Source organism: Gossypium hirsutum, chromosome A06 (assembly GCF_007990345.1).
Source record: "Gossypium hirsutum isolate 1008001.06 chromosome A06, Gossypium_hirsutum_v2.1, whole genome shotgun sequence".
Taxonomy (NCBI): Eukaryota; Viridiplantae; Streptophyta; class Magnoliopsida; order Malvales; family Malvaceae; genus Gossypium; species Gossypium hirsutum.
This window is the reverse complement of record NC_053429.1, coordinates 38,845,378-38,917,466: the sequence shown is the minus strand read 5'-3', so window position 1 is coordinate 38,917,466 and position 72,089 is coordinate 38,845,378. Positions and strand designations below refer to the sequence as shown.

At 33.7% G+C, this 72,089-nt stretch overlaps 3 protein-coding genes and 1 non-coding gene across 8 annotated transcripts; 1 reads left to right on the top strand and 3 right to left on the bottom strand.

Annotated features, from left to right (window-relative positions):
• The first annotated feature begins 21,576 nt into the window (after nucleotides 1–21,576).
• LOC121203518 (protein MEMO1) lies at nucleotides 21,577–25,091 on the top strand. The gene is made up of 8 exons (XM_041115675.1): nucleotides 21,577–21,961; nucleotides 22,600–22,684; nucleotides 22,810–22,878; nucleotides 23,128–23,240; nucleotides 23,561–23,672; nucleotides 23,758–23,901; nucleotides 24,563–24,737; nucleotides 24,890–25,091. The coding sequence occupies exons 1-8, from the start codon at nucleotides 21,910–21,912 to the stop codon at nucleotides 25,013–25,015; spliced, it is 876 nt and encodes a 291-aa protein (XP_040971609.1). The 5' UTR covers nucleotides 21,577–21,909; the 3' UTR covers nucleotides 25,016–25,091.
• A 503-nt stretch (nucleotides 25,092–25,594) lies between these two features.
• LOC121203058 (topless-related protein 1) lies at nucleotides 25,595–34,961 on the bottom strand. 5 transcript variants are annotated; one of them, XM_041115671.1, is made up of 27 exons: nucleotides 34,814–34,961; nucleotides 33,911–34,020; nucleotides 33,645–33,824; nucleotides 33,428–33,541; nucleotides 33,180–33,338; nucleotides 32,859–32,985; nucleotides 32,641–32,749; nucleotides 32,452–32,525; nucleotides 32,162–32,375; nucleotides 31,942–32,051; nucleotides 31,779–31,848; nucleotides 31,601–31,674; nucleotides 31,409–31,504; nucleotides 31,212–31,307; nucleotides 30,992–31,119; nucleotides 30,657–30,888; nucleotides 30,328–30,492; nucleotides 30,192–30,254; nucleotides 29,913–29,969; nucleotides 29,277–29,423; nucleotides 28,958–29,068; nucleotides 28,674–28,856; nucleotides 28,403–28,531; nucleotides 28,208–28,303; nucleotides 27,664–27,852; nucleotides 26,580–26,743; nucleotides 25,595–25,929 (listed from the first exon to the last, which is right to left on the bottom strand). In XM_041115671.1, exons 2-27 carry the CDS (start codon nucleotides 34,003–34,005, stop codon nucleotides 25,755–25,757), a joined length of 3,357 nt encoding a protein of 1,118 aa, XP_040971605.1. In that variant the 5' UTR covers nucleotides 34,006–34,020; nucleotides 34,814–34,961; the 3' UTR covers nucleotides 25,595–25,754. The 5 variants fall into 5 exon arrangements, with proteins under 5 accessions (XP_040971605.1, XP_040971604.1, XP_040971606.1 ...); XM_041115670.1 differs by having other exon boundaries at nucleotides 33,911–34,014; nucleotides 34,814–34,950; XM_041115672.1 differs by lacking the exon at nucleotides 34,814–34,961 and adding an exon at nucleotides 34,466–34,713 and having other exon boundaries at nucleotides 33,911–34,014.
• A 4,393-nt stretch (nucleotides 34,962–39,354) lies between these two features.
• LOC121230630 (hydroxyproline O-galactosyltransferase HPGT3) lies at nucleotides 39,355–44,834 on the bottom strand. The gene is made up of 12 exons (XM_041115669.1): nucleotides 44,322–44,834; nucleotides 43,055–43,118; nucleotides 42,835–42,884; nucleotides 42,537–42,727; nucleotides 42,379–42,439; nucleotides 42,167–42,239; nucleotides 41,812–41,935; nucleotides 41,601–41,688; nucleotides 41,099–41,149; nucleotides 40,862–40,933; nucleotides 40,547–40,659; nucleotides 39,355–39,748 (listed from the first exon to the last, which is right to left on the bottom strand). The coding sequence occupies exons 1-12, from the start codon at nucleotides 44,444–44,446 to the stop codon at nucleotides 39,726–39,728; spliced, it is 1,035 nt and encodes a 344-aa protein (XP_040971603.1). The 5' UTR covers nucleotides 44,447–44,834; the 3' UTR covers nucleotides 39,355–39,725.
• A 7,235-nt stretch (nucleotides 44,835–52,069) lies between these two features.
• LOC121231555 (small nucleolar RNA R71) lies at nucleotides 52,070–52,176 on the bottom strand. The gene has a single exon (XR_005929613.1). It is a non-coding gene; the product is annotated as a small nucleolar RNA R71 (small nucleolar RNA).
• Between the last annotated feature and the right edge of the window lie 19,913 nt (nucleotides 52,177–72,089).

Sequence of the window (72,089 nt, the reverse complement as noted above, 5' to 3'; positions counted from 1 at the left end):
ATTTCACACCATAATTATTTTTGTACAATTTTTGGTGATTTTCCAAAGTTAGAACAGGAGATCCCGAAATCAATCCAGCCCTGTTTCAGTAAAATTCAGATATCTCCAAAAATACAACTCTTTTGCTTATTCTATTTATTTCATATGAAAATAGACACATTCAGCTTCAATTTCATATATTATTCAGCTTCCCATTCATTTTCCACCATTTATGGTGATTTTTCAAAGTTACCCATCTGCTGTTGTTCAACACAGTTTATAACTAAATCGTTCCTTTTTTCGTTTTTAATATTTTCTCCCATCTCATACATGGATCGATTTAGTATCCAACTCAATATTTGCCCCATAAAAATTTCCACCATATGGAAATATTCACCTTCCACACTTTTTCGTTGAGCACTCGGAATGTTAACCGTTATTGGTGGATCTCGCACTTAGCACCACCACTTAATCGGGGAATCAGCACTTAGCAACCCCTTGGGGGAATCAGCACATAGCAACCCCCTTTTTATTTCAGAGATACGGTGGATATCGCACTTAGCACCACCAATGAACTGGGGAATCAGCACTTAGCAACCCCTCGGGGAATCAGCACATAGCAACCCCCTTTCACATTTCAAAGATACGGTGGATATCGCACATAGCACCACCAATGAATCGGGGAATCAGCACACAGCAACCCCTTTATGTACAACATACTTCGGCTTATTCCGAGTGTTCAACCCATAAATCATATATTGCAACCCTTTACCACCTTTCCCGATTTAACAACATTTTTAGGATATGGCCAAACATTTATTTTAATTCCAAATAAATCTCAACATATATCAATTAATGTCAAAATAATACATCAAGTCACGTGTTTACTTACCTCGGTGCAAAATATCGTAATATTGCACTTCACTCCACTATCTTTTCTTTTCCTCGTTTGAGATAATCTTCACGTCTTTCTTGATTATGAGCTTGAGAAAGCAAAGAAACCTTAGCTATGGCTTCCTTCCAATTTCGGCAGCAACTAATGAGGAAGATGATGATTTTTGTCATCTTTTTCCCATTTTATTTTTTTTATTACCAAATGACTAATATGCCCTCACTTAAAAAAAATCTATTTCTCTCATTTCTTATGTCTATTTTTGTCCATCAACTAACTAATGGTCTAATTACCACATAAAGACCTCCAATTTAAAATTTCATATCAATTAGATACTTCTACATATAGAACTCAACTTTTGCACTATTTACAATTTAGTCCTTTTGACTAAATTGAGTGCCCAAACGTCGAAATTTTCGAACGAAATTTTTACGAAAATTTTCCGTGAAATTGTAGACCATAAAAATATAATAATAACCATATTTTCCCTCGTCGAATTTGTGGTCCCGAAACCACTATTCCGACTAGGCCCAAAATCGGGCTGTTACAACTCTCCCCCCTTAAGGATTTTCGTCCCCGAAAATCTTACCGGAAAAGAGATTTGGGTACTGTTTCCTCATAATTTCCTCCGGTTCCCACGTAGCTTCCTCCATCCCATGTTTTTGCCACAATACTTTTACTAAGGATACACTTTTATTCCTTAACTGCTTGACTTCCCGAGCCAAAATCTTTATTGGTTCTTCCTCATAAGTCATATCTGGTCTGACCTCAATCTCTGTAGGGGAAACTATATGTGAAGGATCCGAACGGTAACGTCGCAACATCGACACATGAAACACATTATGTATCTTTTCCAACTCCGGTGGTAAAGCTAACCGATATGCTACAGGGCCAACTCTCTCGGTAACTTCATATGGTCCAATAAATCGTGGACTTAGTTTGCCTTTACGACCAAATCTCAGAATCTTCTTCCATGGAGACACCTTCAAGAACACCTTATCACCTACTTGAAACTCAATTTCTTTTCTCTTTAAATCCGCATACGACTTTTGCCGATCTGAGGCAGCCTTTAAACAGTCACGAATTATTTTCACCTTTTCTTCAGTTTCTTTCACCAAGTCGACTCCATGAATCCGGTTCTCACCGAGCTCAGTCCAATATAAAGGAGTTCTACACTTACGCCCATATAATGCTTCATACGGTGCCATTCGTATACTTGACTGATAGCTATTGTTATAAGCAAATTCAACCAATGGTAGATATTTCTCCCAACTGCCTTTCAATTCTAAAATACAACACCGGAGCATATCTTCAAGAATTTGAATCACTCTTTCCGATTGCCCGTCAGTTTGCGGATGAAACGCAGTACTGAAATTCAATTTTGTACCCAAGGCTTCCTGCAACTTTATCCAAAACCTCGAAGTAAATCTCGGATCTCTATCCGATATAATAGATTTAGGCACCCCATGTAATCTCACTATTTCAGCAACATATAATTCTGCCAACCTGTCAAGTGAGTAATCAATGCGTATCGGAATAAAATGAGCCGACTTTGTCAATCTATCAACAATTACCCAAATAGCATCTTTCTTCTTTGGAGTTAAAGGCAATCCTGTCACAAAATCCATCGTAATACTATCCCACTTCCACTCTGGAATCGTTATCGGTTGAAGTAAACCCGATGGTACTTGATGCTCAGCCTTCACTTGTTGACAGATTAAACACTTTGATACAAATTCCGAGATATCCTTTTTCATGCCTGGCCACCAATACAACTTCTTCAAATCATTATACATTTTCACACTACCCGGATGAACTGACAAGTCACCACTATGTGCCTCACATAAAATGGTCTGAATTAACTCATCATTTCTTGGTACACATACTCTATCCCGGAACATCAAGCAATCATCTGAACCAATTTGAAAATCTGAGTCAACACCTGCTTCACACTGAGCTCTCTTGGCTTGCAATTTACTGTCATTCTTTTGAGATTCCCGAATTTGCTGAAGAAATAATGGTCTAGCTCTCAATTCAACCAACATTGAGCCATCATCAGATAAAGTTAACATCGTACCCATAGCTCTCAAAGCAAATAAAGATTTTCTGCTCAAGGCATCAGCAACCACATTAGCTTTCCCGGGGTGATAATCAATCACTAGCTCATAGTCTTTGATTAGCTCGAGCCATCTTCGTTGCCGCAAATTCAAATCTTTTTGGCTCATCAAATACTTCAAACTCTTATGATCAGTGAAGATTCGGCACTTTTCACCATACAAATAATGACGCCAAATTTTTAAAGCAAAAACAATGGCAGCCAATTCTAAATCATGCGTCGGATAATTCTTCTCATGCGGTTTCAATTGTCTCGAAGCATAAGCTATTACTTTGCCCTCTTGCATTAACACACACCCAAGACCATTCAACGATGCATCACTGTAAATTACAAACTCCTTCCCGGACTCAGGTTGCACCAACACTGGCGCCTCAGTCAATAATGCCTTCAACTTTTCAAAACTCTGTTGACATTTATTGGTCCATTCAAACTTGACATTCTTCTGCAGTAACTTAGTCATAGGAGAAGCAATCATCGAAAATCCCTTGACAAAGCGTCTGTAATACCCAGCTAAGCCCAGAAAGCTTCTAACTTCTGTCACATTCTTTGGTGGCTCCCAATCAACAATTGCTGAAATTTTGCTTGGATCAACCCGAATACCTTCACTTGAAACTATATGTCCCAAGAATCCAACCTCACGAAGCCAAAACTCACTTTTGCTGAATTTAGCATACAATTTCTTTTCTCTCAGAATCTGCAACACAGTTCTTAAATGTTCTGCATGCTCAGATTCATCCTGAGAATAGATTAAAATATCATCTATGAACACCACCACGAACTTATCCAAGTACGGCCGAAAAATTCGGTTCATCAAGTCCATAAAAATAGCTGGAGCATTTGTTAACCCAAAAGGCATTACCAGAAATTCATAGTGTCCATACCTTGTTCTAAAGGCGGTTTTCGGCACATCAGACTCTTTAACTCTTAACTGATAGTAACCAGACCTCAAATCAATCTTAGAAAACACTGTTGCCCCTTTTAATTGATCAAATAAATCATCAATTCTCGGCAAAGGATACTTGTTCTTTATAGTCACCTTGTTGAGCTGACGATAGTCAATACAAAGTCTCATAGAGCCGTCCTTTTTTTTCACAAATAACACAGGAGCACCCCAAGGAGAAAAAATCGGTCTCACAAATCCTTTATCTGTCAACTCTTGTAACTGAGCTTTTAATTCCTTCAACTCAGTCGGAGCCATTCGATACGGTGCAATAGAAATCGGTGCAGTACCAGGTAACAGATCAATAGAAAACTCAACTTCTCTAATCGGAGGTAACCCAGGCAATTCCTCTGGAAATACATCTGGAAATTCACAAACTACCGGCACTGATTCAAGCTTTGACTCAGTAATATCCGTGTTCAGCACATAAGCAAGATAAACTTCACATCCCTTTCTCAAGTATTTCTGAGCAGACATGTGCGAAATCACCATAGGCAACTTATTCGGCTCCTTTGTTTCAACCCGGAGAATTTCACCGTTTTCACAATTTAATTCAAGAATTTTCTGTCTACAATTTACCTTGGCATCATGCAATATCAACCAATCCATCCCCAAAATAACATCAAACTCATCAAATGGTAACAACATCAAATTAGCCGGGAAACAGTGACCTTGAATCATCAGGGGACAATTCTTGCAAACCTTATCGACTAAGACATATTTGCCTAAAGGATTTGATACTTTAACTACAAATTCAGTGTTTTCAACAGGCAATTTCTTACTAGACACCAAATTCATGCATATATATGAATGAGTAGAGCCGGGATCAATCAAAGCAATAACATCAATATCATGAAGAGAAAATGTACCAGTAATCACATCGGGAGATGAGGCATCCTCTCGAGCGCGTATAGCATAAGTCCTGGCAGGCGCTCTAGTTTCTGATCCTCCAGCTGCATCTTTTATCACACTCTTACCACTGGCTTTGCTTCCCACATTTCTCGGTGGTCTGCCTCTACTGACAACATCACCCGATCCAGCTCTTTGTAATCTTTCTTCTTCTATTCTCTCAGGGCAGTCTTTTACATAATGCTCTTGGGAACCACACCTGAAACAAGCTCGTTTAAATCCCCAACACTCACCAGTATGTCGCCTGCCACACTGTTGACATTCAGGTCTGGTGTTTCCTACATTACCCACACTTGCCACTGAGGTAGCTCGAGTTGTAGTTCCGGAATATGACCTCCCTCGGTCTCTGCGTGAATACCCAACTGAACCTGTTGGTCGTGGATCCATCCCTTTAAACTTCTTAGGGTGAGATTGAAATGTTCTGCCCATTGACCTCTTCCTTACATCTCGAGCTTCCATCTCTGCCCTTCTCTTTTCTCTACTCAGCTCTTCAGCTTTGCAAGCACGATCAACTAATACCACAAATTCTTTTAACTCTAAAATTCCAACATGTAATCTGATGTCTTCATTTAGCCCCTCTTCAAATCTTTTACACATAATAGCCTCCGTAGGCACACATTCCTGGGCATATTTACTAAGCCGGACAAACTCCCGTTCATATTTCTGCTACTGACATTCGGCCCTGTTTCAATCCGAGAAACTCTTTGCGCTTCTGATCAATAAACCGTTGGCTTACATATTTCTTTCTGAATTCTTCCTGAAAGAAGTCCCAAGTAACTCTTTCTTTTGGAACCACCGTTATTAATGTTTTCCACCAACGGTATGCCGAATCCTTCAATAAAGACACAGCACATTTCAAACATTCCTCAGGAGTACAAGATAATTCATCAAATACCTGGATAGTATTTTCAAGCCAAAACTCGGCTTTTTCCGGATCATCATCAACATTGGCCCTGAAATCTTCAGCCCCATGCTTTCGAATTCTATCAACGGGTGGTTTACTTGATCTCACCAATTCAGCACTTCGTGGAGCTACGGGGACCGGCGGAGGAATAGGAGGGGGTGGAGGAGGTGGAACATTCGGATTTACACGGACATATTCTGTATACCAATCACTCATCATTCGGAGGAAGGCTTCTCGAGCCTCATCCTGTCCATGTGTCTCATGTCTACTCTCTTCATGCGCGGTCCCTTGTGCGGGAACCGGCGTGTTACTTTCAACATCATCTGCCATACTTCGATTAGGATCCATTTACTATATAAAACAAAATTTTAAATTGTCAGAAATCATCACACTATCACAATATATTGATGGCATGTATAGACTGACTTTCACACATATTTTATTGGTCCGAGAACCGACTAAACCGTAGCTCTGATACCACTAAAATGTAACACCCCTTACTCGTATTCCGGCTCGAAACAGAGTATGAGGTATTACTAAGTTTTTTAAAAAAAATTCGACAGCATTTCTGCTTAATTTTGCTTAAACCTCCTGCAAATTTAAGTCACAATCCAATATATATATATCAACCAAACTCATTTATAATAATACTCACAATTTAACTATTAATGAACACCACATTTTAAATCAAACCATAACATATATTTACATGATGATTCCATATTTCATAGGTCGTCTATACATGCCATAATTTTCCGGAACGATAGTAGCAAAATACCCCAAGTGTGAAGGATAGTGTGGATGATTGTCTGACTTCGTTCCAAATTTCCGAGTTGTCGGAAGTCACTATAATCAAGGGAAAAATAAAATCGAGTAAGCATATAGCTTAGTAAGTAAACACATGATAAATAAGTAATTACTCACATAACTACACCAAAATATAAACTTATTCATGAATAACTTCATTGTTTAGGCAATTTCCAGCAAACTGTTTTTCTGCGTCATAGTCGCTAATTTATTTTTATCCGGAGCTACAGGGCTCCAAATTGAGTTTCGTAAATTTTCCCTGAAACTAGACTCATATACCATTTCACCATAAAAATTTCAGAATTTTTTTACCCAGCCAATTAGTACAGTTTATTCATTAAAACTTCCCCTGTTTCACTGCCCAACGGTTCTGACCCTTCCTCAAAAAAATTCACTTAACTCTCTGTACAAAATTTTAAAAATGGTTTTGCTTGTTTCTATTAAAAATAGAGTCAATAAGGAATCCAGGAATATAAATTTCACACCATAATTATTTTTGTACAATTTTTGGTGATTTTCCAAAGTTAGAACAGGAGATCCCGAAATCAATCCAGCCCTGTTTCAGTAAAATTCAGATATCTCCAAAAATACAACTCTTTTGCTTATTCTATTTATTTCATATGAAAATAGACACATTCAGCTTCAATTTCATATATTATTCAGCTTCCCATTCATTTTCCACCATTTATGGTGATTTTTCAAAGTTACCCATCTGCTGTTGTTCAACACAGTTTATAACTAAATCGTTCCTTTTTTCGTTTTTAATATTTTCTCCCATCTCATACATGGATCGATTTAGTATCCAACTCAATATTTGCCCCATAAAAATTTCCACCATATGGAAATATTCACCTTCCACACTTTTTCGTTGAGCACTCGGAATGTTAACCGTTATTGGTGGATCTCGCACTTAGCACCACCACTTAATCGGGGAATCAGCACTTAGCAACCCCTTGGGGGAATCAGCACATAGCAACCCCCTTTTTATTTCAGAGATACGGTGGATATCGCACTTAGCACCACCAATGAACTGGGGAATCAGCACTTAGCAACCCCTCGGGGGAATCAGCACATAGCAACCCCCTTTCACATTTCAAAGATACGGTGGATATCGCACATAGCACCACCAATGAATCGGGGAATCAGCACACAGCAACCCCTTTATGTACAACATACTTCGGCTTATTCCGAGTGTTCAACCCATAAATCATATATTGCAACCCTTTACCACCTTTCCCGATTTAACAACATTTTTAGGATATGGCCAAACATTTATTTTAATTCCAAATAAATCTCAACATATATCAATTAATGTCAAAATAATACATCAAGTCACGTGTTTACTTACCTCGGTGCAAAATATCGTAATATTGCACTTCACTCCACTATCTTTTCTTTTCCTCGTTTGAGATAATCTTCACGTCTTTCTTGATTATGAGCTTGAGAAAGCAAAGAAACCTTAGCTATGGCTTCCTTCCAATTTCGGCAGCAACTAATGAGGAAGATGATGATTTTTGTCATCTTTTTCCCATTTTATTTTTTTATTACCAAATAACTAATATGCCCCCACTTAAAAAAAATCGATTTCTCTCATTTCTTATGTCTATTTTTGTCCATCAACTAACTAATGGTCTAATTACCACATAAAGACCTCCAATTTAAAATTTCATATCAATTAGATACTTCTACATATAGAACTCAACTTTTGCACTATTTACAATTTAGTCCTTTTGACTAAATTGAGTGCCCAAACGTCGAAATTTTCGAACGAAATTTTTACGAAAATTTTCCGTGAAATTGTAGACCATAAAAATATAATAATAACCATATTTTCCCTCGTCGGATTTGTGGTCCCGAAACCACTATTCCGACTAGGCCCAAAATCGGGCTGTTACATCAAACATAGATGTCACTGTCCCAGACAGGATCTTACACAAAATCAGATACGATGCCAATGTCCCAGACATGGTCTTACACGCAAAACAGAAGTCGATGCCAACGTCATAGACGTGGTCTTACATGCAGAACAGATATCGGAAATCCTATGTCATAACATATGTATCCTAACTATTCTTAAAGTTCGTACGGGGCTTTTCAGATGTCAAAACTTTGTCGATACTTTCTCGGATAGAATATATTTAGCTCGGACATTCATTCATCACAATTCAATATCAAATGAATAATAATAATTCAATTTAAACAAGCTTATTTGTATATCGACTTACCTCATAGGGATTAGAATATATGGAATCAGTTACTCTATGACTTTCGACTTTCCCCGATCTAACTCCGTTTTCTTTAATTATTGATCTCTATAAATTTAAATTCAACTTATTCAATCATAAATTCGTTCAAAACAAGGTACATATTTAAAGCAATTTGCAAACTAGCCCTCACATTTTCACATTTTGACACTTTAGTCTCTAAATTACAAAATCACAAAATACACATAATTTGCATATACTTATGCTTGGCCGAATATTCATAGCTCTTATTCAAGTCCACACATTTCATTTATTTCACATTTTAGTCCCTCAATTTACAAATTTCACAATTTAGCCCATTTTACTCAAAATCATCAAAAATTCAAAGACAAAACTTATAAACCCAACATCAAACTTTCATATTTCATCAATTAACAACATAAAGTTCATGAATTCATCAATGGAATATTTCAAAATCATCATCAAAATCAGAAATTAAGGCATGGGCTTGTTAGTATACGAAGCAATATTACAAAAACGTAGAAATTATCAAAAACCGAACAAAATTCATACCTTAATCAAGGAATTCAATGGTCGAACCCTAGGAAGCTTTTTCTCTCTTATTTTCTTTATATTTTTGTCAAGATGAACATGAAATGGCCAAAATTTATGTTTTATTTACTTAATATTAACTTAATTAAACAAATTCAATTTTTGCCCTTAATAAAATAGTAATAAAAACTTATAATGGTTGTCCATAAAAGTCCATTAACCATGTTAATGGTCCAATTGCAACATAAGGACCTTCCAATTATAAATACATTTCAAATAAGCACTTTTGACAAATAGCAGGAAACTTTTACGTTTTACGTGATTAGGTCATTTTTCAAAAATTAAGCACATAAACATTCAAATTTCCATACGAGACTTTCATACATGCTCATTCACATATCATAAACATTAAAAATAATATTTAAATATTTTTCTAAAGCGGATGTGTGGTCCCGAAACCACTGTTCCGACTAGGGTCTAAACCAGACTATTACAATTCTCCCCCGTTTTAGGGATTTTCGTCCCCGAAAATCTTACCGTTGAACAGATTCAGATATTGCTGTCTTATAGCATCTTCAGGCTCCCACGTGGCCTCTTCAATACCGTGTCGATGCCACATCACTTTTACTAACGAAATTTTCTTATTTTGCAGCTCTTTAACCTCTCGAGCTAAGATACGGATCGGCTTTTCTTCGTAAGTCATATCAGACTGAATTTCAATCTCAGATGGAGGAATCACATGCGAAGGATCGGATCTGTATCGTCAAAGCATCAATACATGAAACACATCATGAATCTTTTTTAATTCTGGTGGCAACAACAATCTATATGCTACTGGCCCAATACGCTCGGTAATCTCATACGACCCAATGAACCTCGGACTCAATTTGCCTTTTCTATCGAACCAAAGTACTTTCTTCCACGAAGATACTTTCAAAAACACTTTGCTGCCAATTTCAAACCCAATGTCTTTTCTTTTCAAATCCGCATAAGATTTCTAACGATTGGAAGTTGTTTTCAGACTATATCGGATCACTTTCACTTCTGTTCAGTTTCTTTTATCAAATCAACCCTGTGAATCTTATTTTCGTTGAGCTCTGTCCAATACAAAGGTGTACGACATTTACGACCATATAAAGCTTCGTACGGTGCCATTTTAATGCTCGATTGAAAACTATTATTATAAGCGAATTCAATCAAGGAAAAATACTGTTCCCACATACCTTCAAACTCAAGAATGCAACATCTCAACATATCCTCGAGTATCTGAATAATCCGCTCGGATTGACCATCTGTTTCCGGGTGAAAAGTAGTACTGAAGTGCAATTTAGTACCCAGAGCATCTTGTAATTTCTTCCAGTATCGTGATGTGAATCTTGAATCTCTGTCTGACACTATAGACAATAGCACACCATGCAATCTCACGATATCAGAAATGTACAAGTCAGCTAATTTATCAAGCGCGTAATCAGATCGAATCGGAATAAAATGAGCTGATTTCGTCAATCGATCAACTAAAACCCAGATAGCATCTTTCTTTCTCGGAGACAAGGGTAAACCCAAAACAAAATCCATTGTCACTCAATCCCATTCCCACTCTGGAACCATAATCGGTTGTAAAAAACCAGATAGCATCTGATGTTCAGCTTTAACTTGTTGGCAGATCAAACATTTCGAAACAAAGTAAGAAATATCTCTTTTCATTCCGGACCACCAGTAATACTATTTTAGATCATTATACATTTTTGTACTACCCGGATGAACAAATAACCGACTGTTATGACTTCACTCAAAATCATCTGAATTAACTCTGGATTTCTCAGGACACAAATTCTATCTCGAAATCCCAAACAATCATCTTTATCAACTCTGAATTATGAATCAGACTCTACATCACACTGAGCTCGTTTAGCTAAAATTTCATCATCAATCTTCTGAGCTTCGATAATCTACTGTAAAAACAAAGGTCTCGCTTTTAACTCCGCTAAAACTGATCCATCATCGGACAGAACTAAATGAGCATTCATCACACACAGAGCAAATAATGATTTCTGACTTAAAACATCTGCAACAACATTTGTCTTACCCAAATGATAATCAATCACAAGTTCGTAGTCTTTAAGCAGTTCTAACCATCTTCTCTGTGTCATCAGATATTTCAAACTCTTATGATCAGAATATAGATGACATTTCTCACTGAACAGGTAGTGACACCAAATATTTAGAGCAAACACAATCGCAGCTAACTTAAAATCGTGTGTCAGATAGTTCTTTTCATGTGGCTTCAATTGTCTCGAAGCATAAGCAATGACTTTACCTTCTTGCATCAAAACTCATCTTAGACCAATCAACGAAGCATCACTGTAGATAAAAAATCCTTTACCAGATTCGGGTTGTACCAATATCGGAGCTTTAGTCAACAAAGTTTTCAACTAATCAAAGCTGTTCTAACACTCTTCAGACCATTCAAACTTCACATCTTTCTGAAGTAGCTTCGTTAACGGAGTTGCAATTATAGAAAAGCCTTTTACGAAGCTTCTATAATAACCGGCAAGTCCCAAAAAATTACATACTTCAGAGACATTCTGTAACACCTAACATCCGTGCCCCACGTAGGGTTATAATATGAGGTATTACCTAACTTAAACTTATGCATATAGACATTTTCATAACACCAAAACATGGTCAAATTAAAAATTTTTCAATTTTATTTATAAACTCCTTAATAAGAGCCTACTAAGCCCTAAATATCCATTGGAACCCATTCGGAAACAGTCCGAGTCCTTTAAACAACTCTGAAAATAACTTTTAACACAGGGGCACGCATCCGTGTAGGAGGGGCAACACGCCCGTGTGACATTTCAACATAGTCATGCTATTGGCCCGTGTGGCTCACACGGCCTAAGCAATACAGGGACACGCCTGTGTCCTGAACCTGTGTGAAATTAATTCTAAATGCACACCTACAGGGGTTTTTACATGGCCTGAAACACGCCCGTGTCTTTCACACGGCCATGACACGCCCGTGTCTTTCTCACGGCCATGACACGCCCGTGTCCTAGCCAATGTGCAAAAACTTGGACATTCTATTTCTGACGTCAGTAATCCTTAAGGGTCACACGGCCAAGGCACATGTCCATGTACTAGGCCGTGCCCTTCACACGGCTGAGACACACAGCTGTGTCTTTGCCCGTGTGTTTACTACCATGCATACTGACTTACAATTCTTACGTGCACGGGACACACGTCCATATCACACGCCTATGTGGTGAACTGTGTGTCACACACGGCCTAGATATATGCCCGTGTGCCTACCCGTATGGATAAAATAAAGCTATTTACCAAGCCTTTTTTGTCACCCTTACTTATGTAACCTGCACAAAAATCATTCTATACTAACATAAGAGCACATCACATAGCCAAAATAACCACAATAGACAACATTTCATTTATGCAATTTACTCATCCATGAAAATATCATATTCTATTTATAAATCAAAATGAGTATTGACCATCATCCATGGTCTTATACAAAATGATTATCATATTCACCATATGAGCCAACACATTATGGCTAACTAACAAAACACTAAACAAAGACTCGAGTCCCTATACATGCCAGAAAACAAAACAATGAAACTAGCCATACCAAGGTCTTGAGTGATAGTGTGATTGAAGCTTTTGATGTCACTGGATCCTCAATGCTAGCTTGGCGGCACTACAAGGAAAAAAAAGAAAGGAGGGTAAGCGTGGGAGCTTAGTAAGTACATATATACAAATAAAGTGTAATTATAAGAAAATCATATTCATCCAACAGTAGCTTGTCATGCTTAAAAGATATAAATCACTTAACGTTTCTATCTTACTCTTCTTTCCATTCATGTATACTTAATATACCTAGTTCTCTACTCAGGTCCTAACCATGAGTTCGGTATACATACCTCATCAAAGTATTTACCAACTAAATCTTTGGGTTACCCGTTGAACTCTCGAAATACATATGGATACGCAAGGAATTTGCGTCTAAATGCCATATAAGAAATCAGGGCTACCTCGTACTATGAAACGCTCACATTTGAGCTACTCGCGGGACTTTTTATCAAGTCAGGACCCGAACCCCATAGCTATCATGTAACGTATGCCCATTGAGCAACTCACGGGTCTGTACACAAAGTCAGTACCCGAACCCACGTTACCTATAGCATTTATCTCATGAACTGAGACTCAACTCATGAGTTCAGACCACATAATTTTCATAACATGTCCCTTTGTATCCTATGTTATATCTTAGGTTCAACGGGGCTTCATATCTAATCGAATAGCATCGCATTTGCTCACATTGTAATTTACTCGCATAACATGTCATTTAAACATTCATGATAACAATTAAAATTTAGATATATAACAACAATAAGCTAATTACACATGTATATTATTAAAATATACCAAATTAAGCTTCAATAACACATTATTTACATATGTACTTACCTCGATACAAAATGATGAAGACGAGCTTAATCCTCAAAAACTTTATTCTTACCTCGATCAAGACCCAAATCACATTTCTCTTGATCTAAATTAATAAAATTCATTTATTTCATCAGCATATCAATTTAGACGTCCGAAATTTCATTTTGCCCCTAGACTTTCACAAAATGACCATTTTACCCCTATTCTCAAAAATCAATTTTTATCAAATTTCTTCATATTATAAGCCTAGTTGATTACTTTTTATACTATAAGCAATCTAAAATTTCCATTATTTCTCACATTTATCAACAAATTTCCAACTTATGCAAAATAGTACCTACTAGCGTTTTCATGAAAAATCTCTTCATAAAAGTTGTTTATTACACATGTAATACTCATATTCTTCCATAAATTTTCAGAAAACTACACATATGCTTTCATGGAAAAACCCAAATCTCTCAACCATTTTGCAAAATAATCCCTTTCTTAGAAAGCTTATGTTACAAGGAGTCCAAAAATACAAAAATCATCAAGAATAACCTTATAAATGACTTACTTGTAAGAGATGTTAATGGCTGATATTTTGAGCTCTCAAAACCCCCCCTTTTGAAGATGAAAATTGGTTGAAGAAGAAGAAATAAAAAGATGAAGCCTTTTTTGTTTTATTTTATTTAAAACTAGTCAAAATTGGTGACCAAAACACCACCTAATTTTGACTTTCCCATCAATTTGTCCCCCCTATGGCCGACCACCCTATTCTCTAACGGTCTGATTGCTCTTTAAGGCCCCTAATTTAGGTTCTTTAGCTAATTGACACTCTTATCTAACAAAATAAGACTTTTGCATTTTATGCGATTTAGTCCTTTTTCACAATTAGGCAAGCAATCGCTAAAATTAATTCACCAAAATTTTCATGTACTTATCTAATCATGCTACAATACATAAAATGATATTTAAAATAATTTTCTCAACCTCGGTTTAGTGGTTCTGAAATCACTATTCTGACTAGCCTCAAAATTGGGCTGTTACACATTCCTCGGATGCTTTCAATCCAGAATAGCCGAAATCTTGCTCGGATCAACTCAAATACTATATGCTAATACAATATGACCTAGAAAACCAACTTCTCGGAACCAGAATTCACATTTACTGAATTTCACATATAACTGTTTATCTCGCAAAATCTGTAGCACTAATCTCAGATGCTCGGCATGTTCGGATTCATCACGTGAATAAATCAATATGTCATCAATGAATACGACAACAAATCGATCTAAATACGGTCTGAAAATTCTATTCATCAAATCCATAAAGATAGCAGATGCATTAGTCAATCCGAAAGGCATAACTAAGAATTCATAGTGGCCGTACCTCGTTCTGAAAGCAGTTTTCGGAATGTCTGGGTCTTTTACTCGTAACTGATAATAGCCCGATCTCAAATCTATTTTCGAAAACACAGCAGCTCCTTTTAACTGATCAAACAAATCATCAATACGGGGCAGAGGATAAAATAGTCTCGAATTTTGCACACTTTCTTGCTCAACAGATTCAGCGCAATCATGGATAAAATGGTCTAACGATCTACATCTAAAACAAGCTCGATCATACAGTCTACAACTACCGGGATGTCTTTTACCACAATGCTTGCACTCAGGGCGATCAAATTTAGCATTTTCGACACTGGTAACAGATGTCGCTGGAGCTTTGAAGTTCGATTATGATCTAGCATGATCTCTATTCAAATGCCCCACATTAGCCTTTGAACGGCTATTATCATCTCTAAACTTCTTTGATGTAGACTGAAATGACTTGCCCGATGATCTCTTTCGTACTTCTCTACCTTCAGAATCAGCTTTTCTTTTCTCTTTCCCGAGATTTTCAACTTTACATGCTCGTTCAATAAGCACAACGAATTCTTTGATTTCAAGAATCCCAAGTAGCAAATGGATATCCTCGTTCAAACCATCTTCAAATCTTTTGCACATTATTGCCTCAGAAGATACACATTCACGAGCATATTGACTCAGCTTTACAAATTTCGGGTCGTATTCCGTGACGAACATACGGCCTTGTTTAAGTTCGATAAACTCTTTACGTTTTTTATCGATAAATGTCTGACTAATGTATTTCTTTTGAAATTCAGGTTGAAAGCAGTCCTAGGTGACTCATTCACTCGGAACTACCGATATCAAAGTTTTTCACCAATGGTAAGCTGTATTTCTTATCGTGTTCTCTAACCAGAACTCAATTTTTTCAGCATCATCTTTCGTTGTAGCTCGGAACTCTTCAGCCCCATACTTTCTAATCTTATCTATCGGAGGCTTACATATCTGAATCGGGTTCACTGATGGCATAACAGGAGCTTGTGGAAAATTAACCGGAAGTGGAGGTTGTTGTACATCCGAATTGGTTCTAATACATTGGGTGAACCAATCATTCATCATTGATAGAAGGCTTGTCTAGCCTCACCATCACGGCTACTCATAGTCGGTCTAGAATCGGATGGCGCTGTCCCTTGCGCGGGAGCAGGCGCGTTGCTTTCGACATCGTCCACTACGGCTCTATCGAGATCTATTTTCTATATAAAAGCACATTTCAATGTCAGGATTCATCACACTATCGCAGTTCATAAATATGGCATGTATAGCTAGACTCATATACGCTATGGTAGTCCTAGAATCGACTAAACCATAACTCTAATACCAATAAAAAGTAACACCCTAACCTATAACCGTCGCCAGAATAGATTAAAAGGCATTATCGGACTTATAATAACATTCAGAATAATCACTATCAAATAATCATATCATTACAATAAACGTCATTTATTCACATTCAATAAGAACTTAAATCGAGCATACAAAGTTTAACTCATGCATTCGGGACCAATCTAATAACATATAAAAGTTTCAGAAACTTAAAAAATTTTCAACGTTTAAAAGGTCACACGCCCGTGTGTCTAAGTCGTGGCAAAATAGGGCATACATACTGACTTATCCACACGGCTACAAGACACGCTCGTGTTCCAGGCCATGTGAAAATTAATGAGGCTACTGATTTGGCCACACGGCCGACTACATGCTCGTGTGCCAACCCGTGACTCACACACAACCAGTAGACACGCCCGTGTGTCTAGGCCATGTCAAAACTGGAGGATATACTGACTTTAATTCGTAGGGTACCCGAGAGGACACACGGCCGTGTAACATGATCGTGTGTCACACACGGCTGAGACACATGCCCGTGTCTCTGCCCGTGTGGACAAAAATAGGCCATTTGAATAGCCAATTTGCCACCCCAATTTGGGTCAGCCTACAAGCACCAAACCAAGCATATATGCACAACCATTTCAGCCAATATCTATACCAAATCATACATAATTCATGCAATAACATTACCAATTATTTCAAATCTCAATTCATCAATCAATTCGTACCAAAACTTAAACTAAAATCATACCTAAACATATGATCAATACATTATTCAATCAAATGCTCAAAACTTACCAAAACTTCTCAACATTGACCATTTCTTTTGGCCAACCAAAACATATCACAATTTCACATTAACATCACATATCATATACCATTATCAAACTATAATTCAAACATAAACAAGCCATATCACACGGCTAAATATATACATCACAAAATATAATCCCACAACTTCTAGCCTATACATGCCATACTTTAATATATACATTTTCAAAGTACCAAAATCATGTTCGATAGTGATCCTCGACGATTCTCGAGCTCACAGTAGCTTTGATATCTATAAAACAATGCAAACACACACAAAGTAAGCTTTCAAAAACTTAGTAAGCCATATACAAATAAACATATCATTCAAAGTAAATAATTATCATCAAAACATTTATACTTTGTATACCAATACTAACACAAATCTTATATTCAAATACTTACCTTTCATTCTTAAATAGGGTATACAAAGTAAACATACCTGAATCTGATATGATTTCACAAAGTTTTCATTTTCTCGAAATGCCCATTTGAACCATTCGAAAACGTAAGGATACACAGATAGATCAGAAAGCATATACAAAGCTGACGTCCAGACGTGGTCTTACATGTAATCAAACATCGATGCTACTATCACAGACAGAGTCTTACACGAAATCAAATACGATGCCAATGTCCCAGACATGGTCTTACACGCAAAACAGAAGTCGATGCCAACGTCATAGACATGGTCTTACACACAGAACAGATATCGGAAATCCTACGTCATGACATATGTATCCTAACTAGTCCTAAGGTTCGTACGGTGCTTTTTAGACGTTAGAACTTCGTCGATACTTTCTCGGATAGCATATATTTAGCTCGAACATTCATTCATCACAATTCAATATCAAATGAAATAATAATTCAATTTAAACAAGTTTATTTGTATATCGACTTACCTCATAGGGACTCAGATAGATGGAATTGGTTACTCGACGACTTTCGACTTTCCCCGATCTAACTTCATTTTCTTTAATTCTTGATCTATATAAATTTAAATTCATTCAAAACAATCTATAGATACATATTTAGGGCAATTTGCAAACTAGCCCTCACATTTTCACATTTTGACACTTTAGTCCCTAATTTACAAAATCACAAAATACACATAATTTGCATATACTTATGCTTGGCCGAATATTCATAGCTCTTATTCAAGTCCACACATTTCATTTATTTCACATTTTAGTCCCTCAATTTACAAATTTCACAATTTAGCCCATTTTACTCAAAATCATCAAAAATCCAAAGACAAAACATATAAACCCAACATAAAACTTTCATGTTTCATCAATTAACAACATAAAGTTCATGAATTCATCAATGGAATATTTCAAAATCATCATCAAAATCAGAAATTGAGGCATTGGCTTGTTAGTATACGAAACAACGATTACAAAAAAGTAGAAATTATCAAAAACCGAACAAAATCCATACCTTAATCAAGGAATTCAATGGCTGAACCCTAGAAAGATTTTTCTCTTTTATTTTCTTTATATTTTCGGCAAGATGAACATGAAATGGCCAAATTTTATGTGTTATTTACTTAATATTAACTTAATTAAACAAATTTCAATTTTGCCCTTAATGAAATAATAATAAAAACTTATAATGGTTGACCATAAAAGTCCATTAACCATGTTAATGGTCCAATTGAAACATAAGGACCTTCCAATTATAAAGACATTTCAAATAAACACTTTTAACAAACAGCAAGAAACTTTTACGTTTTACGCGATTAGGTCCTTTTTCAAAAATTAAGCACACAAACATTCAAATTTCCATATAAGACTTTCACACATGCTCATTCACATATCATAAACATTAAAAATAATATTTAAATATTTTTCTGATGCGGATATGTGGTCCCGAAACCACTGTTCCGACTAGGTTCTAAACTGGACTGTTACATGGAGAAGTGTGTTGGCTGGATGGGTGGGTTTCTTTAGCTCAACTGCACTCATATGCATTTTTTCGACTGTTTGAGAATGCAACTGACTATTATACTGTTTTACCGAAAAGCGTTTCTGACATTGTGTACTCTAATTGCGACTATCTGACTGAACCGTTATAGCGACTGTGTGATTGAGTGTGTGTTAATATGTGCTAAATACTGTTATCTGTCGGTACGTCTGTTTAGAACGTACCAACCGGTTCCATATAGTTCTGTAAGTATGTCCGCTACTGAATTGCTTTCTGGATTCTCTGTTTCTGATTCTATAGTACTTGGCTTTGATCTCACACTGAGCTCAAGTAGCTCACCCCCTCTTTTCTTTCCCCTTTCAGGTACAGTTCTGGATTCTGTTGATGGGCTTCGTATGCGGAGGTTTACGACAGTCTTAGAGGGAAATAAATTATAAGTTTGTGATTTCAGTTTCAATTTGATACTCAGTTTTGAAATGTAAGGTTTTTAATACTATGGTACATCCTCTGTTTTAAGACTTAAATGCTTTACTATTTTGGTTTTAAATACTTTGATATCAATGCTTTCGGAAATGGAACTAAGGTTGACTAGTTTTATAAAATTTCCTTAGGATCACTTCGGTGATCAATGTAGCATTCCGAATTTGGTCTAAACTCCTAGGCCGAGTTTGAGGTGTTACAACTAGTATTCAAGATTGAATATGTAAAATATGAGAAAATATGTGATATTTTCATGAGTGGGAGCAAATACGCGCTGCATTCTTTTTCCTTTAACCGATGTTTTGTCCCATTCGGTATTTCTGGTAAGGTTTTTAATGAGGCAACATATTATGCGTATTTTAGATATGTGTACTATTTTTCCTTCACTAGTATTTTTTTCCCACAGGGTTTTTATCTTAGTAAAGTTTTAACGAGGCACATTATCTACCAATGGACATCCAAATCATCAATATCAAGATAAATTTTGATATACTTTAAATTCTAATAGTCATTAGAAGTAGATCTTTGCTTCATTTATATTTCTTATGCATATAAATAAAGACTTTATAGAAATTTTATAAATATCCTCATTGATCAATAAAATACATTCTCTATTGCTACCCATATTTTCTTTGTTCTTTACTATTTGTCTATTTATTTTATAACATATTTTAATTTTTTTATTTACTGCGTTAGTTGGAAAATAGAAAAGTGTTCATGTCTAGCGCAAGTCTAAATTTCAAATATGTAAAAATACAAACTCACAACATAATTAGACATACTTTAAAAGGTTAATATACCACTTGTTCTTTAATTTGATATTTAATTTTTTTAATCTCAATTTAATTTTTTTTAATCTCAATATTTGAGATTTTTTTTTCTGAAAAGGTAAATTCATTAATTCATTGAATCATACAATTTAAAGAGAAAATAATAGCAAACACTCATCGTAAATGGCAAAGAACAAGCTCCATCAACAGAGCAAAAGCTTTAGCATCAACATCAATAGAACATTATGACACGTTAAATAACATTATGAGTCCCAAAGAATATTTGACACGTGGGCGCTAGTAAAAAAACATAAACACTTAATTGAGATAAAAAAACTCAAGTATCAAATGCATTGAACTCAAACTTAAGTGCTTAATTGGGACAAAAAAAATCCAAGTATCAAATTGAAAAAAACTAAGTCACCAATTTGAATTTTGAAGCCAACCTTGAGTACTAGATATGATCACTAACATTATTGATTTATTGCATTTTGGTCAATGAGTCATTATCCTCCTTATACATACACGGATATGGTGAAATTTATTAAATTAAGCTTACCAAATCAGCCAATTTTCAAGTCTAAAAAATCAGTTAACTTACAATGCATTTTTGGATGGAATTTAGATATTTCTAGGTCGAGATGTCTTTTGACCAATGATAGAGCTAACTCTTAGCTTCAAAATTCTATTTTAATCACCTGATTTTGAGTTGAGGCTCAAGTTATGATCATTTTATTGAAGACTACAAAGTAAAATTTCTGGATGGGATTATTATGAGAAATTACAAGTTTCACATTTTAATCCGAGTTTAAATCATATTGTCTTTGATTTTAAGACTTAAATTTGAATATATATATATATATATATAACATTTTATTTATTAAGTTTTATGTTTTTGTTCTTTATTTATTTCGAAATTTAAAATATTTTTAATATTTCTAATTGTTTAAAAGTTGTATATTTGTTAGTTAATAAGAAAATTTTGTTCTAACTAGAACTACTTTGTTAATTTATATAAAGATATTTTCATTATTCATTAAACACACCCTTCATTATTTTGATTCATTCAATATAACTCTTTTAAGTTTTTTCTCTTTGGAGATTTCTCTCTTGTTGATTGCAGAAATAGTTTTCTTTTTTATTTTAGTGATCACATCGTAATTTTTTAAAGTTTAATAACCAAAATATAATTTAAAATATACATAAGTGACTAAATCTAGAATTTACCCTTAACTAAATTCTTAAAATCACGTCTCTTCCACTTCACACTTCGCAAAGCTTCCACCGCAGATAGATTCAGTTAATCTATAAACAGAGTCCTATTTTAATTTGTACTTTTCTTTTCTTTTTTCATTGCTAATATATTATCTGAATCTAAAATCCAATTCCGTCGACAAAAATAAATTTTTTAGAAAAAAATTAGGGCTTTGATTCGATTCTCAATGGAGAAAATCAGAAGAGCTTCGCATGCAGGATCTTGGTACACTGATAACCGTAAGTCCTTTTACAGCGCGCTTTACTTATCTTCTCTTTGCTTCCTTCGAAACCCTATCGATTTTCATAATCTAATTTCGGTTCTGGATTTTGCTCATCTTTTTCTACGAATGATGAAATCGTAGCAAAAATATCGTTTAATTCGAGAGATGTTTTTTTTTAAAAGGGAAAAAATAGGAGCTAAGCTAAGTAATTTCGTAGTGTTATTTATGGAACATAAATTAGTCACCTGTTAAGTAAAGCTTTAAGAGATGAAAATTTTTAATAATTTTAAGTGTTACATTAGGATATTATTTACTGCACTGCTCTTCTGAAGTTGAAAAGATTAATAATTTCGACTTGTATTTGAAAGGATTTGGGTAATTCATTCTCCATAACTTGTAAAACAAAAACTGAAATCTTTTAATTATCTTTTACTTTTCATATTTCAAAATTTAAGTCCAACTATTAACTCCTTTCATTTTTCTAAGTTCAATGAAAGTAGTAGGACTAAATTTCAAATGTACAAAAGATACAGGGACGTGGAGCATGTTTAAACCTTTTTCTTGGCTATGCTAATATTGTTTAGTTCTTAAACTGTTACCTTGCCGATTCCCATATTAATATATATGTGTATATATATACACTCTTTTTTTCAGCGAACAAGTTATCGGAAGAGCTTGATGGATGGATCAGGGCGGCTGGCTTGCCAAAATCTTCTGATGTAAGAGGTGTAATTGCTCCGTAAGTTTGTTGCTTCACCTCATCTTGTGTTTCTATTCTAACATTAGAATATATAGATGTATGTATATATGTATATTCTAATGTGTTGTGTTGATTTTGTTTGAAACGGTGGCTTGGGAATTCAGGCATGCCGGCTATTCATATTCAGGTCGTGCTGCTGCATATGCTTTTGGAAACATTGACCCGACAAACATGTGCGTCTTTTTATTATATTTCTCCTCTTTAAATTGCTAGAATGTATTTCAATTTTCAGGAAATATCCTCATTCATTTTTCTTTTATCATTACTTCCAGTTTTGAGCCAAATTTTGTTCAAATATCATGTAAAATTGTGGAACTGATTGCTCAAATTATAGTATTTGAACAAAAAAAAAAGGTAACTACTTCATCGGCTTCATTCATTTCCAAAACTCGCTGACATGTTAGAAAATTTTTCAATTTCAGCACTCGGGTATTCCTTCTTGGTCCTTCTCACCATTATTACACTCCAAAATGCTCTCTCTCGACAGCTACAGTTTACAAGACACCAATAGGGGACCTACCCATTGATTTGGAAGGTAAAGTGATGTCCATTTTTCTTTGACGCTGAAATCCCACCTTTCTTCTTGTCTTATCATATCATATATTAGCTTTGTTACTAACTCCAGCATGATTTCTCATACGTTAGTTGCAGCTGATTGACTGTGGTTTTTGGTTTTGTGTGTTATTTTATTTCCTTCGGGTTGAGATGAATAGTGTGTGAATTGACCTTTTGTTGTTTGAAATGTCTAATATATTGCCCTCTTCCAACTTTTTATCCCTAAAGCTCTGCAGTTCTCTGTGTGTTAGTGGTCCTTTATACTAAACTTAAGTGAGTTATATTTGTTTAATATTTCAGTCATTGAAGAGCTGAAAGCTACAGGAAAATTTGAATTGATGAATCTCCGGGTTGATGAAGCTGAGCACAGCATGGAAATGCACTTGCCATATCTTTCAAAAGTATTTGAGGGGTAAAACCTCTTTTTTCCCCCCTTATAATCAAAGAGGCTCTAAGCTTATTTCTAATTGAAGCTGATTTGGGTGATGGTGTTACAGGCATCCAGTGAAAATCATACCCATTTTGGTCGGTGCTCTTAGCGCTGAAAATGAAGCAATGTACGGGAAGTTGTTGGCCAAATATGTAGATGATCCTCATAATTTCTTCTCCGTGTCATCAGATTTTTGTCACTGGGGTTCTCGGTATGTTTGATTCAGCCGCTTGTTCCCTATAACTTTCATCTTAATTTATAACAATGCACATGAGGCTCAAATATGTCTTACATGCATACAAGCTACACTTTAGAATATTGCTGTGGCCTAGTTTACTAGCAACACCACCCTCGAACTCCTAAGAAGAAAGTAGGATGTGACGTAGACTGTAAACTTTTCCTGGCGACATGAAATGTTATTCTGAGTTATTATTTTACTCGCTGCTCTTTAAAATTTTCAAAACACCACTCATCTGACTGTCGAATAATGATGTTTATTCACTCCATACCCTATCAAAAGCATATAAACGTCCTTTTCTTTTAAAGAAATTTTATTGTTCAACGGTTTAAATTTGGTCCATGGTTCTATTCTATGATTTGCCCTAGCCGAAGTTAATCAATGTTTGGATGGATATGGAGCATAGACCAATATCGGTTATGGTTTTCTATATTGTGGTGCAAACCTAGGTTGTTCTGGCCCTTCTTTTTTCCGGAAGTACCTGTATCGGACACTCATGGCTTACACATAGATATGGGGATATTACCTCCAAGGATCCTCCAAATACATGAAAAAAACCTAGAAAAATCTAACCATACCCACATGCATCCGACACTTGCACCCCAGTCCAAGAAATATTTGCTTTTTGTGCCAGGTTCAATTATATGTACTATGACAAGAAGTACGGGGCCATACACAAATCAATTGAGGCGCTAGACAAGATGGGTATGGATATAATAGAAACTGGAGATGCAGATGCATTCAAACAATATTTATCTGAGTATGACAACACGATCTGTGGACGTCATCCTATTAGTGTATTTCTTCATGTAAGTGTTTTAAGCTTTCTTGAAAGCCAAGTTTTCATCCCTTTTAACAACAATAAAAATTGCCCAAACTACCTATTAAATATTCAGAATGGCTGTTTTGAGTTTCCAGACTTTTATTAATGGTCGTTCGGTTATGTTGGAGTATATTTCAGATGCTGAGCAACAGCTCGACGAAAATAAAGATAAAATTCTTACGTTACGAGCAATCGAGTCAGTGCAAAAGTACACGAGACAGTAGTGTAAGTTATGCATCTGCAGCAGCAAAGGTGGATGCTTGAAGATTGTAAAAGAAAAAAAAAAGTGTGGGTGAGAACTTAATGGCAATTTAAATAATGGTACTCATGTTTTCTTTAAGGTACTGATGATTTGCTTATGTTTGTTTTGGTGTTATAATTGTGCTTGCATGAGCTTTCAAGTTTTATTTGAATCCCATTAACTCAATTTAACCTCACTTCCCGTTTTGAAAATTTCTAATTGATTTAACCTCGCCAATTATCTAAGTAATTAAATACAATTTGTAAAATTATGGAGGGTAGACTTATATATTAATTTCCTTCCAAATCTGCAAAATAAGTAATTCAGATTAATAGTAATTTTAATATTCAAATTTGAATGGTAGATATTTAAATCCACAATTTAGATTGTCATTTTTATCCAATCAACTAACTTGAATCTCTATTTGAATTTGAAAAAATAACTTAATTGATCAATTAATTTGAATGATTTGAAATTAAAATAACTTACACTAGAAATAACTTATTCGATTTTGAAATGATTTGAACTTAAAATTTGATTAATTAATTTAAAACCAACAATCTGATGCAGAAGGTGATTGAGTTAATTTAAAGGAAAAAAAATAACTAATACAGATATGAAATATAAAGATTGTCGAATCTAAGACAAACAAATATACATGAGATAAAAGGATATGTATGAAGATTCTGAAATCTAAAGCATATTTGTGTGTGTGTCTTTCTCTATGTATACGCGCAGTTAAAAATATTAGTTCACATATTTTTAATCATCTTGGAGCAAGCAGCTGCTTGCAGTTGCAGGCTCATATTCAGCAAGGTACCATGAATTACCAGGTTTTTGAGGCTCAAAAACGATTACTGCACCATCTGTCAGTCCCACTGCAAATTGTGTTGGTTTATGTGGATTTGCAGCTACAGCATTGGGGTGCACATTTCCTCTGCACCCACCATTCATTATATTCAGAAAACCTACTATAAACTTAATAGCTTACATGATATTTCAAGTTCTAACATTTGTATCTTCATATTTTGTTCCACATCCGCAAATTGAAACCAAACCTTTTAGGAGTTGAACTTTTCAACATTGTTCAAATCAGGGGCTTTTTTGTATTACAAAATTGTTTGAAATATAACATATGAAAACCAAGCAAGATATTACTTAGAAAAGAAATAGAAGTAAACAACATGATTTCAAGCAACATTTGGAAAGCCCTAATTTGAGCAAATTCGAAAAAAAAATTGGCTCTTACTTAACCATTTAAAAAGTTTTGGCCCTTACTTGATCACATTTTAAAAGATTTAATCCTTATTTGATCATTTTAAAATTTTTGACCCTTATGTAAATAATCTAACCCCTAGAGATGCTTTCAAAAAAAAAACCTTTAATTTTGAACATTAGTCAATTTTGTGCTATACTACAAAAAAAGTTGTATGTAAGTTTTGTATAAAAAAGTATTGATTATTTTTATCTTGTCTTATTTGTGTCTTATAATCATATCATGTTTAAAATTATCAAATAAACGGTTAAAATGGAATTCAGAAAGGGGAAGGCTATGCATGCAATTGCAGATGAACCATGTGGACATACCTTGGAGTGTAAGGAAGATAGGAAATGGGAAGGATCTGGCATTTTAGCTGGAGATCTGAAGCACCGAATATTGACACTATTCCCCCTATAAAGCACGCAAATACCATCTGGCTATCGCATGACAATGTTGCTTGCAATATTCTTGTAGAATCTTCAGGAATCCACTGTGAATACAAGAGTAGATTAAATATTCTACTTAAATGATTAAACCAATATTATCGATGATTGAACCGATCAAATTATTAATTTAACCGGCTAAATTTTTGGTTCAACAATTGTCACATAAAAAACAGAAATTTTATTAAAATTAAACGAAAACAGAAAAATTTTAAAAAATAAGCACACACTTAGAAGAAATAATTAATATGGGCTAAATTAACAAAAGAAAAAGTTAAAAACTCAAAAAATATTGAAGCCGGTTCATCTGGTTTTATACCCGGTTTTTTCAGCTTCGTTTTGTGCATTCCAATTATATGACAACCAGTCGGTTCTCGGATGAACTAATAGCTTGATCCTCTTATCATTTCAAATTGAAATGGCTTATTCTTTATTACGAAAATAAAAAAAGATTATATTTCTTATTTTCTTTACCCTCATTTTTCTTTTTCACTAACCACAATCAAAATTGATTTTTTTTTTCCCCTTTTACACTCTTCTTCCACCCTTCAATTTTTCTATTCTACCAAACAAACCCTTAAACTTTCCTAACTACACTAGACAAAAAATTGGAAAAAAAAGTAAAAAGATAAAAATATATATATATTTTTTCCGTTAGTGTGTTTTGGTAGAAAATATGAAAAGAACAAAAAAGTAATCTTCTTTCCGTTGATTAATTAGTGATAAACACACTTATATTTTTCTCAGTTTATTTTCTCTTATCATCCCAATTTAGAAAGTTTAATTTTTTTTATGCATTACTATGAAATACGAAACATTTTTCGTATTTTTGTTCCCTCACTTTTCTAGCCTACTAACCATGCTAAATGCTATTTTCTTTCCGCATTTCCACTCTTATCTTTTCGTCCTTCCACTTCTTCATTCAACACAGCACCTTTGCATATCCATGAGAGGGAGAGAGGCATACCTGCTGTACACATCCTAATTCTTTGGCTTCATAAATTGAAAGTTGAGTCTCATGCACAACGAGGAAGTGTACTTGATCCTGATGAAACTGAACCATGGTATTTGAACCGCTTATCGGGATTCTCTCATCGGGGAACTGCAATTGTTTGCTTTTACATTTCCCCCATCCACCAAGATTCCATGTGAAAATCTGGAGTTATGGGGGGCCCGGGGGGGGGGGGGACAAAGTACAAAACATAATTTATGAGTTTCTGTCACCTTGAAAAATCAGACTACAATTTGCCAATGATTTCTCAATTGAGCAGGGTTATGATAGTGAGATGGTTTATATCTAAGTTAGACCAATCAATTCTGACCCAAATACCCAACTTGATCAATAACCTGAACCCGCCCAACCAACTAAAATGACCCAATTTGAAGAAACCGACTGAGAAATCCAGATGACGTGAACCCAAAATGACCTGAAAGTTTTAAAATCATAATTGACCTGATCTACGACTAACCTGACTTGCTAGGTCTGATTTAAGGTATAAAGAAAAACCAACCTGAGCATCTTCTCCAGAAGAAACAAGCAAATCCATGGCAGTAGAGAAAGCAAGCCCGGTGACTCTTCCAGAATGACCCTTGAGCTTGCTTTTAACCTGAGTGAATAAAAAACAACCACCTTGTCTCAGGACGTCTCTTCAAAACATTATCTTGCAGGCAACTATATATTTCTCTTTAAAGGGGGAGAAACATGCCTCTGTGAAACGGACATGATATATCAATATAGTGGAGTCATCCATTCCAATAGCAACTATGTTGTTATCCTGAGGGTGGAAAGCTAGGCTTGTTGCCGCAGGTGATGGTGACATGAAAGACATCATCCTCTGCTCAAGAAAAGATCGAGATTATCTAGCTGACTGTTATTTCTTTTTAATCAGTAGAAACTAGAAAGTTAGTGGACCGTGATTCGCATGGATTTCGTACAAACTAAAACAAACGGTTGCATAGAAGAAATTGGAAAGTAACCTTAAATGTCAGCATGTTGAATAGGGAAATTATCCCTCCTGATGCTGACAACAGATATGAATCATTCTTTGACAAAGCAAAACAAGGCACGGCTTCTTCAGGCGTGCTGTCTGTAAGGTCATTGGTCATCATTCGCGAGCAGCTTCTTGGTTGCCACAGTTGAGGGGGAACATCGGTTGTAGCCTACATTGAATGTTTCAACAAAATTACTTCTAAACATCCAACTATTGAAGAATTATAAATTGAAGCCCGGAAGTTTTGAATATTAATTGGTTCTTTGTTACCTTTCCACTCAAATTAAGGTCATTTTGAGGCCATTTCCATAGCAAATGTGTGGCATTTGAAGCTAATGCCAAAATGGCATTACCTGCATTGGTGTATATCAGCTTTGATATCTGCAGTGGTCAGAGAAAGAGATGATGATAAAATTACCTTGCAGTATGTAACCAGGTTAACTAAGCTTTAGAGGTTTCGCTCTCTCGAAGCAAATATTTAGAAAGAGGATATAACCCGGATGAAAGCATAGAATGAAAATATCTGCAAATAAATTTGAACTTGTAAAGTCCTTCTCATACCATGAAATTTCTTACTGAGGATATTTACCTTGTCTGCTTCCCCACAACCATTGAGTTGCAAGGACTTGCACTGAGAAGGCATGCTGATTTGGATGATCTTACAAACACCTGATTTGTTATTGGCGTTATCAACAATTTTTTGCTTCGCATCCTTTATCCTTTCCTCATTGCAGTTCTGCAGGGAGGCTGATAAGTTAGCATAAGACATGTTCTCTAACAAAAATGGACAATTTGCACAATGTGATACAGTATGAATCCTAGAAAAAAAACTGGGCATCTCAAATTTTACACATGGACTTTGATCCAATGTACATTGTAATATATGAACTTTGATGTGATATTATTATACACATGAAAATTTGATTTTAATTCAATTATATATATGAAACTTTGATATTGATTCAATCATAAACATTTGCAAAGATAAACAGATTCATTTATTTTTATGTTGGATAAACATAACTATCTATATATGCAATATGTAAATGCAAAATGGTGTTACATCGAAAACAGTGTTAGTGCTATGTGAAAATTGAATTAAATTGAAATTTCATATATGTAATTGAACAAAATCAAAATTCATGTACCACATATAGACCAAAGTTCATAGGTAGCTTTGATATTTATCCCACAAAAAGAAAAAATTCAGTTCATGATTACTCACGGTTGGGACATGGGCATCAGCTTCTCCGGAATTAGCAACACTTGGATTTATTACATGCTAAACCAAACAAAAAGAATCAGGAAATGTGAATTTCTACCAGCAGCAGTAGGATAACAACCAAACAGTGTTAGTGTTTTGTGAAAATTGAATTAAATTGAAATTTCATGCAATTGCACAAAATCAAAATTCATGTACCACATATAGACCAAAGTTCATGGGTAGCTTTGATATTTATCCCACCAAAAAAACAAATGAAAAATTCAGTTCATGATTACTCACGGTTGGTTCATGGGCATCAGCTTCTCCGTAATTAGCAACACTTAAACTTGGATTTATTACATGCTGAACCAAATAAAAAGAATCAGGAAATGTGAATTTCTACCAGCAGCAGTAGGATAACAACTAAAATGCAGACCTTTCTTGGACCATCAGAGACATCTGAAGAGGAATTAACAAAACCAGTTACTGATGCATTCAGCAACTGAAGGCCATAGGCTGTTGCCAAGATCTTGATTTTGTTTTTGCTTGCAATAGCAGCCAGCAAGGTCCCATCCTTGTTGAATCGTATATGTGGGTTTGCCTTCAAATTAGAAAAGAAGTAGATATCTTAGACTATCCTTTATATGTACTACAGTGAAACCTTTACTTGAATTTCAACATAAATGTAATTTCAACCTGAAATTTTAGTAACTTTCTCTGCATAACACTTCTAAAGAAGTAAGACTGAAAGACTAAAGAACTTACTGGTAAGTCTCCTGCATCAATAATTGTCAATTGCTCAACCTTATCCATATCCCATATTTTAATAACATGGTCATCAGCTGCCGCCAGGAACTTCTCCTTAATTGGACTAAACTGCACAACAGCTGAAGAATTTTCACAAAGTCCTTGGTAGGTTCTTTTTGCATCACCTTCACTTTCATTCCATTCAACAAGGAATGATTCTCCATTTTTATTCGTCCCACATGAAAACAGCCTGTGAAAATATCCATTTAAAACACCAAAAATTAGTACATCTATCATTTGAAAAGATAACATTCTATATCATTGAATGAAGATTCATGGAAAACAAATCAAACCTTTTATTATCAGCACTATATGCTATTGTTGTGCATGCTAGACCTGGAGCATCAATATGAACTCTGGCACCCATGTTGTCATATAGCCATGCTTTTATCTTTCCATCCACTGATGTTGAAAAGATAAACTGGAAGAAAAAGTATCAAATATGTTATATGATCACCAACAGATCTAAAATGCCACGCATTATTAGTATAGTAAATCAAGAGTAACTCTTACATGAATACCATCCTTGCAATGAGGGCAGAGAGAATAAACAGGAGCTTCATGGCCTTCTAAATTATGCATTTGTACTCCAGTAATCACATCCCATACCTTAAAAAAAAAAAAGAAAAAAAGAAAAGGAAATCAGCTAGTTGATGGATCAGTTCCTCTATGATGAAAAATTTTATCCGAGAGAAAGATTAAAAAACCACCTTAATTAGCTTGTCATCACCACCAGTTATGACCAACTGTTGCTTGCTAGGTGTAGCAAATGCTAAATCATTAACACCACCAACATGAGCATCAATCTAAAATTTAAAAAAGAAAAGAAAATAAGAAGTTAATATCAAATCCAGGCCATTGAAATCAATAATTGTAGAATCAGATAAAAAACATGAAGCTACCTCCAACTTCTGCTGAACATCGGTGACACCATGGTACGAATATAATTGCACAATATGTTTTGAATAAGCAATCCCTATTTTCAAGAAGAGAAAAAGTTCGTTGTATTATTAAAACAACATCTGATTCATTAGATATTATTTCTAAATGAAGTTTTCCAATAATACATTATAAACTTACCAAAGAAAGAACCATTTGGACTCCAAGCAATACGATTAACAGACATACAAGGATCTTTCATCATGGCTGTCTGCATGTATTCAAATATGTTCAGGTTTAATATAATTGCAAGTAACAAAACATTTCTTGCAACGATATGTAAATCAAATTCAAAGAGACAAACCTTGAACATTGTGGAGCATGCTCCAATATTCCAAACCGTAAAATTTCTTGAAAGCAATTTTACCCCTAAATTAACATCCCACAACCCAATGTCCCCAATGTCGGTTCCAACTGAAAGAACCAAAACTAATAGGTGAACATCATTCAAGATAGACTATTCAATCAAATAATCCCTATAACGATGACAAGAGCTTATGGGGAGGACATGCTGGGCAACTGACCTAGAAGAAATGTCTGCCGTACAGGATGAAAATCCATGCTCATTGGAGAAGATGACTCATTCAATATCTGTGCAACAGTCTTGGGCAAGTCGGTATTGCTGACTGGTTCAAAATTTTGAAGCATACCATTGTTCATGGAGATAATTGGCAAGTCATCAGAAACACTGGATTCAGGGCTGTGATTTCGACCAGGATGAAGAACAGTAGATGCGACCTAAGCATCAAGGCAAATGAATAATTTTAGAGTTAGCAGTGAAAAATAAAGCTGCAGTAAACTTGGCCCTCCTTACCTCATATTCAGCTCCCAGTAGGCTATTCTGAGACATGGTATTGGAATCCCCTATATTATCTGAAGTTGTAGCTACTAAATAGGTGGCAATAAAGGTAAGAAAAACATTGTTAAATGTACAGAATGAATACATTAAATCACCTCAATTCTGAGACCTGAAAATCACCAATATGATTATTATAGCCACTACCTGATGTAATTGGACCACTGACACAGATATCTTCTCTAGAAACTGCTTGAGTTACAGTAGAAGGGCCACAAAACCAGCTGGACGGGAAAACAGGTAGTGATGCATCTAGCTAAACATTAAAATTTAAAAGCATTCCATAAGCATCATTGTATAGATAATTGCTGTCCTTATAATTGTTGGGAGAAGGAAACCAAAACAAAATTTTCCCCTTCCCTTACCTGTGGATTGTCAGTAGACTGCATGAACAAATGATCCTGTGGCCATTGGCAAACATGATCCTCAAAGAGAGTTTCTATATCAGGATTAGGCTGAGGATATTTACATTGAATGTGCTGCCAGTTTAGGCTGTTAGATCACAATAAAAAGTTAGTTCTTTAAGTCTAGAAATAAAGAAAATTTCAGTAGATGCTGAAGCTGCAACAGGCAGATTTAAAAAGTAATTTCAATTTTTATTGAACAGATGAATAAAATCTTTTCAGAAAAGGCTAACGTAACATAAAGAAGAAGGGAAACCAACAAACTGAGAGAAAGGCTGCTACCCTTGATTAATGAGACGTCTCAACCTTTGGCTTTTGATGACAGGAAATTTCAGTTTTCCATGGAAAATTGGATTCACTTCAATAAGTTTCTTGAGTTCATCCATCAAAATTTTCCTTGAAGACTCAGCATCTTCATACATAGAGAGCAACTCATGTTCCCTGTAAAACCCAGAGGGATCTTTTAACTCTCAGACCATCATGCTAATGTTGCAAAAATCCGAAGTTCACCGTCTGTGTGAAACATGTACATGAAATTATCTAATGTTAAAAGCTGAGTCATTTCTCTATATAACTCTTCATTGTCCTGAGCAAAAACTTTCAAGTCCTTCATCAGGATATCCAAAGCCTTTGCACGATCATTTCTGATGCAACAATCAACCAATTTCAAGTAAAATAAATGCTTGAGTCACAAAATTGCATGAAGATGCTTATCTAAATGCTTATAGAAGAACCAATATCGCTCACTTGTCCAATGCCTCAAGGAAATTCAGCTTTCTGATTTCAAAATAAATCTTGGTCGAGTACTTGTTGTCATTGATACTTGTGAAACCAGAAAGATATTTCTCGACCTTATTCCACTTTCCGTTCAGCACCAAGTCTTCAAAAAACTCCATGTCAAAGTAACATCCACTCTCACGCTCAAATCTACAAATCAAATCAGTTCAAAGCATCAAAACAGAAGACATAGAAGTAAAACATCCATTCTAGAACATGATTGAACTGAAACTTACATATGAGCTGTTCGTTTATATCCTTCATCGTTGCAAAACTGTAAGATTAAGAAAAGAAGTTCTTTATTGAGAGCAGACCTCTTCTCAGAAGCCATTCCTCCTCTCTGAAACTTCACCAAATATTAACATGAGTAAGTTTGGCAACCCAAGAAAGAAAAGAAAAGAAAACACAAATTGATCATACCTGCACTCCAAATTCTATGCAAACAAGTATCAAATTGGATAAAATGTCTTAGATTCCTTAGTAGGAGAGTCAATAGATTCCAATCAACAAATAGTAATCTTTAGAGTATCCTTGCATATGTATCCTATTCGATAATTATTGTAAATACCTTTTGATATTATCGTTAAAACAGAGTCTAGTGCAGTTTAACTTAAAGAATTCAAAATTCGAGTGAATTCTAGCGTGTTTAGCTTTCACAAAGTAATGCTTTTAAAAACCATTTGAACTGATTATAATTAAAAGATATCAAGAATCAAGACTGATCATCAACAAAACAGCGAACAAAGATAACAACGCAGCTCCGACTGAAAAAAGAGAAAGCGAAAAGTTACCGTCAAAGCTGAAATGATTTTAGTTTTCTACGTCCAGGATTCGTCCATTTTCTCAATAACCAAACAGAACATAAAGATTCGATTCAAGGATCAAAACAAACAGATACAAAGCAGACAACCAAAAAAAAAAAACAAAGAAAGAACTGATCTAATTCAAAATCACCCAAAGGGTCGAGATTAGATCGATAATAACGTGGAATTTAAACGGAAACCTAATCTTGATTCTTGACCAATTAGAGCCTTTACTTTTGAACTTAAAATCGATGGAAAAAATTTAAAAATGAAAAAAAAGTGGAAATAAATAAGGAAAAAGGAAAAGCTTTTCTGTTTTCAAAGAATCATACATACCTGAGTGGAAAATGAAAAGAAAATTTTCAGGCGAAAATCAGTGTTTGAAGCTCTAGACTTCGATTTTTGAAATGGAATATAAATAGAGAGAAATAGTGAAATACTCAAAAATAAAAAAGTTAAAATTTAAAGAAGAAAAAACAGGCAGGGACTAGATTGCGAAATTTAATTTCTTTTCAGGTAAAAATGGAATATGATAAGTCAGTTGCCTTATAAAAGTCGTTACTAGTGGCGGGTCCCACAGGTGGGCTCCACCGCTGCTTTTCTGATTGATAAAGTTACGGCATTTACACACACTGACCAGGTGTACTCAATTGAGAATGCGGGTTGCCAGGAGGCAGGGGCCTACCTGCCTTAAATTTCATCAAAACTTTGGATAAACTAACATTTAGTCTTCAAATTTGGTAATATTTTTCATTTGGTCCTTAAATTGTTCTTTGGCTCCACATTAGTTTTGTGAGTTGGTAAACCTTTCTAAATTGGTTCATAAACTTGGATTTCATTAAAGTTTGATGACGTGGCACTTTCTTAAAGTACCATTTCATCACTTGATATTTAAAAAAAATTAATAAAAAATCTAAAAGATCCACACAAAAAAAAAATTTAGGTGATGATATGACAATTTCAATGCCATGTTATTACACTTCAATGGAATACAAGTTTAAGGAGAAGATTGGAAAAAGCTGCCAAATTTCATGAATAATGTGGACAAAGAAAAGATAAATGATCATGATGGGAAAAATTATCAAATTCAAGGATTAAATGTTTCTTTATTGTTATTAGACTTCTGCAACATTATACTTGAAAGTGATTGTGCACTTGTGATAAATAAGCTTTAAGTATGATCAAGTAGATTTTTTCTAGTTTGAGTTATTTGTTAAATAAGGCTAGAGCTTTGGTTGGTTTGCTTTATGCTTTATCCTTTAAGCTATGTTTGGTTAAGTGGAAAAGTAGATGGATGGCAGAAAAGGGTGAAAAAGTGGGGAAAAAAATAAATTTTGAGTGTGTTTTATTGAAAAGAAAAGTGAGAGGAAAGAAAATAAGAGGGATGACTATTTTCCGTCCTAATGCATAAAAAATAATTTTTCTCAATTGAAATGATAACGGGAGAGAAAATGAGAGTCATATGTATGTTAGTTCAAAATTATGTGTTTTTTTTAAAAATCATTTCATTTTTCAATTCTACTAAGTTTCTTTCCATTTTTCTATCTCTCCCATCAATCACAAGAATGGAAAGAAAAATTATATTTTTCATCCTTTTAGTTTTTCCATTGTACCAAGCAAAGCCTTAGTTTTGCAGCCTGTTTAAGCAATAAGGTGGCACATTTTCTTAGCCATTTTGGTTTGGATGGTGAGCATAGCTCTTATTTGGGTTTAATTATCTGCTCTCCATACATTCGCTTGTATTGAATGATATTTCTTAGTCAAATGAATTACCCTTTTGTGGACTTTAATAATAATAAAAAAAAGGTTTCTTTATCCCTCAACTTTTTTATGATACTTTTTTGTTCCTGAAATATAAAATTACTTTTGATAATATTATTATGGTATATTGGCTCTCTAGCTTTATAAAAATAAATTATTTTAACTTTTTATTTAATTTTTTTACCTCTTTTAGCCCTTAAACTTGTATTATTTATCAAATCACTCCAAAATTGATGGAAAATTTAACGCCTATTAATTTTACTGACATCAATACTTAATTAATTTTTTAAAATTTAAAACATATATATATTTTTAAATTTTAAATGGTCATTAATTGGTGATATGGCATCCACATGACAATTCATGTGTTTGCCATGTTAGCAAAGTTAGTAGATGTTAATTTTTCTATCTGTTTTGGGATGATTTGACAAACAATATTAATATAAAGCTAAAAGAGAGAGAAAATTAAATAAATGACTAAAATAAATTTTTTTTTGTAAAATTGGAGACCTAATAAATCATCATACCTAGTAATATTGGAATGTAAGATTATTGGATATGCTACATTTTTCTGTTTATTTCATTGAGTTAGAATGTAATATTTTACTATTTAGTTGACATAATATAATATTACTCAAAACACATTTTATTAAATTTCCTTGGTAAAATCAACTTCACAAATGTCCAAGCTTATAGTATTTTATTTAATAATAAATGAGTTTATTTATCTAGTAACTTATTTTCATAACTTCTTTCTCAAATAAATAAATTGAAATTAAGGCATCTCTTTTGATCAAAGTGATAGGAAAGAAATAAGAAAAATATGATTCTAGCTAAAACGTTTTATTTGTAATTATTTAAGAGTAAATTGGACTAAAATGATCAAATTATTATAAAAGTGGAATGTAATAATAATAATAATAATAGAAATGCTTCTTGAAGAATATATCAAAGAACTATAAATTTCAATTTTATAATTTTTATTGTGATTGCGTTTTAGAATAAAATCATTAAAAATAAAATAAAATAAAATTGTCAATAATCTCATAATATCAATATAATGTAAAGATTACATAAAGAATGAATGATTTTGGCATTACCCCTATATTACCAAATTTTAGCTCTATTAATAATAACATATTATTGGTTCAGCGTAATCTTATTTATCCAAACATAATAATATAATTTCAAGATGTAAGATTACAATTGTGAATCTTAGTTCCTTTTAACCAAATACACCATTCATTCTTTATGTTATTATTTTAAAATAAAGTGTATTTAAATTTGAATTTCTATCATTTTCAATTATTTTAAAAGGTTTATTTTTAATTTTTTCCCTTAATTTCGCTCTTTATTATAATATATTTAGTTTTAAATTATAAATTTAATAATACATTTAACCTAAACCTCGTTAAATAGTCGGTGTTATCACAAATACCTGTATTGATATTAAATCTATAACTGACACCTAGATCTATATTAAATCCAAAAATAATTTTAGGGTATGTTTGATTCATGGAACTGATTTCCAACGGTAACGTAATATTACATAATTGCACTCTCCTTTTTAGATTTCGAATATTACCTTGAGTCGATGTTTATATTATCAAAGATTGTCTTACATTTTAAAGGCCAAATACCCACTTAATTTATTTTGTTACTCTTATTTGTTTATTGTTCTCACTTATTTTTTTACGGTAATTAAACTTTACACGTAAAATATTCATTCATTGAATGGAGTTAAGTTGATATTTTTATTTTTAAATTTTCAAACCCAGAACTCCACAAATAACTTATTTCATTGTTCTAGAAATAATAATTTTTTATTTAAATTTTATTATAAAAAATTATAAAAATTGTTTTAACCAATAAAATAGGGTTATAGCTCAAAGTTTAAAAATTGAAACTCAAGCTGAATAGAAAATTGGTTTGGTGTGAATATAACATTGCCTAAACCTCAACTGTTGTCATGTTTTAAACATAGTAGAGACAGCTGTCGGGTGGTCTTTTTGTTTTAATCAAAGGACCCACTTCCAGCACGTGCGAACACCAAAGAGCATATCATAGGTAAAGTACTTATCATGATAAGTTAGTCTAGTTATCGTCGAAAACAGTGGTCTCTTATTTAATATCATCTCCGAGAACCCTGTTTGATAGAATCAAGAAGCTAGCAGGCCATAAACTAATAAACCCCTACTTCTCTGTTTCTTCTTTCACTTGCATTTTAGAGTCACTCCTTTAATTCGGATTTAAATTTTTTATTTTAGATTTTTGGAGTTTAAAATATTGGTTGAATTAACTGAAAAATTATATTTGGTTAGCTTAATTATTGCATGTTTAAATCAAGTAATCAAAATGGATTTTCGAATTCAAGAATTGATCTCTTTTTAATTTATGTTTTGGTTTCATCTTACAGTGCCCTTAAACAGAATCATGATAAATGAAAAAATGCATGGGTTTTCAAACCTATAATAGTTCTTTCAAACAGTCGCAGATATTCTTGTTATTTATTTCTTTTGAATTTCTACAAATATTTTAACTTTAGTTTTGTTAATTGCAACCATAATCCTTGTGAGCTATATTAATTAATAACCCAATTGCCCATGCCCACCTGATGGGGTTAAATTTAGGCAATAGGCCGAAAATTATGAATTTTTCTTTTAGAGGAAATTAAAGAAAAATTATTCATTTATCAAAGGGTGAAATTTTGCTCCTAGTCCCTATACTTTTCACAAAATTTGCAACCAATGGTTTTAATTTAGTATACCACCACAACTCATATTTTACTGTCCGATAATATAAAATCATTTAAGACTTTAACTGAGTCATTATTACAAATTAATTGAACATCAACTTAATTGAAAAATGACAAAAATCTTTCTATTTAAAAGGTAACAAATATTCTTATGATAATATTTTTGTTTTAGATTTTTATATAAAATCTATAATACAAAAAAAAAAACAAATTAATCCTAAAAAGAATCATAAATGGAGACTTGAACCTAAGACACCAAAATCATCAAAATCTCAAAACTGCCATTTCAACATAAAGATGTAAATGTGACACTAGTGCTTGTAAGCTATTTGAGGTCAACTAAAAAAGTACTCGAGTCTGATTGGGTAATTACCGAATCAATCTGCATTCAGAATTAACTCAAAGAAAGGAATCAACAGCAGTCACTTGTGAAAAAAGTATTGGAGGCTTGAAGCTACTACATTGAAGAAATGAAATACTATAATGGAGCTTGTGAAAAAAGTATTAAGCTGTGTTTAACCCCCCTAAATAAATCGTATATCAATATCTACTATTAAAATGATCCATTCGACACTCTCAAAAGTACCTTAATGCCGCTGTATCCGGTAAAATGATGTCTGCATGATGTTGCAAAAGAGTAGTTTTGACACTTGAACATCTATCTCAACTAGCTCTGATTACCCGCAAAATAGTTGGCCTTTAAACTGATAAAAAGTTAGCCATGTTCTCTTGTCAAGCCAAAGAACACACCTTATCTGAAAATTAGACAGCAGAAGATATAGGTTGTTAATGTAAAGCTGCGTTGTTAAGTTAGTAGCTCCCCCTGCATCTTAAAATGAATATTTGATGAACAAATGAGTTAATTGCACCGAATGTTCTTAAACTATTGTTTAACTAGCAGTTTAAGCGTTAAATGGCAGTTCGAATATGACATGAAGCACATTTAAAACATGTAGATCAAATTGTAAATACATGTGTACCTATTGCATGAACACCTTGGATATGATGCGACTACAAAAAATAGAACGCTCATTTTTTTGACACATCATATCAAGCTATCTATGCAATTGGTACGCACATGATTACAATTTGATCCACATGTTTTAAATATGCTTTGCATCAAATTTAAGATGACATTTAAGGCTCAAGCTAATTGCTACCTTGATAAAAGAACTTGATTGATGTGATACTAGTGTACTTCAAGACCAATTTAGAATCTGAGCTATAGGTAGAGGTCGTTCGGTGCAATTAACCCTAAATAAATCCATAAACCATATTTCATAAAAGAAAAATGCTAAAGTGCATGCTTCTAATAGCCAGCAAAAGATCAAACAGGTAAAGCAACTACCGGCCAAGTCCTAGAGCTCATATGCAGTATCTGAATGAGGGTGAAATAAGAGACAGTTATTCAATGATTGAAGTGATTTGTGTGTTAACTTGTCTATATCTTTTTCTGAAATTGCAATTTTTTATCCAAGCAAATGAGAAGATCAGATATATATGTAAAAGCTGTAAAAAGTTTTAACAAGAATATATTATGGAGGCAAGTTCACCTTGTCTGATGCTACCACAGCAAAGACGATTATCGTCTATATAAGTTGCCTTAACACCCATCATCCAAGATCCCACAGATGTATCATCATATGCATAAGTCTTCAAAGATGCACTGCATGTATTATAAGCTGAGGTAAAATTCAAATTCACTCAAGACATTTGAGCAATTTAATCGCATTACAGAATAGTTCATGGCACAAACTTTTCAAAAACAAATCAACAAACTATTTTAATCGCTAATGTCAAGACCCCCTAGTTTCTTGATAGATTCAGAAGCTCATAGTAGTGTGTATCTCATTCTTTAAACAACTAACCTGTTTACATTGATATACTGAGCAAGATTTTTGGAGAGAATAAAAAGGGAACCAGAGGCATGTTGGAAGTACCTGAACAGAAGAACGCCAATCACGTTATCATGTAACCGGAAACTATTAAAGAGGATAGGAACCCCTAAGAAGCAAGATGACACTCTAAAGGGAAAAGAGTATAGTACGAAAAATACAAAAAGCACAAATATGGTTGTGCAATCATCCCGAAGCTAGATAACTTACGATTTCTCATCCCCAAATTTCCACCAATCAGGTTCATACCAATCCTTTCCCCTGGAATAAACAAATTTTAAGTACTCAAAAGCTGAACTCAGAACCTTAGGATGTAAACAACTCAAGTTCAAAGTACCATTTAAAAGAACGAATATCTTCCCGGATCTAGTTAGGAAAAGAAAACACAATCAAACATTCAAAGATATATATACAAAACTGTCCAGACATGCTGCAATCAACAAAGGAACAGTTGTGGAAGGTAAAAAAATAGGTACATTGTATGATTATATGTCCTCATTGATGCATTATCAATATATTTAAACTGGAGTATGATTATTATTTTCTAGCTTCTATAATTGGGATGTATTATTATTATTTTTTTTGGTTGAGAAGATTGAACATGGTATAAGCAATTAAAGGAATTGGGAAATGTATAAAGAACTATATAGGTTTATGTTGAGATCTATTTCGGGGAACAGACAATAACAAACTACATATCAAATATACATACTCTTCAGAAACCACTTCTCCTGACTTCATGCATCCAACATAAGCACTGTCTTGTCCACGTCGGTGTTCGAGAAGTCCAATCAATCCCTCTGTCAAGTGGGAAAAAGGTAGATGATGTATTAGAGTTCTAGACTTCTAGTGGATGAATATAAATAAGCCAAGAGCCAAAAAGTTATGAAATTCTATACAACTAAAAAGGGCAGAAGTCCCACCTAGATCAATATCAATATTATCATTAACTTTTACATAAAACTCAGCATCCCAATTTTGAACTGCGGTACTGAAGAAGAATTTTACTTTCTTAGGGAGCTCCTCTTGAGCCTCCTCATGACCCTCCTGATTAATCAAATGAGGTAAGTCAACATTTAAGTCAGTCAGGTTTCAATAAGGAAATGGAGAAGGAAAATTATACAAAAGCCAAAGTCTTGCATCCAATTACAGAAACATTGTGAGAATGGTTTTGTTTTCCATGCAAACAAAAGATTTAGCATTCATGCAGGATATCTAGGCCTTCAAAGCAAAATTTAGCAATCAAATTTGCAATCATATTCAAATTTTATCACTTACAAGAATAAAGAAATCCTTTGTCCTATGATTTTCCTCATCAATATGGCGATCCAAGCTATCACCTCGATTAGCACTACAAATTACAGAGTAATTAATCCCATTTGTGCCCAACAATTGCAGCATTTTCAATAGCAGAGGAATGAAACAGAACAAGGAAGAGAAATAATTCATATAAAAAACATGAGAATTAAATGTAAAAGACTATGATATACCTCCGACCAATTACAAATCGTACCACTACTCCTCTTTCCTCCAGTTTTTTTAACGCATCACCTGTCAAAACCAGAAAAATGTGGTTATGTGGTTTATTTAGCCATGTATATGTTCAGAGAACAAAACAGCATAGTAGTAGACTAGTAGAAGTGCTAACCTCTAGGCATCCAAGATCCTCTAGATGTTTGTCGCTTCAAATAACTACCAAATCCAGTATAAACGCCAATAACTGCAAGAAGCTTTTTTTCTGAAAAAGACTCACTTTGTCGCAACTGGTTCTTGAGGTATCCTTGACTCTTAGCTAACGTCAAGTCCATCTCTGCTTCTACAATCCTCTTCTCTAGATCCCTAAAGTTCAAGTTTATTTTTTAGCACGATGCAAGAAAACAGAAACAGTCATATTATACCATAAAAATTGCGAGATGGGTGGTAAGAATGAGAATTGAAGAGCGTACTTGCATCCTAGGACCATCAGCTTATCTTCAACAGTAAGAACCTTTGGTCTCTACAAATAGGAAAGAGAAACATCATAGGGAAAATAGACAAATTCTAATTACTTAGCATCGTACTTTACAGTGAGCAATAATCAAATACTACACATTATATTCTACAACAAATAGTAACTAAGGACATAGGCTATGACAAGAACAATTTGTTTGGCTTTTGAGTCCTAACCTGTTCCATGTTCTTCTTAAGAAGATTAGCAAGCAATGTTCTGTTTTCCGCATCTTGCCACAACCTAATTTTCATCAATATATTTTGCAAAATAAATAGTAAATAAGTAATTCAGATTAATCAATTTGCTCGCTATGGAAATTGATTAGAAACAAACAATAATTAACAAAAATATTAGGCTGATTTAATTGAATATAAATTTCGATTCCAAGATCCTATATTTTTTTTCCCCTAAATACAATCCAAAATGAAAAACTAAATTCCACAAAATGGCGCATTGAAATTAATAATTGAGAAGAAAAAATGATGACAAAGAAAAAACAACCTAATCTTTTATCAGTGCAAAATAAATAATAAATAACTTATTCAGATTATTCAATTTGTTAGGTACGGAAATGAAACAATAATTAACAAAAATGTTAGGCTGATATAATTGACTATAAATTTAGATTCTACGATCTTTTCTTTTCCCCTATATACAACTCGAAATGAAAAACCTACTTCCACAAACTAGCGCATTGGAATTAACAATTGAGAAACAAAAATGAAGACAAAGAAAAAACAACATAACTTTTTTATCAAATTTCGAAAAATAAATAATAATTCAGATTAATAAATTTATTAGCTACGAAACTTTATTAAAAACAATTATTAACAAAAATGTTAGGCTGATTTAATTGAATATAAATTTAGAATTCTACAATCCTATTTTTCCCCCTAAATACTGTCAGAAATGGAAAACCAAATAAACAATTGAGAAATAAAAATGAAGAAAATGGGGGAAAAAACCCCCTAATTTTCATCAATTTTTCACAAAAATAATAATAATTCAGATTAATCAAAATTTCAGCTATGAAAATTTATTTTAAAAAGGTGAAATTGAATATAAATTTAGAGTCTACGATCCTAACTTTTCCCTAAATACAGTCCGAAATGGAAAACCAAATTCCACGAACAGACGGAGAAATTAACAATTGAGAAAGAAAAATGAAGAAAAAGAAAAAAAAACCTAATGTTCATCAAATTTTCGTAAAATAAAAAATAATTCAGATTAACAAAATTTCCTAGCTAGGGAAATTTATTAAAAAACCAATAATCAACAAAAAAATGTTAAGCTGATTTAATTGAATGTGAGTTTAGATTCTACGATCTTCTTTTTCCCTTTCTAAATACAAACCAAAATGAAAAACAAATTCGACGAAACTTGCGCAATGGATTTGAATATCGAGAAGCAAAAAATAAAAACGAAGAGAAAAAGAATACGAACCGGCCAGCGACATAGAGCCAAGCGATGCAAGAGAAAAAAGCCATCAACAAAGAAGGCTTGGATGTTTGCAGATTCTTAGATCTCCATCGTTTATCTCCTTTAGTGGTCGTAGGTAAACCCTCCATATCACACTCTTAACGCATATAAAGAATCGAAACACAGAATTGATCGCCGGTCTCTGATGATCTCTACTTTTATAGTTCGGATAATTACAATGAACGAGAATGCGAACTCAGTGTAGGGATTCAAATCAAGTATGAAAAAGAAATGACGGATAATCAAAGACTAGAAGAAACAAACGGAAATTTGAAATGAAATTAAAAAGAAAAACGAAGAGAGAGATCTGAGAGCGGTAACTGACGATAGGTGCTATAGGCCAAGCCCACCTAGATTCGGCCTACACCGAACTTGGACAATCCCACCAATTTAATTTTGGTAATTTTTATTAGATCTTGGCAAATTGTACAACGAATTCAGATATTCCCTATTTAATATTTGGAATTTGGATTTTAAAATTATGGATTCGAAGTAGATGTGGATTGGTATTTTACACATTTATTACTTAAATTTGTATTATTAATTTGAATAACAGATGAAAATTCGGATATTTAAATTCACAGCTTATAAATTTGATTATGAATATAAAATATTGGCTTAAGGTGTAAAAACTTTCAAGCTTAAAAAAAAAAGTAATTAAGCTTCTATATTTTTTTTTATTTATTTGGATACCTAAATTTTTAAAATACATAAAAAAAACTTCAAACTTTTAAAAAAAAATAATTAAGCCCCTATTTTTTTTTACACTCAATTGAGTATTTGAACTTTCAAAATGCATCAAAAAGACCCTAAACTTTTTCAAAAAAAAGTAATTAAGCCCTTGGCTTTATTAAAAATTAGAAAAAATTATAAAAAATAAAAAAATAAATTTTAGAAAAGTTATTAAATTTTAATAAAAATATGAAAAATTTAAAATTTATTAAACATTAGAAATTTTTTTATAAAAAATCATAAAAATATAAAAAATTGTAAATTTTTATAAAAATCATAATCAAATTAACAACCCCTAGTTTTTTTATGATTTTTATAAAATTTTATATTTTTATATTTTTATATTTTTAAAATTTAATTTTTTTATTTTTTATAATTTTTTTCTAATTTTTAATAAGAGCATGGGCTTAATTGCTTTTTTGAAAAATTTTGAGGGTCTTCTTGATGTATTTTGAAAGTTCAAGTACCTAATTGAGTGAAAAAAAAAGAAGCAGGAGCTTAATTGCTTTTTTTGAAGAAATTTGAGGGCCTATTTGATGCATTTTGAAAGTTCAAGTGTTTAATTGATGCAAAAGAGAGAGAAAGAGACTTAATTGCATTTTTTGAAAAAAATTGAGGAGTTTTTACACTTTTAAACCTAAAATATTCTGGTCAATTCAAATTCAAACTTTTACAAATTAGGATATCCAAACAAAAAATGAAATTAGTTTTATTTTTGCAAATTTAGCATTCCTAAAGATAATTAAATTTTTTCCAAATTAGTTTTTTTTTATAAATTCAAATATCTGATAGATAATTTATAGATAATATTACTCAAATAATATTATAAATAATAAATAATTTTAAATTTTTAGATAGATTTACGAATTTCGATTTACATAATTTAAAAATTGCAAACATTTAATCTACTGCTATTCTTACACACCCACAATGTGAATGATATAAATAGTTTGTACTAGATCATGACATATTTATCAACCAAATTCCAGTTGATTTATAAATTTAACAAAAACCCGTTACTTTTATAAAACAACAAATATTATTTTAGAAATATTTTTATTTTTTTATATAAAATATAAAAAATACCTACGCATATTAAAATTTAAACTCAAGACATTGTAGTATTTGCTATCTTAATTTTATGGTTTCATTTTTTTCTTGTTCATTAATTAATTTTATTATTTCAACTAAAATCTTAATTAGTTTTTATGTTAATGTTTTTATAAATTCATTATATAATTTTTTTCACTCACATCGTAAATGTACCAGAATTTAGTATATAGAAATCATGTTCATAAATAGATTACTAGAAATCTTATCTCACTCGTATGTGTGTAGAAACCATAAATTTAGAACATAAATGTTTGTTTAAAACTCACATATAATAAATAATGAAATGTATGATTTGTAATTAATTATAATAACACATGAAATATATATGTTATTAAAAGGAAAAAAAATTAGATTAAATTGTTTATTATGGTGTTGTCATCAATCTTGAGAATGGTGAAACTAGGGGCTGGCAAGAGCCCTGACCCCCTTAGAATGAAAAAAATTTCATATGGCCCCTTTAAAATTTTTAAAAATTTAAATTAGTAAATGTAAAATTGCACTTTGCCCCCCTAAAAATATAAAAAATTGATTTAATCCTTTAAAAATTATAAAGATATAGTCTATTAAAATGGTAAAATTATATTTTTTCTATCTTAAAAATTACAATTTAATTTCGGCCCCTAAATTTTTATTTTTTTTAGTTTCGCCCCTGATCTTGAGCCGGTACTGGGTTAACTTGTGACACCAACTTAATCAAATACATTATTAATATATACAACTGATAAAAGTAATAAAGTGTACATATTAAATTGAAATGTATAAATATATATAAAACTTTAGCTGAATGATAAATTAAAGGTTTTATTGTAAACCCTATAATAGGATTCGAGAATGGTATATCACTACTTAAAAACAATCAAACATAAAATCACTTTAGCAGAAGCTTTGAATAATTATTACAAAGTTATAGTTATAAAATATTTTTTATTTAATTGTTATTCTATTAAAGTAAAAGAAACATTATCAATTTGTAATATCATCCAAGACATATGGCGTATAACTTAAATAAGACAACTTTAATAATAAAATACATTGACTTAACTCAAACATTAATAATTTATAAAAGTTTCATCAAGACAAGGTGTTATTTAAATAACAGAAGTTTTATGTACACATTATTTTCAAAATACACCTAGGCGCCACCCCTTTAAAGCATGTATGATACGGACACAAAACAAACATTTCATAATCTAAACAACTTTCTGGTGTAGCCCTTGATCAAACTTCCTTCAATCAGAACATTCTGAGAAGGAAAAAGAATAACAAAGTAAGTTTATATGAACTTAGTGAGTTCCAAAGAAAAATTATTTAGCACATTACTTAGTATAATATATTAACTTTTCCAGAGATCATACACATATCACACAGGGTACGACCAATGGCGTATACAAAACTTAGACAGACTTAATACACCAACTCATAACCTGGGCTTATACTAAACATTGACTTAACATAACTCAAGAAAAATCCATCTTCATGTCAGCCACATACTCAGAATTTAGAATTAGAAGCATATCTTTCAGGCTTATTCACATTCATTCTTTCCCCCTTATCTCCTAATATAATCTTCATTCTGAACAGCATGTTTTATCGTGATCTGCCAATTCGGTATGTAATATATTTGCCTTACCGGAGGCTACACAATCATATCTCCATATCTCCTTATTCACATATCAAATCATATCAGTTCATACATATCAGTAGAAGATGGTAGTGGCTTGAACGTAAAGAGTGGTGTTTACTTCATATCATAAACATATTGCATTTAGACTAACGACTTTAGATAACCATTATCCACACAACAACTTCCATTCATTACACACACACACACACACACACACACACACACACACACACACTTTTTATCCTTTACAAAGGAAGAACACTTACTTTACACGTAATATAAAATAATAAAGTTAAAGCACATGGAAGTAAGAAGGAACTCACCAAAAGCTCTAACACAAGTCTATAAAGTAGGTCCCTTGCTCTATTCACTTGGACCTTCGCTATCTTTTTGAGCTAAAATAAAGGTAATTCAAAATATTAGATCATCATTCTATCAATAACACTTATACAAAATCAAGAAGTTTCCTTCCTCACACACCATTTTAACACTTAAGTATGCAGAAGAAAGAACACGTAAATGAATTAAAGAATAACCTAGGGTTCATCAGTAATTACCAGTAAACTGGCACTAACGTATTAGTTAGTTGATCACTGCGAACGTTACTCCAATTAGGTTTTTTTTTTCTTTTTTCTGAACTTAAGTTTTGGAAGAGTTTTTCAAAGAAAATCTAGAAAGAATATGAAATCGTAAAAATGTTTGGAAAGACCATCGCTTGACCTTATATACTTAATTTTAGAGACAAGGATTAGTGGAAAAATTAGATAAATCCACTAACTCTTTTAATTCTCGTGATTAAATGATCTTAATTTAATTTAAGTTTTATCATCTACAGTAGTCTAGTTCCATTCTAACTAAGTCTCAACTTAACTAGCCAAATTACCAAACTTAAGTAATAAACAAATCTAACAAATACGAACTTATTGAGTTCACCAAAATATTTGTATTGGGTGGATACTTAACAGAAGAGTCTGCCAGCTATAGACCACGCCAAAACAAATAGTTCATCAAATGACACATACACACAAAATCTCATACTTAGTCAAAACAAAACATTACTTACTCTCATCTATCCTTATTTTACCAAAACATATCAAACAGTAACCAGATATAGAGACTTCGTTGGGTGGGCTCTTATAATTCTCCCCCACTTAGAAAATTTTGTCCCTAAAATTTGTACCGGTGAACAACTGAGGATACTTCTTTATCATTATACTTTCTCTTTCCCAAGTAGCTTCTTTATATTATGATTTCTCCATAATACTTTCACTAATGGAATCCTCTTACTCCTTAGCTCTTTTACTTATCTTTCCAGAATACAAATGGGCTCTTCTTCATAAGATAGATTTGGTTCTACCTCTAACTCTTCAATTTGTACAATATGATCTGTATTTGATCTATATCTTTTCAACATAAACACATGAAACACATTATGAATCTTTGACAATTCTGGAGGCAAAGTCAATTTATAAACCATTGGTCCAACTTGCTCTAGGACTTCATATGGCTCTACAAATCGTAGACTCAGTTTTCCCTTCTAACCAAACCTGATAATCTTCTTCCAAGGAGAAATCTTTAAAAACACTTTATCACCAACTTCAAATGAGATCTCCTTTCTTTTCAGATCAACATTGGTTTTTTGACGATCCTGTGTAGCTTTTAAGTGACTACGAATGATAAAGACTTTTTCTTCTGTTTCATGCACTAATTTAAGACCTACTAATTTTCTTTCACTGGTTTGTAAACGGAAAAATATATAGGTTTTTTCCTATGTCATTTATCACCTTTTTACTTAAAATTATTGTTAAAACTAAGTAATTATTTAATAAATTAATAAAATATGTGAAAATATGAAATTAGGACATAGAAATTATTAATTTATGCTTTATTATATAGTTTTCATGCAATAAATGGCTTATTTTATTTTTGAATATATTATATTTTTTTAAGACATAAAGTGGGCCATGCATGATTAAATTAAATAATAAAATATAAAATTATATTTAATAATTCATTTTAAATATTTCATTAATAATTTGAGTTTTAAATTAATTAATTAAATTGAATAAATTTTATTCTTGTCCTCTAACTTATTGATTTATTTTGGACAGATCTGATAGCTTTGCTGGATCACAAAACTGTCCAAATTGGGGACCAAGTCAACCCAAAATTTAGCTGCACATGGCTATCCATAAACCACTTTTTGGTTAAATTGCACAAGGTCCTTGAAGAGTTGAAGAAATTAGAGATTTACTTGAAGATTTGCACTTGACCGAGTCTCAGTCCTGAGTTGTTGTGGCACTCAAATTGACCCAAAATCAAGCAAAAATTAGCTCCACTTTCTCCATTTATGGCCAGACACCCATGGGAGATGCTATAAAAGATGAAAACTCCTATTTTTAGTAAACTATCCCCCTCTCCTTACCTATAAATAAGACATCATTCTCACATTTCTACTCATCCCTCATCATTCATCATTCTCTCCTCTCTAAATTCTCTTAGCATTCTTCTTTTCTCCCCACGCTTATCATCATCTTTTCATAAAGATTTTAGCACTTGAGCCTCTTAAAGAACCCTTGGTCGATCACATTGGAGAGCCATCAGCAAAGGAGCGAAGCAAAGGAACGAAGGATCCTCGTTAGTTAGAGTCTTGGGTGACAGCCACTCTGAATTGGGTTTAATCTTTCTTTCTTTAATTTAATTTAAAGATGTTTGCTATATGTTCTTTGTTCTTGTTTACAACAATGTTAGCTTAATTTTATTTAAGCTAGGATGATTGCTTTGATTAAATAATATTTATTAGATTCATGCATATAATGTTTGTGCCTCAATTGATCATGTTTTTAATTAAAATAAAGTCTGTCTTTTGCTCATACGTGATTGAAATGCACCTGAATTAGCTGAGTGATCCTATCCAGACGACGGCTAGTGGATGCATAATTGAAATGTGCATGCTCAATTTAGATTCTAACCCGATTAAATTGCAGGTTGTATAACAACCCTAACCAGGCTCTGTTATCTGCTTAGTTTTTAGATTTGGGTGATTAAACTGTTTCAAACCTAACACGTCCCTATTACCTCACAGGAATACTAAGAAACCCTTAGTAAATAAGGATCAGTAAAATGCATATTTACTAAGTAAAAGATTCCGAAAGGACCTAACATGGTTTCCAAACTCATGAAAGATCTAGTTGCCATGAAATATTTTTCCGAATATTATTAATCATGTTGATAATAAGTTGAGTTTAATTAAAGTAATTGTCCTAGTTTATTTATGTTATAATTGTTTCAAATTGTGTTTAATTTCGCTAAGATCTATTTCATTCATATAGTTTGCATACTTGGGTTAATTTGCATTAGGGATCATTGCATTTAGTCTAATATATTTTAATCATCACTTCTCAACTAAAAATGTGTTTTTATTTACCAAATTGTTAATATAATTTTACAAATTAAGTGACTTAGCACAAATACAATCCCTGTGGAGATGATAACTTGATACTTACTTATTACTTGATAACGACTGTGTACACTTGCACAAACCTATGCGTTACAAGTTTTTGATGCTGTTGTCGGGGATTGTCAACTGTTGCCATAGTCGTTTCTTTCGTGAAATTATTTATTTTCAATTTGATTTATTTCTAACATTACTAACTTATTCTTTTTAATTTTGTGATTTTTTTAGGTGTTTATGAGCATAGATCGAATTATTGATTTACTCCCTTTAGACCCTGAAATTGAGCAAACTTTCAGAAAAAGAAGACGCGAACGAACAGCTCAAAGACAAGTCGCGATGGACTTTGGAAATCAGAATCAAGACTAAGGTAATGAAGTCGATCATGTATGAAATCCTATCCTTATTGCCAATGATAGGAATCGATGCATTAGACAATATGCTGTGCCACTTTTTAGTGAGTTAAACCCAGGAATTAGAAGGCTAGACATTGAGGCAACCCAATTTGAATTGAAACCAGTGATGTTTCAAATGCTCTAGACGGTGGGCCAATTCAGTGGTATGCCCACAGAAGATCCACATCTCCACTTTCGATTGTTTATGGAGGTGAGTGATTCATTCAAGATAGCCTGTGTGACTGAAGATACACTGAGATTGAAGTTGTGTCCGTACTCATTGCGAGATCGAGCACGAGCATGGCTCAATTCATTGCCACCAAGTTTCATATCTATATGGAAAGAATTGTCAGAGAGATTTTTGGTTAAGTATTTCTAGCTTAGCAAAAATGATAAGTTCAGGAACGAGATCACAACCTTCCAACAATTGGATGATGAGTCTTTGTATGAGGCTTGGGAGCGATTCAAGGAGTTACTGCGTAAGTGTCCTCATCATGGGATTCCTCATTGTATCTAGTTGGAGACATTCTATAATGGTCTAAATGCACATACAAGATTGATGGTAGATGCTTACGCGAATGGTGTAATTTTTTCTAAGTCTTATAATGAGGCTTATGAGATCATTGAGAGGACCGCGAGTAATAACTATCAATGGCCAACAAATCAAACAGCTTTAGGAAGACGTGTAGCTAGAGTTCATGAAGTTGACGCCCTCAATTTGTTATTAGCTTAGATTTACCTACTCAGAAAAGTTGTCCGGTTTAACTGAAAGTTCCATCACCTCCATATCCGCAAAGATTGCAACAACACAAGCAAAAATAGGAGGTGCAATTCAAGAAGTTTTTGGATGTTCTGAAGCAGTTACACATCAATATTCCGTTGGTGGAGGCTTTAGAACAAATACCAAATTATGTTAAGTTTATGAAGGATATACTGTCCAAGAAGAAACGACTGTGTAACAGCCCAAAATTTACCCTAGTCGGGAAGTGGTTTCGGGACCACAAAACCGAGTCATAAAAATAATTAATTTCCATATTCTATGCTTATTATGTGTGTACATGAGTATGTGGAAGTTTCATTCTCCAATTTTGCCAATTGTATGAGAAATTATTAAATAGGGATCGATATGAGACATGGTGAAAATATGATAGGCTAATTTAAAATGGTCTATTAATGCATGTTGTGAAAATGACGGGTTTGCATGTCAAATTACCCAAAATTTGAGCTAGTGGTTGGCCATGCTATGGGTGGAAACATGTTGGGAACATGTTGGCCTAGTGAGGTATGTAGGAAAAAAATAAAATAAGGAGTATGGGTAATAAAGAAAGGAAAAACAAAAAAATGAGTGGTTGTTTCCCCCCCATTGCCGTGAGCTAAAGAAAGGAAAAGAAAAACTTGTTCATCCTTTTTCATCCTCTTTTGACCGAAAATTCTAAGGGAGGAGGAAGGAGTTCTTGCTTCATGTTTGGTTTGGAAGAGAATTAGGAGGAAGTTTGGCCATGCATGTAACTAGATTGAGGTATGTTTGATATTATTCTTTGAGATTCATGTTTATTTTAAGTTGTAAGTTTGAAATCTACCTAGCCATGGTTCAAACTTTGTTAAATGATGGAGATGATATTCGGCCATGCATGTTACATTCTTGGTTGGTATTTTGATGTTTGATGTTGTGGTGATGAGGCATGAAGATGAGTTAAGATTCGGCCTAGGTGGAGTTTGTGTTAATGCCATTGCATGCTAAATATGAAGCTTGTTAATGATGCATGTGATGGTGGATTGATGATTCTTGAATCTCTTTTTTTTTAGCATTTTTGAGTGAGCACATATGTGCATTGGTTGCTAGATGGGGAAGAATCGGCTAGCAAGTTGTGTGCTAAGGCCGAATATAATTTTTGTAGGTTAATGAGTAATGCATGTGCTAAATTGATGGAAAGGGAGAGGATGCTTTACTAGTGTATAAATGATATAAAGATTTTAGAAATTATTTTTGGTTAGGTGTATGTATGATTAGGTATATTCGGCCATATGAGTAAATATATAGATGATGTTAAATTTGATTATGTATAATGGGCCATATAGGGTACACATTGTGATATTAACTTTGATTCTTCATAATTGATCAAGTGGGTGATTAGTAAGGGTGATTGCCGAATATACTAACATACATATGCATGTGTCATTGGATTGTAAATATTTAGCAAGGCGGTTAAACTAGTTGATTTATTGATTAAGCTCAAGGAGTTAAAGGAGGAGAATCGAGCAAAGGCAAAGAAAAGATCATCGAGTAGCCGAGTTGGAACCATCTTACCCAACACAAGTAAGTCATTAAGCATATCTTTGGTATTGATTTAAAGGATCGTAATACCTATACCATTGTGTTTAATGAGATGAAATGTATACAAATGTATATGTAAGTAGAGATGAAATTTGTCGAATGTAAAAAGGAAGTGAAGCCTATTGAGTGGCTGGTTTTCGGCACTAAGTGTGCGGGCAATAAGTGTTCACGGTCATGAGATTGGCACTAAGTGTGCGGGTTTAAATTGTACAGCACTAAGTGTGCGAGTTTAAAGTACATGGCACTAAGTGTGCGTGGTTGATTATTAAGCACTATGTGTGCGAACCCAATATATATTTTCTATAAATTATTTACATTAAGGGTGCGACCTTACCGAGTCGATTTTGGACAGCGGAAAAGGTAAGTGTGCGAACTTGAAATGCATGGCACTAAGTGTGTGAGTTTAAAGTGCATGGCACTAAGTGTGCGCGGTTGATTATTAAGCACTATGTGTGCGAACCCAATATATATTTTCTATAAATTATTTACATGAAGGGTGCGACTTTACCGAGTCAATTTTGGACAGCGGAAAAGGTAAGTACCTTGAGTTCATGGCTAATAGGCGCTATGTTTATATTTGGAGTTGAGCTTGGTAAGTTTTGAACCTATGTGACGATTATAGTTGAAGTCACGTACATAAGGTTCATTGTGGAATAGGTGAAAGTTCGTTTAATTGTATGATTATAACGAAAATAAAATGATGTATGAAAGGCCAATGTAGGACTTGGTATGAGATTGAACCATAGGGTTTAAGGAACTATGGTATAGTTTGGTATGGATGGAGTACTTAACCTCATTTCATTGTTTCCTGTTGTGATAATTTTATTAATGGATGGTTGTGGAATGCTTATGGCTTACTGAGTTATATACTCATTCGATGTTTGCTTGTCACCTATTCTAGGTTTCTTGGACTCGTCTCTTTTTGCGTGATCGTGCCGTCGTCGAAGTCATCACACCGGCTAGCAAGTTTTGGTACTTTCTTCTTAGTCGGCTTAGGAGAACATTTCGGCATGTATAGGCTATTATGTTGTGTTTGAACTTTGGTATGTAAACTTTTAGCCATGCGAAAATGGCATAAATGTTCGGTTGGGTTTGGTTTCATAACGTTAGGTCGTAAATCTTGATAATTCGACCTTTTTATGCCATATGTCATGGTTGATTATTTTGGTGTTAAAATTCATGATATGGCAATAGTGTAGTAGGGGGATGTTTGACAATGATTAGCCTTTGGCATGGCTAGTCATGATCATAATTTGTGATATGTATGACGAATAACTAGTTAGATCAAGGAGAAATCACGAAATGGGCATAGTTGCTTTCGTAACAGATGCTGGCAGCAGCAGTGACGTGAGATTGAAAAATCACTAAAAATAGTAGGAGTGGAATAAATTGATGAATAAATTATGTATTCGAATCTCGATGAGTCTATTTTCATATAGAAGCAATGAAAAGATCATATGGATAGTATGTTAAGAGATATTCAGGTTCTCGTGAGACAGGGCCAGAACGGTTTCTGGATTCCCTGTTCCGACTTTGGAAATTCATTATAAATTAACCAGAGACAATTAGGAGTCATACCATATATGGATAGATTCCTCTCTGAGTCTAGTTTCTATAGAAACAAACAGCATCAGTATTGAAGCTCTGTGCAGGGAGATATCCAGGTCGTAATGCGCAAAGGCCAGTGTAGTCGATCCCTGTAACATGGGAGACTTTGACTAATAAACTGTACTAATTGGCCCGACCAAAAATTCTAGAAAAAAATATGTAGATGGGCATATGAGTCTAGTTTCAGGGAAAAATCACGAAACCGATTTTCGAGTTGTGAAACTCAAGATATGATTTTTAAAGCGACTAGTACGCAGATTGGCAGTGTCTGAGAAATATTTTTATAAAGGGTTTAAAGTCTGTTAACATCTCGTGTTCGACTCCGGTGTCGGTCTCGGGTTCGGGGTGTTACAGACTGAGTGAGTATGAAACGGTTGCCTTGACAAAGAAGTGTAGTGCGTTCTTACAGAACAAACTGCCACTGAAATTGAAAGACCCAGGAAGCTTTACTATACCCTGTAACAGTGGTGAATCTTACTGTGATAAACCTTTGTGTGATTTAGGAGCAAGTATCAACTTGATGCCTAAGTCTATTTTCAAGATGTTAGGGATAGGTGAAGTAAGACCTACAATTGTAACGCTTCAGCTAGCGGATCAATCTTTAGCATATCCCGAGGGAAAGATCGATGATGTTTTGGTAAGAGTCGATAAATTTATTTTTCCTGCTGATTTTATTGTCTTAGATTTCGAAGCAGATAAGGAAATGCCGATCATGCTTGGGAGACCTTTCTTAGCCACGGGAAGAATGTTAATTGATGTGCAGAAAGGTGAACTCACCATGCGAGTTCAAGACGGTCAAGTAACCTTTAACATTCTTAAAGTAATGAAATTACCCGATCCGGTAGAAAAGTGTTCAGTTATGGAAGAGATAGAAACCTTGGTTTCTATGGCAAGCAATTTTGAAGAAGATCCATTGGAGAAAGCCTTAGATCTTGACCCTTTGGAGGATGAAAAAGGTGAAGAAAACATTGTAACACCCCTTACCCGTACTCAACGCCGGAACAAGGTACGACGCATTACTATACTTGAACGCAATCAAACACCCAAAAACTGAACCATAAAATTTTGTTCCAATTAAAGTCATTCAAACATATACTTAACATCACTTATACAGGCCGACAAGGCCTAAAACATGCATCGGGAAAGATTTGGGACTAAATCGAGAATTTTTGAAACTTTTACAACACTTAAAAATTTTCATGTCTTGGAGAGTCATACGCCCGTATGGCTTGGGACACATCCATGTCCTCAGCCTGTGTAACTCTTTGACTATGACGTCATCAACCCAATAAGGTCACACGGTCAGGGCACACGCCCGTGTCCTTAGGCCGTATGGCAAATTGAATTCCAAATTCAGGTGCAGACTTCACATGGCTTGGGCACACACTCGTGTTTTGAGGCATTGTCTCTTACACAGCGGAGACACGCGGTCGTGTCTCTGCCTGTATGTTTACTACTGGACATTCTATTTTGCATTAATTAGGGTGCAGGGGACACACGGCCGGATCACACACTCATGGGGCAAGCCGTGTGTCACACACGATCTAGACACACGCCCGTGTGTCTACCCATGTAGGCCACTTTAAGGCTATTTTCCAAGCCAAATGCCACCTTTATTTGTTCAAACACATATACAAATAAGCAATATTTCTTAAACTTGCGTGTATGCATTTCCATACCATCTTATACACACACACACATAATTCATTAACATTCAATCATTAATAACCATAGGCCATATCATAATGGAATTGGCACATACATACATAGATGAATAGGTTTACAACTCAATAATCATTATGAGCCATATCTCATGGCCATACACAAAATAAATCAACTATCATTATAAGCCAACACATTTGGCTAGACCAATATGACATATAACAAAAAGACTAGGTCCCTATACATGTCATACTCAAAATGTTGAGATTAACTATACCCAAATAATCCAATCAATAGTGTGAACGTGCCTCCAATGTATTTTGATCCCCGAGCTAGCTTGACGATATTATAAGAAAATGGAAAAGAGAGAGGGTAAGCATAAAGCTTTGTAAGCTTGCATGTAATTAATAAGTAATAAGAATATGCATTTCCATACACATATAGAACATAACTTGACTCATCTCATTCTCAATATCATAATTTCTTTATTCTCCTCTTACCAAAGTTTTATCATTTCGTAATTTCAATACTACGAGCTTGGCGTACATACCTATACTTTTTTGACATGATCGTACCTCGTCATTTCTCTGACATATCCTCGGACTGCCCGTTGAACCATTTGGAATACTAATGGATACTCAGGAAACCCCGTTCACATAATAAGATGCCAATGCCATATCCCAGATATGGTATTACATGGGATCAACATTCGATGCCGATGCCATGTCCCAAACATGGTCTTATATGGGATCTCATATCAACGCCATATCTCAGATATGGTCTTACATGATGACACATACCGAAGTCGATGTCATATCCCAGATATGGTCTTATACTGGATCTCATTAACCCAAATGTCGTGATATTTGTACCTTAAGTATTCTTAAGGTTCAACCGGCTTTCATCACCTCAATTCTTTATCGGACAATATCAATAATACTTACAAAGATAAATATACAATTCATGCAACATTTAATGTTAAATTCATAATAGGATGTTATGCCAATTACACACAAACTTACCTCGGTACGAAACATGGGCAACTAATTCGATTTAGTCCAAAATCTTACTTTTTCCCTGGTCTAGGCCCGGACTCCATTTTTCTTGATCTATAATAGCAAATTTCACTTGTTTATTTACCACATTATTCAAAATAGCCCATAAATCATATTTTGGAAAAATTACAGTTTTACCCTTAAACTTTCACATAATTACAATTTAGCCCCTAGGCTCGTAAAATGAAATGCGACCAATTTCTTCATTACCCAAGTATAGCCAGTTCATAATCCCTCTTATAACAACCCGTATTTTTCATCAAATCACATTTTTAACACCTATTTTTACATGTTTTACAAACAAGTCCTTTTAGGTGTTTTCACAAAAAATCGATTAGAAAAAGATGTTCATCTAACACCAAACTTCCATATTCCTCCATTAATCATCAAAATACATGCATGACACACATGGGTAAATTTTTGAACATAAATCCTAGCTCAAAATAATGGTAGAAATAGTTATATTATGCTTCAAGGATCTCAAAAACATCAAAAATAAAAAATAAAAAACTATCACCAAAATGACTTACACGTGGAGGGTTTGTTGTGTTGAAAATTTCAAGCTTCCATGAGTTTTTCTCCTTAAAATTTTGGTGGAAAAAGATGTGACAGCCCAAAATTGACCCTAGTCGGGAAGTGGTTTCGAGACCGCTAAACCGAGTCATAAAAATAATTAGCTGTCATATTTGATGCTTATTATATGTATATATGCATGTGTGAAAATTTCATATTTGAATTTTGTTTAATTGTAGGTGAATTTTAGTAAATAGGACTTATGTGAGAAAATTTTGAAATGTGATAGGTCAAAGCATAAGGATCTATTAGTGCATGAAATAAAAAGGGTAGACTTGCATGTCAATTTCCCCCCTAATATGTAGTGGCCGGCCATGAGCATGAGAGTGGACAAAATGTTATGGGGTGAAACATGTTGGAAACATGTTGTGTTAGTGTGTTATGGGAGAAAGAATATAATAAAGGGTTAGTAATAAAGAAATGAAAAGGGAGGGGTGATGAGAACAAAGTTGTCTCATCCATGTTTTCCCCCCCATTGCCGTAACTTGAGAATAGAAAGAAGAAACAAATTTCTTTGTTTGATTTCGGCTTGGAGAATATTTAGAAAGAGGTAAGTACTTTGAAATTCTTGAAAATTTATGTATAATTTTGGTGATTTGTTCAAATTCTATCCATTCCATGAGTTAAATTTTTTGGTTGTTTGGAGGGTTGATATTCGGCCAAGTAGTTTGAAACTCTTGGTAAATATTTTTCTTTCTTTCTTTATGTCATTAAAAAGGATTAAAATGCATCAATTGATTAATAAGCATGCTATCATGAAAATGTTAAAGTGTTATGTCTTTAGAATGTTGAGGTTTTGAATGGCAATTATATCATTAATAAATATATGGATGGTAATGGCTTAATGCATGATGTCTTTATATGTTTATTTTAAAGTTATTTGTGAGATAATTATTTTTATAAGTATTATAAAACATAAAACGGAAAGCCATGCATGTTTGTATCTTCAAGGCCGAATTGAAGTTGTTTTGTAAGTTGGAGTATTTGTGATGATATTTAACCTTAGACAATTGATATGGACGGTATGGGGCATAAAAAAAAAGAACATGCATGTAGTTCATCTTGGAGGCCGAACAAAGGAGAAAGAAAATAAAATTTGTGGCTTTGAAGTTTCGGCCATTTGGAAGCAAAAATTGAAGGTGAAATTCAGGTTGTTTTTGTTAATTTTTAGTATCATTGAATTCCTTACTTAATTTTCTCTAAAACCCATGAGTTAATTTTTGTTTTGGTGAATAATTGATGTTCGGCCATGAGTTGATGAGCTAAGAAATTTGAGTTTGATGTTAGAATTTGGAAATCAAGTGTTAGATGAATGCCTTTTGTGTTACGATTTTATGTGATTTTGAGTTTAAGATTAGTTTGTGAAAATTATTTGATAGGAGGGTTAAATGGTTAAATAAATGAAATATGAGAATTTATATTTGAATAAGACATATTCGGTTTTAGTGTGCCATGGGAAGAATTTAATTATTTTGATGTATTAAGGTATGTTAATGCTCTATCATTGAAAATCTTTGTATATTTGGAGTGGCCACCAATTATAGAAGCTAGCTCATGGTAAATGTTTTTGTAAAGTTATGAATATGACACTCGGCCATGGATGCATCATTCTTTCTTGATGTTGCATGTATTCGGCTAGAGGCAAGCATATTGATGCTTTTATCTTGGCTTAGACAATCGGCTAAAAGAGAGTGTGGGCTAATATGTTGAATTGATTTATGATTTCATATGTATGTGACTTTAATGTCTAATGTATGTATATATGGGCTAAATACCTTGAGTTCCTCTTTTGATGCTCAAATGATTAAATCAATTTATTTGTTAAATTAAGCTCAAGAGCTTAGAGGACCAAAGTTGGATAAGGGAAGGGAAGAAGTGATCGAATAGCCGCCAAAATTGTTCGACCACATCCGAGGTAAGTTTTAAGTGTTTAAATGTTGAGTAAATTCAATTATAATAGGACATGATGAGTTGATTTAATAAGATATGATGTGGCCATGATATGTTCTAAGCTCAAATGGTAAGTTCTTAAGTGTTTGAGCTTGGGAATTTAAGGGTAATTTGAAATAGTCTGCTTCGGACAGCAGCAGTAAGGTGACTTTAGAAAATCACCATAAATTTATGGACTTGAATTAGAAGCTGAATGAGACATGAAATTAAAGCTTAATGAGTCTAGTTTCTTATAAAAGAAACCGTGTAAGCAAAGGAATTTCCGATATTTAGATACTTAAAGTTGTGTGAGACAGCGCAGAATGACACTGTAATCCTCTGTTCTGTTTTAGAAAATCATTATAAATTGTACAAAAATGGTTATAAGATAAAATTAATATGCTTAGACTCCTTAATGAGTCTAGTTTCAAATGAAATCAAATACAACACATTTTGAATTCTTTAAAATGAGAAATTTGATTCGTAGTGAAAAGTGGTCAGATTAGTCAAACAGTGAAACAGGGGAAGCTTTAAGAAAAATCTGGTATTGATTGGCCAAACCTAAAATTCTGGAAATTTTATGGATGGAAGATATACGAGTCTATATTCAGGAAAAATTAACAGAAAGTGATTTGGAGTTTTGTAGCTCCAGTTATAAATAATTTAGTGACTATTGCTCAGGAAAAACAGCTTGTGCTGAATTTGAGATTTTGTTGTGAACCTTGATAAACTTGTTTTAGTTGCTCATAAGCTATTGATTAAACCCATACTTGAATTCTAAATCGTGGTATTGTAAGTTTATGAGTATTCGAATATGAAATGATAGTAAGGCCTAATGGCCGATGTGATGAATGTGAAAGTGTATATATATGTGATAAGGCCTAATGGCCGATGTGATGAATGTGAAAGTGTATATACGTGATAAGGCCTAATGGCCGATGTGATGAATGTGAAAGTGTATATATGAGATAAGGCCTAATGGCCGATGTGATGACTGTGAAAGTGTATATATAGATGTGATAAGGCCTAATGGCCGATGTGATGAATGTGAAAGTGTATATATATGTGATAAGGCCTAATGGCCGATGTGATGAATGTGAAAGTGTATATATATATGTGATAAGGCCTAATGGCCGATGGCCGATGTGATGAATGTGAAAGTGTATATACGTGATAAGGCCTAATGGCCGATGTGATGAATGTGAAAGTGTATATACGTGATAAGGCCTAATGGCCGATGTGATGAATGTGAAAGCGTATATATGAGATAAGGCCTAATGGCCGATGTGATGAATGTGAAAGTGTATATATGTGATAGGGCCTAATGGCCGATGTGATGAATGTGAAAGTGTATATATGTGATAAGGCCTAATGGCCGATGTGATGAATGTGAAAGTGTATATATATATGTGATAGGGCCTAATGGCTGATGTGATGAATGTGAAAGTGTATATATGTGATAAGGCCTAATGGCCGATGTGATGAATGTGAAAGTGTATATATGTGACAGGGCCGAGAGGCCAACGTGATGGATGCGAAAGTGTATAAATGTGATAAGTCCCGAAGGGCATTTGTGTCAGTACTATATCCGGGTTAAAACCCCGCAGGCTTTATGCGAGAATATTATCACTGATTAATGTCCGTAAGCTTCGTGCTCGTACTATATCCGAGCTCTAAAGACCCGATGACTACGTGTGGGGATTTTGTCCGGGTAAGACCCGATAACTTCGTGTGGAGATTATGTCTGGGTAAGACTTCGTAATAAGAATTGCTTATAAATATATTCAATGCGAAAGGTTAAACAGGTATGTACTCCAAGTTTTTATGTGAGCTTGATTTGCACTAAATCATAAAGTAGTTATGTGATGCATACGAGAGCAATCTATGAGACTATTCCTATGATTATGTGACATCGGATCAGTGTGAGGGGTGATGTGAAATCATACGATATATCTATGTCACATGAGCTCACTTTTATGTGAAAGTTTATCTGCCTATTGTATATGATGAGACGTGCGTATTCGGTAAAGGGATGGTATGCCCGAAGGAAGAGTGAAATAAAAATACGAACAACTATGTTTTAATTTGATTGTTATCTGTTGACACTGCTTAAACTTACTAAGCATTGTAATGCTTACTCCGTTTACTCTGTTTCCTCTGTTTTATAGATCTCATTGCGAAGCTACAGGCTCGGGGATTGTCAGCAACTAGTCACACTATCACTATCCACTGTTTGGTACTGCTATGTTTTGGATTATCTTATGGCATGTATAAAATAGACTAGTGGCGGAGGAATATTTTGGTTAATGTATATAGCCATGCGAAAATGGCTTATATATGTTTGAGCATAATGTTATAATCATTTGGTATGGAATGGTTAATCACTATCATAATTTGTGCTATTTATGCTAAAAGGGCTAGTTGAATCATGGAAACTATGAAGTAGGTAAAGTCTACCTTAAAGGCAGATGCTGGCAGCAGCAGTGATGTAGATTTGGAAAATCACTAAAAATAGTAGGATTGGAACTAAATAATGAATAAATTATTTAAACGAACCTTAATGAATCTATTTTCATAGGAAAGTAACGAAACGATCATATGGACAGTATGTTAAGAGATATTCAGGTTCTCGTGAGACAGGGCCAGAACGGTTTCTGGACTCCCTGTTCCGACTTTGGAAATTCATTACAAATTAACCAGAGATAACTAGGAGTCATGCCATATATGTATAGATTGCTCTCTGAGTCTAGTTTCTATAGAAACAAACGGCATCAGTATTGAAGCTCTGTGCAGGGAGATATCCAAGTCGTAATGCGCAAAGGTCAGTGTAGTCGATCCCTGTAACATGGGAGACTTTGACTAATAAACTGTATTAATTGGCCCAACCAAAAATTCTAGAAAAAAAATATGTAGATGGGCATATGATTCTAGTTTCAGGGAAAAACCCCGAAACTGATTTTCGAGTTGTGAAACTCAAGATACGATTTTTAAGGTGACAGTGACGCAGTTAGCCAACTGCCTGGAAAAATTTTAAAATGGACTGCAATAGTAAGCGAATTTAGTCTGTGAACCCCTCGTGTCCGACTCCGGCAACGGTCTCGGGTACGGGGTGTTACAAAAGATGGAAAAGAAGATGACCATTTGATTTTTATTTTATTAGTTTTTGCTTTTGTCATCAAATACCAACCCATACTCAATTTTTGACTTTTTGACTTTTAGACTTTTCATTCATTACACTTCATGTACAGCCATACACATATATAATGGCCTAATTACTCATTAAGGACCTCAAATTTAAGTTCTATAGCTATTTAACACCTTTAGCTAATGGAACACAACTTTTGCATTTTATGCGATTTGGTCATTTTTCACAAATTAAGCATTTAAATGGTAAAATTTCTTAACAAAAGTTTTACACAATCATTTTATCATGCTGTAACCTCAAAATAATATTAAAATAATTTTTATAGCCTCAGATTTATGGTCCCGAAATCACAGTTCCGACTAGGCCCAAAATCGGGATGTTATAAACATGGTTTTGATGGAAGCCAATTCGAGAAATTTTATTCAATACACACGGTTTGAATCGTTGGAGTTGGAAGTCAGAGAATTTGTGCAACCCAAGTTGTCAATCGAAGAATCACCTAAACTTGAGCTAAAGGTACTTCCTTCCTGTAAACTAAAAAACATATAGGATTTTTCCTATATAATTCGTCACCTTTTTACTTAAATTTGTTGTTAAAACCAAGTAATTACTTAATAAATTAATGAAATATATGAAAATATGAAATTGCGACATGTAAATTATTAAAATGTGATTTTATACTTTATTATATAGTTTTTATGCAGAAAACGGCTTCTTTTATATTAATTTGAGCATGTTATATTTCAAGCTATAAAGTGGGCCATGCATGATTAAATTAAATAATAAAATATAAAGTTATATTTAATAAATTATTTTAATATGCTTCATTAATAAATTTTATTTTAATTAATTAAGTAAATTGATTAATTAAAGTGGTTAAATTACATTCTTTGGTCCTCTAAATTATCTATTATTGCTGAACAGGTCTGAGAGCTTTATGTTGATTACAAAACCATCCAAATGGAGGACCAAGTCAACCCAAAATTCGGCTGCATGTGGATGTTCATAAATCAAATTTTGGTTTAATTACACAAGGTCTTTGAAGAGTTGAAGAAATCGGAGATTTACCTGGAGATTTGCAATTGACCGAGTCCTGATCCTGATGATGTTGTGGCACTTAAATCAAGCAAAAATCAGCCACATTTCCAAAAATCATGGTCGGCCACCCTTGGATGAATTTGAAAAAGATGAACACTCCTATTTTTAGCAAACTAGCTCCCCTGCCTCACTTATAAATAAGACCCCATTTCTCACTTTTCTAATCATCCCTCATCCCTCAATCATCCCTCAATCATCCCTCACTCATTCATCATTCTCTCCTCTCTCAACTCTTTTAGCCCTCACGCCTATCATCATCTTTGCATAAAGATTTTTAGCAAATTAGCCTCTTAAAGAGCTCTTGGTTGGCTACCTTGGAGAGCCATCAGCAAAGGAGAAAAGCAAAGGAACGAAGGAGCCCTCGTCAGTCAGAATCTTGGGTGACAGCCACTTTGATTTGGGTTTAATCTTCCTTTTCTTTAACTTAATTCAAGAATGTTTGCTATGTGTTTACTGTTCTTGTTTACAACAATGATAGCTTAATTTTATTTAAGCTAGGATGATTATTTTCATTGAATAATATTTGTTTGATTCATGCTTACAATGTTTGTGCCTTAATCGATCATGTTTTCAATTAAAATCAAGTCTGTATTTCGTTCATATGTAATTGAAATGCACCTAAATTAGCTGAGCGATCCTAACCAGATGACAGCTAATGGACACATAATTGAAATGTGCATGCTCAATTTTGATCCTAACCCAATTAAATTGTAGGTTACATAACAACCCTAACCAGGCTTTGTTATTTGCATAGTTTTTAGATTTGTGTGATTAAACTGTTTCAAACCTAACATGTCCCTATTACCTCGCAGGAATACTAAGAAACCTTAGTAAATAAGGATCAGTAAAATGCGTATTTACTAAGTAAAGGATGCCGAAAGGACCTAATGTGGTTTCCAAACTCATGAAAGATCGAGTTGCCATGGAATGTTTTTTTCAAATATTGATAAGCATGTTGATAATAATTTGAGCTTAATTAAAGTAATTTTCCTAGCTTATTTATGTTATAATTGTTGCTTATTGTGTTAATTATGCTAAAATCTATTTCATTCATATAGTTGCATGTTAGGATAAATCACATCAGGGATCATTGCATTTAGTTTTATATATTTTAATCATCACTTCTCAATTATATTGTTTTTATTTATCAAATTGTTAATATAATTTTACAAATTAGTTGACTTAGGGCCAGTTCTTCTTTGCTTTTGAAAAGTGCTTTTGAAAAGTGCTGTGGAAAAGTGCTTTTGAGAAGTACTTTTGAGAAGTGCTTTGGAAAAATTTAAGTGTTTGATATTGCTGCTAAAAAGTGCTTTTGAAAAGTAAAATGTCCATTTTAGACATGATATTATAAAGTAACAAATATGTATTTAAATAATGTTCAAATTAGTTAATATTATGATATTTTAGTAAAAATATAAAAAAATAATTTATTATAACTTATTGTTAATATTTTAATATATAATATTAATTTTAAATATTTCTAAGTAATTAATATTAATTATTTATTAAATTTAATTAGAATATATAAACTATATTTAAATATTTAAATATAATAATTAAATATTTGTAATTAGATAGACACAATTGTATTATTTTAAAAAATATTTTTTATTTTTAATTAATGCTTTTAACACATTTGTAAAACTCATATTAAATAACCAAGAAAGAGAACACAAAATAACAGCATCAAACACATTTTAAGTCAAAAAGTAAGGTTAAAAAGGTAAAATAACAGCCAAAATGCTTTTTGGCTGAAAAAGCTAAAATTTACTGCCTTTTCATCTCTAAAAAAGCTCATCCCAAAAGTTAAAAAAGTTGCCCCAATGATATGTGTTCTTCATTGCTTTTAAGAGAAAAGCACTTTTTTTAGAAAAAGTTCATCCCAAAAGCAATGGAGAACACACCCTTAGAACAAATACAATCCCTTTGGAGATGATAACTCGATACTTATTACTTTATAACGACTGTGTACACTTGCACAAACCCGAGCGTTACACTTCCCATTTGAAATGCGTTCATTAAGGTAACTGTTGTACTTTGCCTGTGATTATTTCAGCAGAACTGACGAAAGATCAAGAGGAGCAACTAATTGTTGTTCTAAAGAAATTTAAGAAAGCAATTGGTTGGACCATAGCTGATATTTGAGGTATAAGCCCTTTTTTTTTGCATGCATAAAATTATTTTGGAAGAATGTGAAAGAGCTTGAATTAATGGGAAAAGGAGGCTCAATCATATTATGAAAGAAGTTATGAGAAAGGAAGTGATCAAATGGTTAGATGCAGGAATCATCTATCCCATTTCAGATAATTCGTGGGTAAGTCCGGTACATGTGTGCCGAAGAAAGGTAGAATCACGATTGTCGAAAATGAGCGTATCGAGTTAATTCCAACGAGAACTGTTACTGATTGGAGAATCTATATTGATTATAGAAAATTGAACAAAGCCATTCAAAAGGACCATTTTCTATTGCCTTTTATGGATCAGATGTTAGATCGACTGGCAGGTACCAAAGTTATAGTATTTATTGACCATGCAACTATTAAATACTTGCTCACGAAGAAAGATGTGAAACTGAGGCTAATTTGTTAGATACTATTACTTCAAGAATTTGACCTTGAGATCCAAGATAGAAAAGGTGTCAAAAATCAAATATCTAATCATCTGTCGAGGTTGGAACAAGATAAGGTAACTCGATCATGTGTGCCTATCAATGAGAATTTCCTAGATGAGCACTTATTTGAGGTAAATCAAATTCATGAAACACCTTAGTTTGCTGATTTTGCCAATTATCTTGCATGTGGAATAATTCCTCAAGAAATGACATACCAACAAAGGAAAAAAATTCCTTCATGATAGTTAGTATTATTTTTGGGAGGATCTGTTTTTGTTTAAATAATGTGCAAATAATATAATTCGAAAGTGTGTAGCTGAAAGTGAGATTGATGAGATCTTGTATCATTTCCATTTATCTCCAAGTGAGGGACACTTTGGTAGTTCACGTACTGCAGCAAAGATTTTGCAAGGAGGTTTCTTTTGGCCTACGCTATTTAAAGATGCTTATGCTTATGTGAAGAACTGTGATAAATGCCAAAGGGCCAGAAATATATCAAGGAGGAATAAGATGCCCTTGAAAAACATTTTGGAGATTGAATTATTCGATGTATGGGGCATTGACTTCTTAGGCCCATTTCCTTTTTTATATGGGAACAAATACATTTTAGTTGCTGTGGACTATGTATCCAAGTGGGTTGAAGTTGAAGCATACCCTAAAAATAATGCTAAGGTAGTCATGCCATTCCTACATAAGCATGTGTTTACATGATTTGGGACACCAAGAGCTATTACTAGTGATGAAGGTTCTCACTTTGTGACCAAACGGCTTAAGTGGTTGCTTGACAAATATGATGTGAAGTACAAGATTGCTACTGCTTATCACCCCCAGTCCAATGGGCAAGTTGAGAGAGTGAACCGTGAAATCAAACGTATCCTTGAAAAGGTAGCATGCCCTAGCAGAAAAAATTGGTCTCGGAGGCTCGATGATGCATTATGGGCCTGAAAAGGTAGCACGCCCTAGCAGAAAAGATTGGTCTCGGAGGCTCGATGATGTATTATGGGCCTATCAAATAGCATTTAAGACACCGTTAGGAATGACTCCTTATCAATTAGTTTTTGGGAAGGCATGTCATTTGCCATTAGAGTTGGAAAATAGAGCTCACTGGGTTTTGAAGCAGTTGAACTTTGATCTTAAGCAAGCCGGTGAGAGAAGGATGTTACAACTTGATGATTTGGAAGAGCTAAGGTTGTTTTCCTATGAGAATGCCAAAATGTGTAAAGAAAGATCAAAGAGATGGCATAATAGTCATATACAACCTCGTGAGTTTAAAGGTCAGAAGGTTTTGTTGTTTAATTCAAGGTTGAAGTTATTTCCTGGGAAGCTTAAATCCCGATGGAAAGAACCCTATACTATATACCGAGTTTATCCTTATGGAGCTATTGAATTATACGACAATCACGAAGGTATGTTTAATATTTAATGGTCAACGTCTAAAACATTATTGGATGGTGAAGTTGAGCGAGTTGAATCCTCGTTCAAATTAACAGACCCTTGATTTTTCATGAACTCGTTTTTGTAAATAAATAAATAATTAGAACTTATTTTCTTAGCTTATTACATTTAATTAATTCTGTCTAAGGAGATTGGAACTTAAGCGAGACCGCTGTGATCCCTCCAACCTTTCCTGGGAATTAATTTAATGTAATTTGTTAAGAAGAAATTTCTAATTAAGATTTAAAATTTTTAAGTTTCATTTGTTTTGTTTAAATATTAAAAGGGGGTCAAATTTGGCCCAAGTACTAATTAGTTTTTTTCTTGAGCCAAGACAGTTTCAATTCGAGGCCTAAAATAGCACAAAAAAAGGGAAAAATCCATACCTTGCTGCCACTCCTATTGCATGCTGCCCAAGTAACCCTAATGCAGCTAAATTTTTGCTACATGTTGCCTTAAATCTCCTTTTTATGCCGTCAACCTTAAATCCTGAAAGAAACCCTAGTTCTCTTCCTTTTTGCCGAAATCACCTATTGCAGCCGTAAGAAGATTGTCGAAGCACTAACTTTGCTACTGCACATCGCCGTTGTAGCTGCCGTACAAAGCTGTTGCTATCGCATGCTGTCGTTACCGCCACACCGTCCTTGCCGTCGCACTATTTTTGTTGTAGCAAGTTCTACCCACTTGTCAATTTCTCTTCTTCTAGTAAGCAGAAACTTTGCCGAATTTTCGGGAAAAGATACCATGTCTTGCAAAAGAACTAGATCATCAAATACTACTCCTGAAAACTCGATTTTGACCGATGAAGAAGTGAAAGAGAGATTTGATTCAATTTTCAAGCATCTATGATGCTGGAAAAAGTCTTTAACTTGAAGAGTAATGATTTGATGGTTGTTCCTATGCCAATTAGAAAGATAATCAATGCTCTCAAGTGGGAATGATTTTGTGATACTTGTTCACTTCCCGATGATGAATTAGTTCGAGAATTCTATGCAAGTTTGAAGACACAAGATGCTACTAAGGTTATCGTTCGAAAGAAAAAGGTACCTTTTACTTCTAAGTCCATTAATGATTTGTTTAACTTACTTGATGTTGAAGATGATGAGTAGTACCCTATGATGAACAATATCAATTGAGATTTTCTTCAACAATTGCTTGATGTTGTGACAAATCCGGGATCCCAATGGATTATAAGAAAGTAAGGGAGCCATTATTGCCGAAAGGAATACCTAAAACCAGTAGCAAAGGTATGGTTTTATTTTGTTCACTACAGTTTTATGCCTATCTCATATAGTTCCACCATCTCAATGGAACAGATGCTTTTTTTATATCCAATCTTGACAGAAAAGTCCATTAATATTTGGAAAATTATCCTCAAGGAGATTCACGATTGTGTTAAAAAGAAGGCAGGAAGTGCTTATTTCCCATCATTAATCACTTCACTTTGCTTAAGGTCCCGTGTTAAAACATAAGCAAATCTGAAAGGGCAATATGTTCAAGGGTGCATTTCAACTTACGATCTTGTAAGGTTAGTAGAGAAGGTACATGAGCTGAATCAAGGTGAGCAAGAAGAGCCAACTGAGCCAGATACTGAGGAGCCAACAAATGAAATTGAGACTGAAGCTAATTCAGTTACAGACACTGAAGAGGAAGAATCTGATAAGGAATCGAACAGTCCTAAACCAGTTGAAGGATCTGAAAACCCTGAACCAAAGGTTGAGCCAGAAGAAGAACCAGTCAAGCTAAGTGTTGAACTTGAATCTGCAACTCCTATGCTTACTTTTGCAAGTGGTTCAAAGAAATTGGAGTTGTCAATTTTGATGGATATGTGCAAGTTCATGCACAATCAACAACAAACTTACTGGAAATATGCAAAAATCAAAATTCTTTTAAGAATATTTCTAATACTTTTGTTCCTGAGTTCCCAAATGCTATCTTTGAGACATGGATGGAAGATACTGACGATGCAAGTGGAGATGAAGCTGAAAAAGACAAGGGGAATGAGTCAAGAAAATAAAAGGGGGGACTTTTGTCTTATTATTTATTTATTTTTAGGTCCATAGGAATTTATTTCTTTCGTAATTAGGATTTAATTTCTGCAGAATAAAACATAGCAAGTATGAATAAACTTAACACTTCTTTCGAAAGAAAAAGACCAAGTGATGTAGTAATAGGAATGAACATGTCTAAGATTGGGTTATTAGGAAGGACTTGGTATTTAAGCAGTCTTAATGACTCACCTCTCTTTCTTTACAACCCTACCTAGTGTTCAGTTTTCATTCATTACTTTATTCTTGCAATGAGGACATTGCTACTTTTTAATGGGGGCTAAGGCAAATAAATTGCTCAAACTTTTAAATTTTTTTTTTCAAGTATGTTTATATCATTTCTTTCATAAGTATGTTTTAATAAATGAATGTTTAGAGATATTTTTTTTAATAAGATAGTTTGTATGTGATCGCGTGCTTCGTAACAAGTAATAGATATTTATAATGAAGATCAAACCTAGACTAACTATTATCACAACGAAAAGGCAAGTGCACCTATCGAACAATAGTTTATTAATGGCAAGACCGGGATATCATACCCAAGGGAACCAAAAGTACTAGTAATAACTATCTTTTTATTATCTAGCCTAAGAATAAAAGGGTTTGTTTTAATTAACTAATTATTTAAACTAAAAACGCACAGAGAAAAGAATTGGGGAATTGCTTTTGGGAAAATCGATTGACTTGAGACAATACCTAAGGAGAAATCCACCTAAACTTTACTTGTTATTCTGGCTCCGAATCGGACGATTTATTCATTCAACTTGTTCTGTAGAGATCCCTAAGTTATGTTATTATCCGTATTCAAGCCTAATAACGTCTAATCCCTAGATTTAATAACCGAGAATTTTCTCTAATAAACACTCTAGGGTTGTATTAAATCGATCTATGGATCCCCTTATTAGGTTTCCCCCTA

Bases quoted from the DNA above. Each gene is read 5' to 3' on its own strand.
- LOC121203058 (XM_041115671.1), bottom strand. From the start codon at position 34,005: ATGGCTTCTGAGAAGAGGTCTGCTCTCAATAAAGAACTTCTTTTCTTA. The intron at 32,052-32,161 runs GTCAGTTGCCCA...TGGTTCTTTCAG, and splicing joins ACGGCAGACATTTCTTCTAG to TTGGAACCGACATTGGGGAC. The intron at 30,255-30,327 runs GTCTGCATTTTA...TATTTGGTTCAG, and splicing joins TCTCTGATGGTCCAAGAAAG to CATGTAATAAATCCAAGTTT.
- LOC121230630 (XM_041115669.1), bottom strand. From the start codon at position 44,446: ATGGAGGGTTTACCTACGACCACTAAAGGAGATAAACGATGGAGATCT. The intron at 42,728-42,834 runs GTACGCTCTTCA...CTTGAACTTTAG, and splicing joins CTGATGGTCCTAGGATGCAA to GGATCTAGAGAAGAGGATTG. The intron at 41,936-42,166 runs GTAAGTGATAAA...TTGATTAATCAG, and splicing joins CAAAGGATTTCTTTATTCTT to GAGGGTCATGAGGAGGCTCA.
- LOC121203518 (XM_041115675.1), top strand. From the start codon at position 21,910: ATGGAGAAAATCAGAAGAGCTTCGCATGCAGGATCTTGGTACACTGAT. The intron at 21,962-22,599 runs GTAAGTCCTTTT...TCTTTTTTTCAG, and splicing joins ATCTTGGTACACTGATAACC to CGAACAAGTTATCGGAAGAG. The intron at 24,738-24,889 runs GTAAGTGTTTTA...AGTATATTTCAG, and splicing joins CTATTAGTGTATTTCTTCAT to ATGCTGAGCAACAGCTCGAC.